At 34.3% G+C, this 72,089-nt stretch overlaps 1 protein-coding gene across 1 annotated transcript; it reads right to left on the reverse strand.

Annotated features, from left to right (window-relative positions):
- Window positions 1–15,365: 15,365 nt before the first annotated feature.
- Window positions 15,366–58,072, reverse strand: TRIQK (triple QxxK/R motif containing). The gene is made up of 3 exons (XM_077771337.1): window positions 57,995–58,072; window positions 23,872–23,957; window positions 15,366–18,510 (listed from the first exon to the last, which is right to left on the reverse strand). Exons 1-3 carry the CDS (start codon window positions 58,053–58,055, stop codon window positions 18,397–18,399), a joined length of 261 nt encoding a protein of 86 aa, XP_077627463.1. The 5' UTR covers window positions 58,056–58,072; the 3' UTR covers window positions 15,366–18,396.
- Window positions 58,073–72,089: the final 14,017 nt, after the last annotated feature.

Below are 72,089 nucleotides of genomic sequence, written 5' to 3' on the forward strand. Positions count from 1 at the left end.
TTAAAATTTTAATTGCCTTGATACAACTGTGATAATCCTAATGGAAATGAAAATGAGAAAGTCATTAATAATGGTGTCTTCAATCAGGACTTGGTCCACAAGGGTGCATAGATGAAAGGCCTTGGTTTATCAGTTCCCTGAAATTATATGAAATTTGAATGTCTAGGTAATTATTTGGGGAAGGGGTGTCCAGAGCTTTCATCAGATTCCTAAAAGCTTGTTCCTTCAAAATGGTCTAGAACCATCACCTCAGACATTATACATATATCCAAAGGGAGCTTTCCAATGGATTTCACTGTAGAAGGGTATATTAAAGAAGAACACATACTAAAAGTACCAGACACATCTAAAGAATACCATCAGGAAGCCTTAGGCCCTAAATGAACTAAAGTGATGGAAAATTGTTAAGGAAAAATACACGAAACGTTTCACTTAGTGATATTCCACAAAAGAGCAGGGAAGGTCCAGGATTGTCTGTGGCTCAGGCCCGATTGTGCAATGCTGACAGATGACAAGCAGAGAACAGATCTGATAAGGTCTGGTGATTTTTCTACCTTGGTTGTCAAGGACAGTGATCTTCAGATAGGAAAAGTAGGGCAAATGCTGGTAAGAGGAAATCGAAGTCTGAAATCCATAAGAAGACGGTAAGAATTTCCATGTCTCAATTGCTCCGGTCTCTTAGCTTTCAAGTATTCCTTATTTCAAATATTCTTATTCCTTAGAAGGTCAAGAAAACTTAATGTCAGTGCATCAATCTAACTTAGATATCCTTATGGAATCATTAAAATTTGAAGTTTTGGAAGGCTGGAGGTGGGCAAACTTCTCTTTGATGATCCAAAACAGGTCAGACAACTTGGCTGCAGTCAAGAGTAGAGAAGGGATTGTTTAAACTGTATTTTGTGAGCACTTAAAATGAACCCAGGCTCATTTTCAGGCTTATTTCCTTTTAAGCTACTGCTTCTCAAATAAAGCCTTCTGGAAACACAAATGCAGTAAACATATTGCTTTCTATAGTATGTTTAATAAATTCCTTGCTTGGGAACATTTTTTTTTTTAGAGCAAAGTACAACACGATCTTACCAATGTTAAATATGAAAATTGGCAAACTAAAAGAAGGTATCACCCACTTAAATACCAGTCTTTCTGAAAGCAACGAGATTTAGAAACTAAATAGACATGGTTAGAAGACTGGCTCTGGAATCAGACGTTTTTATTTTGGAAACCTAGACCCATTATTTCTAAATGACGACCTTGAAAAAGTCACTTCACTTTTCGAAGCTTCAGTTTCAATGTGAAATGGGAATAACAATTTTATCTACCTCACAGGGTTCTATGCGGACCAAAGAAAGAGTTCACATGAAGTGCTTACCAGTGCACCTAGACTGGCAGGATGCTCAATAAATGATACCTTTTGTTGCTAGTTTCATTCCTAGGTAATTAAATGTAGTGGTTTTAGTAGTAGTAAGCCCAAGCAATGCTCAAGGATAAGAGGCCAATATAATAGCATAATAAATTTTAGAACTGTTAAAGAAATTATCATACAAGAAATATTATTAATAAGTTTAATAAGCTCTAATCTCACATGTTAATATAATGCTCCATTAAAATGTTGTAAATAATCATTAATGCTAATTGTATTTTGGAGTAAATTCTGCCAAGGTACTCAGAGAACTGTGAAGTCATACATAATAAATGTCTAAAACATTATAAAAACTTGTGAAATAATAGTATTGATGTACATATAAATGCTTCATTGAAAGTAACTGAAGAAAAGATAACCACTCTAATTTGCATATTTGTAAATGTGTTTCTGTATCTTAGTGTCCAGTGATTCAGGATGTAAGAAACATATCTACTTCTAAGTGAATCATTGACATAGCTACCACTCACTGAGATGCTTCTGCAACCACAGGATTTTCAACAGGACAGGAATCCAACAGGACTGAGTTTGTTCAGTCCTTAATTTGGAGTGTGGTAGGCAATTCTGGAAGTTGCTAACCAAATGACCTTTCTCTATGACTCTACTGTGTCATTCTAACATTTGGACATTCCTATTTATTTCTTCTGTATTCAGTCCATTTATTGAGTTTCAGTAATCCAAGGCCAACGTAGGAAAGGATGTATTCGACACGGGGCCAGCCTACAGGGGGACAGAAAGTTACATAAGTAATTGTAATGCTTGATGAGCTGTGATAAGTGCCTTGTAAAAGGGGCAGTTGAAGTGCTCGGGGTCATTTCAGTGAGTGAGTGAGCAGGAGGCAGGGACAGCAGGGAAAGAACCTGGACAGTGCATAAAGCACCACCAAGAAGCAGAGAAGGGAAACAGGTGAGCACTGGGGAATGAATGAGTTTATTTAGATTTAATTAGATTGGAACAAGGGTTCCTGTGGATTAAGGACTGACGAATGCTAAGGATCATAGATGGAACCCCAAGGGATACTGAAGTTTAAGGCCCAAGAAAGAAAAGGGAAGCCACACAGGAAGCTATAAAGAATCAGGAGGAAAAGTGGAAAATAAAGTGTGGTATGATGGAGTCAGAAGAAGAAAATATGTCAAGTAGATAGTTTCCAACAGTGTCAAATCCCCAGACAGGCAAAGTGAGAGCTGAAAAGTGTCCATTGAATTGGATGGTTAGGCCATGATCAGTAATCTCTGCTAGAACAGATGTAGAGGTCTGAGGAGGAGGATGTAAGTCAAAGTGTAATAAGCGGGGTATGAAAGGGAGAGCTAGTGAACGTAGATGAGCCTTGAGAGATTGCTTTTACGACAGTTGGTTATGAAGAAAAAACTGAAAGCACAGTATTAAGGGCCTGGAAGAAGATGCCCATGGTAGGGAAAGAGGGGGCATGAGGCAGAAATGAGCACAGGAGTGAGGGTGGCAGGATGTGAAGTAAACACAGCTAGTCCCTTGGCTGGAAAAGGGAAAAAGAATTGGGTGGGCCAGCCAAGCTTCTACAGAAGGATGTGCCATGTAGGAAATAGAGGAGAAAGAGAATTGAGGAAAAAGATGATGAATTTTTCTTGAGATGATCTCAATCTGAGATCCCTTCGAGTTATTTTGGAGATCATTGCTCCCTAAAGTAGAGCTGGTGCATCTTAAGCCACTAAAGATGTTTGCTGTTCATTTCCTAGGCCACACTGCAGTTCACACATGTGTATTATGTGTGGTTAATTTGATCAAAATTAGAATCTTTATAACACTTTCTGATGAGATTGTAGTGACGATTAAAATCATTTTTACTATTCAGAAATATGGAACTTGTCTTGTAGCATAGTATATACAAGAGCAGTAAAAACTGAAGAGATGTTGCAATTTATCTTTTGCAAAAAGATAGATACTGCAGATTTGCTGGTGAAACATGTTCTTCGTTCGGAACATAGGAAGCCATGCTCAACTAGTATTCCAACTTCAGTACCCACTTTTCTCAGCCCTTCTCCCTGGGTCTTCCTCATCTTGTTGATTTCTTGATATCAACATACCTAACGATTTTCCCAACAACCTCTTTTCTTCTCCATTTTCTCATTCCCTAGGAGATCTCTTCCAACTCTATGACTTAAAATGTCAGCCTCTACGACTTCCAAGTTTGTATTTCTAGACTGGACCTCTCCTTCAAAACTTGAGTCTTTGTGATATTCAAGCACCTAGTCAACATCTCCACTTTAACTATCTCACATATATTTTCTGAACACCTACTGTGTGCCAGGCAATAGTTTCAGCACTTGGAATACATGATTGATCAGGAAAAAAACTCTGTTCTTGTAGACCTTACAGGCTGGTGGAGGGAGACTGAAAAACAGACAATATTCCGAACAGCCAAGGAAAACCTTCAGCATGCTCAAAAGTGCTAAGTGTTAAATATGAAAAAAAAGGACTATACTAAGTGGGTGGGGAGTGCTGGAGGCAAGAGAGGTGGCATCAGATTGCAATTTTAAGTAAGGTAGTTAGGCCTCAAGGAGAAGGTGACATTTGAAAAAAGTTGAGAAAGAGGAGGAAGAATGAGTCATAAAGATAGTACAGTGAGTGCAAAGACCCTGAGGTTGAAGCACGTCTGGTATAATCAAGCCTAGGGTGAGCTGTGGCCATGCCAGAGCTGATAGGAAACTGGGAACACATTTTCCCACCCCTTCTACCTTCTGTTTCACCAAGCACTTCTCATCTCCTGGCATACTGTGTCTATATATTTTTATATATTTTTCATTGGTCTATTTCATATTTCTGCTTACCTACTCTTTCAGAACATGAGCTCTGTGTGGACAAGGATTTAATTCATTTTAGTTCACTACTACATTTCCAGTTCCTAAAAAGTGCCTTGTGTATGGTGGACATACAGTAAGCATTTGCAGAGTGAATGAATAAATTAGAAAGAACATGGCAGTATGGTAGACCTGTATCTGCTCACGTTATGCATCTTTTGATTAAAGAGAGCAAAAATTTGGGTATTGCTGTGGTCACTGGCTATTGAGGTGTGGGAACAAATAAATTGCATATTTTTATAAGAATATGAATGTATCATAAGCTCTAGAAGGCTAAAAGGAAAATAAAAAATATATAAATATTACTAGGGAATATTTCTGAATCATATAATTTGGGTTGAGTATTTTATTAGTTTTGTATTTTTTCTTTAATGAACATATATATTAAAAAAAGATAAAACACAAATACACATACATCTCCTAAACCTGTGATATTTGCTGTACTGAATTGAACTTGTGAAATAACAGACAAGAGGTTAGTGTATATTAAAGCCTTGCTTTGAGATCTTATTATAATTTTTGGTTCAGTAGACTATAATTGTGGTATCCCTCCACAAGCCACAATTTAATGAACCTGACGCCTCATTTCTAGGACCAAAGAGGATTGGGAGACCTGGAGCTCGATAATGCTGTTTTGTTTCATTAAATGTTCTCACTGTCTGTGTGGAAATAAATGTGACTTGTCCCTGACAGATGATAAAAGGCAGCAGACATCATTAGTGTCCATCACATGACTCCTGACACCTACCGGAGAGAGGGCCTCTGTTTGCTCATGATCAGAGGTAAAATCTTTCTACAGATTGATTTGAAATTGCTTCTTAACTTCAATGTTCAGATCTAGCCATGAAGCCAAGAGTGGCTTCCTATTCCAACCTTAAACACCTTCGTCTGAGGTTTTAAATAATTTCAGCTCTGTATTTCAGTATGTTTCAAGGGGCAGCAATGTTCACAAAGGAAGAGGGCTCCATGGAATGCTTATTAGAATTTCAAAAAAGTGCCATCTCTCGAACTGCTCATTACTAGGAACAACCTGATGCCAAGCAATTTATGATTATTAAAACATATAATTTGCATATAAATTAAATGAATTAATAAATAGCAGAGATTACAGTAATGTGCTATATTTCCTTATTGTTTGCTGCTTTAATTTTTACACATGCTAAAATAAAGAACAAAATGTATAAGTTTTCTTTTGTGTTTTTATAGAGAAAGTATTAAGAAAAATATGAATTGGAGAAATTAGTCTCTATTATTTCATGAGAATGTGTTCTCAGATAGGTGTTTCCCTTAAAACATGGGTTCCTTTTAGGAAATTGAACTGTATTTTAATTATTTTAGAAGACATTTCTCAGCATTTATTCATGAAAGAATTTTTTAAAGATCTATAAATAACCCAAATGTTTCGCTTTAAATATCACATATGATACATTGTCTTATATCAATAAATGGTAGCTTTAATAACTAAATAGCAAATATTTATTTAGAAACTATTACATGCAAGTTAATGTACCAAATCTTATGGTAAAACTCAAAACTATTAGGCCCCTCCCCTCTAATTATGGAGTCCAAATAGGAATATGCAACTTACAGACACACAAAAAATTTTAAATCAAAAGATAATAAAACCTGTAGAAAACAAATTCAAGGTGACTTTACACATTTAATCTAGAAAATACTCAATCTCAAACTATTTCCAAGGAAGTTCTGGGATTGGAAATAATGGTGTTCTCCTATAACCGAATCTCCTTCCCCCCAAATGATAATATCAAAAAAGAGTACAAATAAAATCCCAAGTGACTCAAGCCTTTAGCTCTACTATGACATAGAAAATATCGTGACCAATTTACCTATAAACAGAGATATAAACACCACATTCCAGAAGATCTCCTGAGCCTGTAGATGTCAAACACAAGAAAAAGGAAGCTTAAGAGATGCCATTAAAAAGTAGAGCACTTTTTAGAAAAAGAAAGTACAATGCAAAGTGGCAGAATTTGGGGTATGGTATTTGGTAGTTCATAGTATCAGCTCTTAAAAAGAGGTTTGAGAATGAGTGGTATTGAAGAATTCAGCAACTTCAAAAGGCATTGCTCCCTGGAGACAATCCTAAAAGGTCAGAGAATATTATGCCCTTGAGGATGTAGTAGAAGTGAGAAAAAAAGAAAGTAAGAGGAGAAAACTGAGGCTGTTCAGAAATAAAAGACACAAGGCATACCAACTCTGTCTCTCCTAGCACCAAGAGTGTCTGTATAAGAAACCAGCCTTCCCCTACTGACAGAAGGGGGCACTCCTGGACTACAGACTCTACCCCCCAAATAAGCAGGAATAGGAAAAACTATCACGCCAACTGCATACAAAGCTAATGGAAGAATAAAATAGAAAATTCAAATCAAAATACTTCTGCTGATAAAATGCTTCCTACCAAAGAAGAAAAGAACAAACAAAACCCCAAAACCAAAAAAAAAAAAAACAAAAAACCCAAGAAGAAAACAAAACAAAAGGAAAAAGAAAAATCCACAAAACAGAAGAGCACCCTAATACAATTTTTAACTGAATTGAAAATCTTCAAATAAGCAGTTGTAGATTTGATATAGATATGCAGATATACATACAGATGTATTATTGATATAAATAAGAATCAGAAATTTAAAAGCTAATCCCATTACTTGAAAAAAAAGTAAATCATTAAGAGCTAATTGATCTCAGTAAACAACCAAAGAAAAATAAACAAGCCCATCTCAGAAATAAAGAATACATTAATAGGTATCCAAGGTATAATAGACTCTAGAGAAATTGAGTAAGAAACTATGAAGAAAAGCAAGAAAACAATCAAGAGGATAAAAATGAGATAAGGTAAAATGGTCAAAGAGAAAATGGTTGAAATGGAAGATATGCAAAGAGAGTTCAGCATACATATAATTGAAGTCTTTGAAGAAGGAAAACAAAATGTGCTATAACTGATACCTAAAACTATAATCAAAGGAAAATTTTCAGGACTAAGCTAATAATTGTTTTTACAAATCCAAAAGGGCCACTGTGTGTCTCTGAAACTCAAAAACAAACTCTGAGACATGCCCTTGAAAAACAATTAAGAATTTAAAAGCAGAGAAAAACATTCAGCTTATACAGACAATAAAATCAAATTACTTACAATTACTATTTTTAAAAAGTAGATTGGCATCAAACTACTCAAAAGGCAACATACAAAACAAAGCAACAGAGGAAAGCATTTTTAAAAATTTTATTTAAATCCAAGTTAGTTAACATATTGTGCAATAATGATTTCAGGAGTAAAATTTAGCGATTCATCGCTTACATATAACACCCAGTGCTCATCCCAACAAGTGCCCTTCTTATTGCCCATCACCTTTAGCCCATCCCCCCACCCACTTCCCCTCTAGCAACCCTGTTTGCTCTCTATATTTAAGAGTCTTTTATGTTTGCCTCCTTCTATTTTTATCTTATTTTCCTTTTCTTTCCCCTATGTTTGTCTGTTTTGTTTCTTAAATTAGTGGAAAACATTTTAAAGAAATTCAAGGAAAGAACTTGCAAGTCACATATTTTAGAAACAGCCAACTGCCCCTCAAGTTTAAAAGAGAAAGAAAAACACTTTTTTTTAAGTTTATTTATTTTGAGAGAGAAAAAAAGCACAAGTGAGGGAAGGGCAGAGAGAGAGAGAATCCCAAGCAGGCTCTGCACTGTCAGAGTGGAGCCCTATGCAGGGCTTGAACTCACAAACCTTGAGATCATGATCTGAGCTGAAGTTGGTGATCAACCCACTGAGCCACCCAGGCAACCCCAGAAGAAAACCAGTTTTAAAGGTTCATGAATCCACAGAATACTTTACACATGAGCTTTCCTTGTATGGATAGGCTTCATTCAACTAGGACACAGCCTGAAGAATTGTGGCAAAAGAACCGGTAAGTACTTCATATATTTAATTTTAGAGTTAAATTTAAGAATTAAATACCTGAGGCACATGGGTGGCTCAATTGGTTAAGTGTTGATTTCAGCTCAGGTCATGATCTCACAGCTCATGAGTTCGAGCCCCTGCTTTGGATTTTGTGTGTGTAGCTCTCTCTCTGCCCCTCCCCCACTCATGCTCTGTCTGTCTGTGTCTCAAAAATAAATATACATTAAAAAAAATTTAAATAAAGATTTAAATACCTAAAAGCAGGGGAGTGATAGGGGTGGAAGGAAGAGAAGTGTTTATGTACTATGTGTTACATAGGTTATACTCTGGCAAATTAGAAAGAAAACCCTTTGAAATAGAAGGAAAAGACAAAAGAAAAAGTAAAACAAGATTATGGACTGTTTCATAGGCAATGGATAAGAATTAAGGTTATTATATTATGTGAGACTGACAGTCCACAGAGTAAAAGGTTATTTATAAAAAAAAGCTTATTAAGAGCACAAAAAGGTAAAAATATAAGGGAAACCTCTACATAAAAATACTAATGTTAAAAATACCAAAACAATCTTTAAAAAAATTTTTTTAACTTTTGTTCATTTTTGAGAGACAGAGACCGAGCATGAGTGGGGGAGGGGCAGAGAGCGAGGAGACAGAAGAAGGCTCTAAGGGGGCTTGAACTCGAACTAGGAGATTCATGACCCGAGCTGAAGTCAGATGCTTAACCATCTGGGCTACCCAGGCGCCCTCCAAAATAATCTTTCTTAACAGCAGACACCATTCAGATAAACACAGTACAATAACAAAACATATATGGTAACTGTAACATAAAATTATATACAGAATTGATAGCAGTAGTAGTTCTTAGTGGTACAGATGGCAGTCATTCTGACCTCGGGGGACATTTGGTGATGTCTGGAGACAATTTTAGATTGTTATAACTTTCGGTTCAAAATCTTGAGCTCTTCCCAGGTGAAATCTGAAACAGGTCCCCAGACACAGCCAGCAAAGAGAGACCCAAGAAAGACGCCGAACACTCCTGGCTGGTAGGTGGCAGGTTTAACAAGCAAAGGAATAAGCACAGATCTTGTTTGGACAGAGTCACTATCAAATCTTAAAAGTTTACATAGAGTCATTACCTGGGTTCAGTCAGTCCACAGCGCTCTGTCGAGGTTGCCAGCAGCCTTGACCATTAAGATTTCCCGCTGTGAAGGAAGTACATTCCCAAGACAGGGGCGGGCCTGAGGGGCCTCCATCGCTCATTGGTCAACCAGGAGTCACGTCTTCTGGATGACCTCCTCCAACAATAATTGGGAGAGAGAAGGCACTCCTGGCATCTGGTTGCATACTAGCATCTAGGTATGTGGCTAAACATGCTACAATGCACAGATCTCCACAAGGAAGGATTATCTAGCTCATGCCAATAAATGTGGACATGGGGACATTCTGTTCTAGGGAATGAGGTATAGTACTTATTCACTCAAAAATATTTACAGTCGTATAAACCATGGGTCTAGAGTAGTGCTTGGCTTTTGAGATTCAACATGAAACCACAGTTCCTTCCTTAAGAGTCCAGTTGAAGAATCAGACACATAAATGGATAATCATGGAATAAATTCTATGAAAGAGAAGAATCGCCTAACTTAGCTTTGGGGGGGGGGCAGTGGGATTGGAGGCTTATGGGGGTAAAGTCCAGGGATTTATCTGGGAACAGATAAATATTAGAAGGATAGATATGTAGGTACTTTACATATTAAATAAGAGAAAATGGTTTTAGGCAGAGGAAGGAAAGAAGGTTAACAATGAGCAGAAGGGGATATTAATAACCAAACTTCCTACCTCACTCTACCACATACATTTTGTTTTCTAGAGGCCAGCTGGAATGGGCCAAGCCTTAATATAGGTTTTTCTCTTACTTGGAATACCTTTTTCACCCTCTCTTTCTGTTTGGTGAAACAATTACCATCTCTCAAGATCATATGTCATGACAGCACGAATATTGTTTTTGCTTTCTAGTTCTTAACGTTCACAGATTTGTTGCAAGCACAAAGTCAAGTTCTGCCACGTGGCAAATGCTCAATAAATATTTTTTGAATGAAAATGAATAAACTTAAATATCAGTTCCTTTCTGAAGCATTCTTCAAATTCTCACTAAAAAGAAAAAAGCAGAACTGCCTTTTTCCATACTAACATGGTGAATAGATGGGAAATTGTCAAAGATGACTTATTAGTACCTGATAGGTGCTTAATGGCTATTAAATGAAGGAAAAAAAGAAGAATATAATGGGGGGGGGGGGGGAGNCTTACCAGGTGTCTGGACTCATGATATAGCTCAGTAAAACATTGCCTTTCTAGTCTTCCCTGAAGAGTGGAGGATTGATTATAATCCAATATCCAGATTTACCCTTTCCCTTCTTGCTAAATATTCTTCAAACACAGTCATACAGATACACATGTATATATACACACAGACATGTATATTCAAGCAAAATAGAATATTACATGTTCCCTATTTTAAGTGTTTCACCTCTCTCTCTGTATCAGTAAGTATAAATATATATTATTGCAATGAATCCATCACATTTTATTTAATAGATGTAACACAAGTCATTTAAAAAGACTCTTATATTGGACATTCACATTGCTTTCAGGATTTTTTTGAGGTTATGAACAATGCTGTGGATAATATACTTCGTGCATTTTTGTGCACAATACAGGTATTATTATCTCAAAACAAATTTCTAGAGATGTGGAAGCAACTAAAGTATATATTAAATTTTAGACTTTTAAAGTACACTGCAAAAGTGTCTTCCAGAAAGTGTGTGAGATTACCATTCCCCCAAGCAGTATATGAAAGAAACTGTTTCCTCACATCTTTAATTAACACTGAGTGCTGGGCTGTGTGTTAGATTTTAATTTAATGTGTTGTAATCCAAGAGTATTTCCTTCATGATTTCTGACTCATGAATCAATGCCTAGATATAATTTCTCTACCTAAAGATTCTAAAAATGCTACAATTTCTTCTAATACCTTTTTTCCCCATTTAGACATTATAAATTACATCAGAAATTAATCTTATTTTAAGATTATACCAAGATGCCTTGGTATAGGCATCTTTCAATTTCCAAATGGATACTCCATTGTTTTAATATATTTAATAAATAATCTATCTTTCCATCTTCATGACTTACATAATACATTAAATATTTATATTGGGATCTATTTCCTGATTGCACATTTTATTGCTTGTCTACTTTCCTTGACTATGAGGTTATTTTAATTATTATAACTTTATAATACATTTTAATATCTGGAGGATTAAGGTTCTCTTTTCTGTTTCCAGTTTAGAGGAAAGTTTATGTTTGTACAATATTGAATCATCTCATCCTGGGAGACAGTTGGTCTCTTTTTTATTAATGTTTGATTACATTACCTTTTTTCCTTCATATTTCTTGCTGATTTTTTAAGACAATTCATAATTTTGATTGTGATTGTAAAATCTATTTTTATATTATGATATTTAGCTGACTATTGTAATTATTAGAGCTATTGATTTTCATACAGTTTCCAAAGGACCGTGTTATATAAATCCTACTCAATATGTTATTAGTTTTCCAGTTAATCATATAATCTGTAAATATTAGCTTTTTCTCCACAGTTACCACTTATTCCTATTGTTTAAAAAATATGATTACACTGGCTATCATTTTTGGAAAAATATAAAACATATAAGAGCATAAAACTTTCACGATTATAATGATAATACCTCTAATACAAAGCATGATAATGGGAGTTGTATTTTAGTAGTGAAAGGAATGATGATTGCAGTGGGATGGAACACATTTCACCTATGTAAAATCTATGACTCTATAATGACAATAAAAGCCACAACAGGAACAGCAGTGGCAAACATCCATTGGTCACTAGTAAACAGTGCTAACCTGTTGAAATTTGATAAAGGCAAAGATGCAAGTATTTATCTTGCCTTTCTTGTTATGAGCCTTATTTTAAAGCAAACAAATAGTTAAGATTTTTTAAAATAATTTCCCTTAACTGCTGAAGGAGTGATAGAAAAATGTCAATTTGTAATGCCTAATGAGATAACAGAACTAGTAAATAAGTAAAATAAATAAAAACAAAAAAATAAAATAAATAAAACAACCAGATAGTAATCTCATTAAATACTATGATATACCCTTGCCTTAAAAACAAATAATAGTAACAAAACTATCTGGATCTAATCTAGCCTAAGATCTAACTCTTAGGTTTACAGAAAATATAAAAAATAGAAGGATAAAATAAATAAGAAAATTAAAAAGACCAAATCTAGAATACTGGATATTCATGAGGACAAATAACTTGGTTTCTTCTACAAATCAATGGCATTGAGGAAGCAGAGGTTTACTCTAGCATAAAAGAAATTTAAGAGGCATACTATCAAATGCAGTACAGATCTTGATTCAAAACCTATTACTAATAGATATCATGAAGACATTTAGGGATATTTTAATATGGATTTGGCAATAAATGACTTGAAGAGATAACTATTTAATCCTATTAGCTGTAATAATAGCTTTAGTAATGCAAGAAACAAAACAACCCGAACAAATAACAAACAAAAAAATGAAAGTTCTCGTCAAAGATCTATACCAAGATATTTATAGGTAAAACGTCCCCTTAGTTGAGATTTGCTTTAAAATACCTCAGGTTTGGGGCACCTGAGTGGCTCAGTCGGTTAAGCATCTGACTTCAGCTCAGGTCATGATCTCATGGTTAGTGGGTTCAAGCCCCGCGTCAGGCTCTGTGCCTCCAGCTCAGAGCCTGGAGCCTGTTTCGAATTCTGTGTCTCCCTCTCTCTCTGACACTGTCTCTATCTCTCACGCTGTCTCTATCTCTCTCTCAAAAATAAATAAAACATTAAAGAAAATTTTAAAAAACTCCGGTTACAACAACAACAACAACAACAAAACAGGCAGGGGGAACACAAACAAATGGCAAAATATTGGTAATTGTTGAATTTAGGTGATGGGTACACGAGGTTCATTATCCTCTTCTCTCTGGTTTTGTGTAATGCATGTGATAAAAACGAAACCATTAGAAAGTGAGAGATAGTGGGAAAAGCAGATGAGGACTAATCTTCATTCTAAGCAAAGAGTAGAGGCAGTCGATGTAGTAAAACAGTAACATAGTTAAGTACAGTTAAGTACAACCTAATGTGCATGTGAGGTTCATACAAACTGAGAAATGGAATGCTGTTAAAGACTGCTTAGAGTTTAGAACTGGGACAGACAGCGGGGAAGGTGAAGGATCGGAGAAGGTGACTGGTAGGTAAAGAGAGCAATGGCATTCAAAATGCCTATACGCGCACTCATTATCTGGACTATTGTTTGGGAGCTAGCATAATAAAAAACTCTTTCTGTCTGGATTATTTCTCTTTGATCTACCAACTTCTCACATACCAGCGCTTCATGCAAAGCATCCCATTGCGGCTAGCACTGCAACCTCCTTCTCATGAACATTACACCCAAAGTTGTATCTGGACGCGGTTTATTTATAAAACCTTCTCTTAAAAAAAAAAAATGAACTGCTGTGATTTAAGAGACTTAACATGTCTTTAACCCCACTTTATAAATACGAAAAGAGAAAAAAACCATCTCCGATTTCTTTGTGTTATCCCTCGGATGTACAGAGAAGGCAGTCCCATGAAGCCCTGCCTTGTCACACTCAATAGAGCAACTGCAGAAGCAATTTGTTACAAGCAGATGGATAGTTGAACACTAAAAAGGATAATAAACTAGAACGAAATTAGATATTGAAATCAATTTCTTTTAGGCTTACCATGAAACTTCAGATTTACACAATTGTATTTGAAGAAGTCAGAAAAAAAAAAAGCCATACTAAGATGGGTGCCCGTGAAAACAGAACTTTACACATGCTATAGCCTTTATAGTCACCATTTACTCGGTTGGTTCAAATATTTATAGTTCATTGTTATGACTGCCAAAACTGGCAACCACAAGGATTGTTGTCTCAATTAGGACAGTAAACAGATTGTCTCTTTTTTTAATGAAAAAATCTAAAATGTAATACTTCACAGTTTAACATGTTTATTCATCTAAACGAGCTAAAAAATAATGGTGCGACATCTGTTCGAGAGGCACTGGTACCTCAAATTTTGGCTGCCTCCCCACCAATTTGGTTGTTGTTTTAAAAAATGAAGAATAGGAGGGGGTACTGTCATCAAAAAATCTTCTGGCATGTAAAGTATCTTATTTTTCTTGAAATAAGGATCTCATGTCTGTTGCTAGGGATAAAAAGAAAATTATTTAAGAATGAGGCACTGTGTTGAATAGGGCAGGAGTTCAATTGTTTTAGATGAATTTGCTGGCTTGCTATGGATATTTCCACACTGGTGTAGTTCTTTGAGTGACTCTCCCAGCCCCCTGCATACTCACCTGCATAGGTAAAATACAAAATGAAATAGTAAAAATGTTTCTGTTGGCACTGAATTCATCTGCTAGTTTGTGTGTGTGTGTGTGTGTGTGTGTATGTTTTTTTTTTTTAATTTTTTTTTTTTTTTTTTTTTTTTTGTGTTTTTTTCTTTTTTTTTGTTGNATCTGATGTCAGTGGAACAAAATCTAGCAAACACCCTTCTATCTAGGCTGCATTGGAGCAATTCTAATAAAAGAAGGCAGTGCTGCTAAGGGAGAAGTGGTAGGAATCTCCCCAGAGAAGGCCAAGGTAAGTGTACTTATCTTAGATAGTCTCTGGCTCAACAACCTTACATTATGGATGAAATACATGAAAATGCTGGGAGTTTAATTTCTAGAAGTTTTATTTCTGAAGCCCACCTAAACAAAGCATAAAAATTACTCTGCTGAATTATCACTGACTATAACATTTTAGAGTCTGGGAAATATAGTGCTTTAGTATTCACATAAATATAAATATTATAATGGAAATTTAGTTTTATTTTTGTTGGGGGTGAGAATGTAGACTAAGTTACATTAAAAACACTGTGTGTGGTTTTCAGCAATACTAATAAAAATAACATATTTCATTTCCTAGAAAAGAGCTATGTTTCTATTATACAGCAAGTTTTAACGCTAGTTGTCTTGATGTTAAAATGAACGTGATGAAACATATATTTGTCCTACTCCATCCAATGACCATAAATGCTAAATGCTGAGTTAACCAATATAGTGATTTCTAAGTTTCATTTATTGTGCAAATAATTTTTGATCATCTATTACATGCAGCAACTGTACCAGATTCTGAGAGGACTAAAAGAAATTAAATTTTAACATCCATTTACTAAATATGTGCAGATCACTACACTGCTGGAATCACAGAAATGAATAAGAGCATATTTTCAGGATCTTGCAACCACTGGTTGGGGTGGAACGATTTCTGAAAAATTGAAAGGATCGAAAATCTTCAAGTATTTGCCAACTTAAAACAAACTCCGTATTGGTACTACGGTATGCTTTTTGTGCATCTGTTTTAAAAGAAATCCTAGATGAGGTTATCTTTTTACAGTATCTCCTCTCAAATAAATTTATGTAGGTTTTATTTTGCATGCACAATAAGGGCCAGCAACTCTTCCAACTTCATTCACACTCTTCCATAGGCTGTATGTAAAGTCTACTGCATTAGCTGAAGTTTATCCTACAGAGCATGTTACCAAATAGATTCTAACATTCTGAAAAGTCATCCTAATTTTTCTGTTCTTATCTTCTGAATTACTGTAAGCAGTGAATTACTGGAGGAGAAAAACCCCATGCCTAAAATTTGTCTGTCTGGTGCCAGTCTCAGATCTACACCAAACATCGCTCACTATTCAGAAGTGTGGCCCCCTGAAAATACAGGCCAGATAGCACCTCTCTGTCTTCAAAGATTCAAACCAGATTTCAATCTGGGATTTCTCTACAGGCTGCTTCCCAGATAATGCAAGTTTGAAAAATTTGCATTTCATGAAAACAGTGTTGTATAAACACGTATTGTCTCACTTTACCTCCTATTTATTAAAATCAGCATTGAGCCTTTGGGACTTGTCTCTGGAACCATCATAAGGTACATTATACCAACGGTCTAGCCAGAGACTCAAGATATCGGTAAAACGAGGTAACACAACCTGCCTATAATTACACTACGTATAAACTAATATTTATTACTATTGGAAACAAACTTTTCCCCTCAAAAGAAGACCTCAAGAACAGAAGGGGACAGTAACGTTTTTTTTTTTTCCACAGTAATGAATTTCCAGGCATTTCTAAGAGTACAGTCACCTATTTTAAATACTGTAAATTCTGTTACATCTCACTTGGATGGGTATCTAATAAACAAATTATTACATATCTTCTCATTTAAATTATGACTGAAATTAGAAATAATCTTTATTTAATACGACTGTTTTTAACACCATATGGGAGGTAAAATAACTAAATGAAAATTGTTCACATAAATGTGATAGGAGTGAGGGAAAAGCAGTATTTCTTGACATGTGGCATGTCACTCAGGAAAGGAAAAGGCCCATCATATCCAAAATGCCAGCTTGGATATTCCCTTGCCACCCACTTCACGAACAGACATACCACATGGCATTAAATGCTGCAACCTTTCCTAAAAATGCCACTTGGATTGGTCTGCTGTGGTGAGTGTATAAGAACTCTTGGTCTGTCTCATGAGTTTGTGATTTCAAGGAGAAGAATCCAGTAAATAACACTGGCTAAATTTTGCCCTCAGATGCTTGGCATAAATGATCTGTGAGGATCCTGGAACTTTTGGCTGTTTTCACATTGATGAAATAAATTATGCTCTTGAAAAAAATTCTACGGAACATAATGCTATATAGTCATAGTCAACTATTTGCAAAAGTCTCAAAGAAGATCTAGGTTATTTACCATAGATTTTTTTCTCCTGGCAAATATGAAAACAATCTTAACATTTTATTTGCTCTTCAGAAATACAATGGATGTGATAGAAAACCCTTTGTGCACATGTTTCAAACTATTAATGTTCTATACTTCTTTCTATAAGGTAGTAGTAGCTAACAAATGTGCTGTCGACACATATTTTCCCATTTTCCAAGCTTTATGTCTTTATGTGTTCTAGTGTTATTTTAAAAAATCCATTACCAGTAAAAATATTGAATACATTGATTATTATACTCCAACAAACGCAAAATATCTTGAAAACTTACATAAACAAAAAATTAGTTATGTGAGTAGTGAGACATATATTTTCTTACATTATTTATTTCTCACAAAACAGTGGTGATTGACTAACTCTCAAGAGACAGAATGTAATTTTGTAAACCAACCTCGTATTGTTCAGATTTAAGAGGCAACCCAAGAAGATTATTCTGACTAGGTAGGACTTGGTTGCTGTCGTATGGGGGGGGAAAAAACCTGCACAATTAAATGACAGATTGTTACATATCTTCCTAACAAGAGGGGCAAACTGATACTGCAAGCAGCCAGAACAACATAATTAAAATGGAATTCCAAGTTTATATTAATAGAATAATAAGTTAATTAAAACCAAGATCAACTGAACTTTCTATTTACACCAGTTCAGACAGCCCAAGAGGAAAGGAACTCTATTTTAGAGACATATGTGACTCTTTGAGCTTCTGTTATCCAGGTGTCATTTCTGATGGAGCACATGTGCACTGAACAGTTGGCAAAGAAGGAAAAAGATTACTGTAGATGTATGTGCAGATAGCTCCTCTAATGATATAAAATATGTCTGGAAAGAAAGCAGGGCTTCTTTGTAAAATGAAAAATTCCCCATGACTTTTTATTCCTTCTTAGGCTCTGAATCTGATTTGAGAATGTTTCTGTAAATGAGGATATATACTTTTACTTATGATGTATATGGAACAAAAATAGATTTAATAATCTGTAAGTAATGAAGTTATACACATAAATTGGCTAAGACATCCAAAGAATTTAGGATCTGTTTTCCATTTTATCTAAATGCACCATGAATAGGTTGCCTGTCAAAGTAGAAAGAATTTTATAAAAGTATCCGGTTGCATACATTATACTACATTGCTAGGTATGGTTCTTTTCTTGAAATCCAATGCAACTATTTAAAAAGATATTTCTGAAAACTAAAAATACCAGCAGAAAAAATTCAAGATGTTCCAGTTTCAGTACTTTAGAAAATATTGGTCCCAAGGGGTGCTTTTATAAAATTATTTCCCTTTAATGCATTGATTGCTGCTCAGCTAATCTTCATCTGGTTTCAGATCAGGGTCAACATCTGTGGACAGTCTGAGATAAAAGAAAGCATAGAAAGCCAATAGAAGGGCCAATATAGCTGCAAGTACGAGGCCAACTTCCTGAGGAGGAAAAAAAAAAAAAAAGTAGGGTTGAAATTGATGAAAAGAGATTGGTTACTGTTATGAGTTTCATCAGATAAAATCACCATATAATTCCATCATCTAGAATAATAATTTGAATCTAATAATCACATTCTCTGTGTTTATTACTTCTGGTCATGAAGTAAAGTAACTTATTTTGTACCAGACAATACCCACTACCTTGACAAGTACATCAGTGGGTGACTCATTCCTACTATTACTCCCATTTAATTTGTTCATGCTTTTCTAATAGCAAAATTAAAATTTATAATTTTAATATATTTGCCTGGTTTGGATATTAAGATGCGAGTGCAAGCAGTGTAGTTTGTGCTCACAGTTTATCCGTTTTCTGTTGGAGTATGCTCAACTTTATTTACTGCTTCAATAAACCTGTTATTAGCTCTCAGTTTTGGACACAGATTTTTAAAACATCTATCCTTCTTTTTCTAATGGGATGAACCTATATTATAACCAGTTTTTAAATTATGTCTCTGTAAACCTTTATTAATATTATTTTGTTGAAACTCTAATTTTTAAACTCTAAATCGTACAGTTTATAATGTGGGGGAATAAGACTGAGTACTTTCGGCTCATGAAGGATGATATAGTGTACTTTGTCAAAACTGTGAAGGGTGATTCTGAATATTTCATTTGGTGATTTGGTGTGGGTTACATTAATTAATTATGTTAAAATGGTAGTCAAAAATTTCCTGTATACATTATGGAAAAATCCCACTATCTCTTAAAAAGTCTATAAACTTCATACATATATGAAATATATACTATATACTTGTACATACAAGTTGTATATACAACTTGTGTTTTATACACACAGCATTAAGAAATGTTCTCAATATTAACATATCATTTGGCTAAAAAGGGCAAAAAAGAGCAACTAATGTCAGTTGCATACCCTAAAGAGCCTAATATGCCTTTCTAATTTTCAATTGTGTAACACACCAGTTCCTGGCATTGTTTTCTGGAGAAGCAGTTTCTTTGCATTTACATGAATTATTTTACATTTCATAAGAATGTAAAATTAATAATTCAACATATGCCACCTAATAAACTTTAAAAACATTGCAATGAATTTGATTTAGAACCAACATGAAATTTTTACCTGGATGTTGAAATTACAAATGGGTGCCATATACAGATATTTAGCTTCAAAGTTATATTGATTTAGATTTCCAAAGTAAGAAAATAAGCATTGATAAAAATCATGAGGTTGGGAGACTCAGTGTCAACTATTTTTGTAAGATTTTATTTTTTTTAATCTAACACATCAATATAATGTCAAATGAAAGTGAGTTTTTCTTTGTTGCAGTTGGAATACTTTGGCATCTCAAAAGGGCATGGCAGCATCAGACAGGTTTCATTTATATTCTTATATCCACAGCTGTGCTCCCAGACCCATCTGGTTACACAGCTACTAATTTTAAGAGGCTGTAATAAACAAGTGACACACAACTGCAAACTCCATCTGTTCTGTATAGTGGACAACAAAACTGCCCAACAGCAGTCACCGTCCACACAGGCTTAAAGAGAGAACAAAGTTTTTACTCTTGATTGGCGGCCATCATCTCCATCTCATTTGATAATCACCTCTAATTGCTGCCTTTCAACAGCTCCTTGTCCCTGCGAACAACTCCTTACCATCTCCACTATACATTTTCAGACTATCCAGGGGCATGAAAAAGTGTTTTAAGGGTAAGAAGCAGAGAACATTCATAGAATACAACTTCAGAGGATCCATTAATTCCGTTAATCCTATTGACTATATTGTGCAGGGGGTTGGGCTAGGAATGGAGAGGAATAGCATCCNNNNGTATCATCTTTTTTTTTTTTTTTTTTTTTAAATATCCCTATTCTGTTGGGTAGATGACCTTTGTGGGGGCTGGATGTATAAGGGTTAAAACAATGGTAAAATTTGAAAATACTGCTTTCAGGATGCTGGTGACACTAATCATAACTTAGAGACCTGCAGGTATTTATGGCCCCCCACCTCCTGGCCATTTGTAGTTTTACATCAGAAATAACCAAAAAACAAACAAACAAACAAACAAACAAAAAACCCTAACATTTCCAGATGGCTCATCCCAAGAGGTTGTTAGCAGGATATGGTTGACACTTGAATATTTTATTTATGTAGCAAATAAATTAAATTCTTGATCCTTATTCTTTTATTATGATTACACCTTTCAAATAAACCATTTAAACAAACTAATGAATCAACACATATAAATTATCTTTTTTCCTCCTAAATACTAGAAAAAATGGGTATTTACATTCTAAAAAATTTTAGTGATGTTGTAATTCTTGAAAAATAATCTAACTGAACAGCGACCAAATAGTAAATATTAGTTGTGGGACTCATTTCATATGGGGTCATAAATTATAACATTTTGTTTACATTGGTAAGACATAGGAAATAAAATAGCTTCTAAATAGAAATTAATTCTAGATTTTGACACAGCAATAGTCACATCTTATTCTGAATTATGACTGTTCTCTCAAAACATTTTCTAAACATACATTTATAAAATAGTGCTAAAAAGTCTTTGAGCATAAAAACTACAATGTGTATCTTTCTATCTCCAGTCCCAGATTTCTTAATCAATACTGTTGATTTTATATGGTAATGAAATCTGGAAGTTATTTCTGTAGAAGTTCCTCCAAAATGATCATGTCTTATTCATCTTTCTTTCTTACAGGTTCTACAACACTGTAATATTTATAGCATTTCTAAATAAATAAATAATATAAATCTTGAGTAAGATTTATATAATCTACACATAAAGTATATTAAAATTATGCAATACTTTGAAAACTTCACAACAGTAATATCAGTATCTCCACAGCAAAACTGAGAACATTTTATAAGATATAATACCACAATACAGACTTAGTTGAAGCAGGGGATCTGAAGGCTAATGACAAACATCCAAGGGAAGTCTTATTTGTACAAACCAGTAATGGCTAATTCAAAGAAATCTTTTCTCAATCAGCTAACAACTCACAAATGAATTCTATGCACTAGGTTCAATGTTAAGTGTTTTCATTGTCTTATTTAACTCTCCTGACAGCCCTGTGAAGTAACGGCATAATCGCCATTTTACAAATATGGCAGCTTGGACTAGCTAGATCATGGTAACAGTAAGAGGCAAGAAGAATGTGATCCTAAGTCTCTTTATTCTTTGTTCAGTGTTGTCATTGCTGTTATTTTTCTATTCCATGCACCTGTTCATATTTTCTATAGATTTAAATTATTTTAAGAGCCTAACTAGGATTCATTCTAAAAATAAGTAGTAAAGTGATAAAATATTGTAATATTATGGTCATCCTATATCAACGAGATAAGAGTCAAACATGTTTGATGTTCATTAGTCCTTAGTTGCTTCTCTGACATTATCAATATGGATAAAATCACTCACTGGGGAAATTAAACAGCATTAAATGGCAATTGCTGAAAGAAACTTCGTTATTTAAAATCCTATGCTAAAATGACAAGGCAATCAAAGTTTGACAGGGCAAACTAATTAGTATGCCAGATTTGAAATATAAAACACCTCCATGGTTCTAATTCTAAAAAGTTTCATATAATTTTAATGGGCTCTTCAAATAATTTTTAAGACAAAGTAAACAATGCTTAAAGTTAAGGGTTTTGTTTACCATAGGTTTACAAAACAAAATGATATGCTACCTTATTAAAAAGGAGCTGGGTTCTGATGTCAGTTAGAAATTCTTTTGTATATACTTTAAATCAGAAATGAGATCTCAGAAAATTTTTTTCCCATAAAAAGATAAGCAAATTCTACATTGTTTATAAAAAGATCTTAGATAATGGTGCGAAGGTAGATTTATCTCATACTATGACAGTGATTCCCTCAAATTGAAACAATAACAAAAATTATAAGAAGAAACAAAAGAGGATGTGCTTACATTCATGAGTGGCTGCACTATTTCTCAAATTCTAATTTGTAGTTGCTCATTACATTGTGCCACAAGTGGATTTTGCTACACCATTATCTTTCTTTAAAAACAAAACAAAACAAAAATACTGCATTGTGAGAGATAAAAGTGAGTGACATGAGTACCTTGGTGGAGAATGACAAATAATGCTCTCATTACAAGAGATAACCATCAGGTAACTAACTGTAAAAAACAAACAAAACAAAAACAAAAACAAAAAAACAAAAAACAAAAACAAAGACAAACCCAAGTATTACTTTTAGGAAGATCATGTCACAGAAATAATTGTTAGTATGAATAAAATAAATTAGAAGAAAACTTCAAAAGATTAATCATCTCTCTTTTAAATAAAAAGCCAATTCACTTTTTTTCATTAAAAACTGACACACAGCACTAACTGAGATTGTTGTTGTGAAAACATACCGTACCACACGGCAATGCTTGATCAAAATCAGCAATCAGGAGTAAAAAGAAAGCAGTGTTTCGTGATCATAATAGCAAATTCTGGAAGACAACCAAATATATCATCTGGCTGTTCAACAGCTGTTACAGCCTGGTAGTAATACCTTGGCATTTGCTATGAGCTATAACTTAGAAAAATTGATTTTTCATCTGCCAGATAAAACCAAAATCTCTTTTTAACATTTAATATTTAAATAAAGTATATACACTAGCCACTTTAATTTTACACATTTGACAGCAGAACTGTCAAGTTAATTTTTGTATTTATAGTTTGATTAACCTCTAAATATTTGGCAAAAAATTAACATGAGTAATAATGTAAATGTAATTTTGTTGAACTTCATTGTGCTATCACATTGGATTAGTATCTGCTAATATCATTCTCAGATGCATTTATCCCTCTTAAGCAGTTAAAACACTGGTTTTCTAAAAGAACAAGTTTGGGGACATCATTAGAATTTTATCATAGAGAGTACTGACAATAATAATAAAGCACAGAGTAAAATGACACACATTGATGATCTAAGTATACATAATTATAACTAAAATTTCAATAACCATAAAAGTAAATTTATTGAAAATGAAAGAAAATTTTTTATTCCGGTCACATAAATCACTGAAATGTTTGAACAATATATACAGTGGCTAGAGAGAAAATAAATTGCAACTTTAAGTATAACTGGCTCTCTTGTGTGACCCTGTATTTTATTATAAGACCTAGTAAAATCTCAGAATTGGAATGATGTTTTCCATTAAGCAAATTCTTTATAAAAATCTTCAATTCTGGCATTCAACTTTGATTTTGAAATGTCATAAAACATTTAGAATTCAACATTCATGCAATCCAGTTTTAGAAAATGAAATGGCATGCATATATCAAACTTTAAAGTTACCAAATACAGGTACCTTTATGCCTATTGCTGTTTTCTTTGCTTCTGCTTTTAATTTGGTTGCTCGTAAAATAGGTTTGGTTTTTTTATAATCTTGTTTACCTAAAAAGAAACAATTTCAGGCAGTGAGCTATGCTTATATATAATTCAACTTTAACAGCCATCTGAAATGTCCAAGAATGTTTAAATACAGTAAAACTTGGACACAGAGTTGAAAAGTAGCTCCCAGTTATGGAAACCATAAACTTGTCACCCAAAGGTCAACCTCTCCTCGTCTCTTGATTTTAAAGGAAGAAGAGTTGACAGACATCTTTGATTTGGTGTCCTGTGAAGAGCTAAAAAGATAAAAACTCATTTCAGAGAGTAAGATGTTTAAAGATAGTAAGCCTTTTGGAAGCATTTAGGACAAATAGGTAAATGAATATACATAAGGTCCCAGTAACAGGTAAAGTTAACTTTATCTTCCTAAGTGAACAAGAAGAGCTCATTACAATTATTTTATTAGTGATATATTAAGTATCCAAATAACCAATTTGAGGAATATCCTCAAGTTTTCTGTGAATAAGAAACTAAGAATGTAAATACTTAACTTTTAGTCACTGAGTTCATTAAAAAAAAATACATATTTAACTTGTTTGCTCTCAATAGAGGACAGAATAAATACGGCTAGATAAATGTGTAGGTTAGCTACTTAGATAATAGTTTCAATCTTTACCACATTTCATAACCAAAGATGAACAAAACTTAAGTTATTATCACCAAACTTTCTTTTTTGTGTACCATTTGATGACACCACTAATGAGTAACAAAAGTGGATTTGTGTGTAACCTGTATGTAACTAATGAGTTACATAACCTGTGAAGAAAACAGATTTAACAACAACAAAGAGCAATAACAAAAGCATTCACTAGAATAATATACTATTTTGTTAACCAAACTTTAACTAAGAACCGGGTCAGTGAATCTCAAATACAATCCGTCACTCTGGGAGTTAGCATATGACCATATAATCTCTCTTTTATATTGTCCTTAGTTTGCCTTATTTCTATCTTACACCATTTCCTTCATGATTGATTTCCTTCCAAACCTTACCCCTGTATCTCCTTATAACACAACTTCTAACTTTAGTTTCCACATCTTCCCCACACTGAAATAAATCTGAAAGCTGTTCATCTACACAATAGTATATTGTAAAAAGTTAATGTGCAATATATTAATGCATTTGCTAATAACTTGAAAGTTGCCCTTAAAATTCCATACAGATTTTTAGAACTAGAAATGGCAGGAAGAGGGGTGCCTGGGTGGCTCAGTTGGTTAAGTGTTGGACTTCGGCTCAGGTCATGATCTCACGGTTCGTGGGTTCGAGCCCTGCACTGGGCTCTGTGCTGACAGCCAGCTCAGAGCCTGGAGCCTGTTTCAGATTCTGTATCTCCCTCTCTCTCTGACCCTCCCCTGCTCACACTGTCTCTCTCAGAAATAAATAAGACATTAAAAAAAAAGAAAAACAATGGCAGGAAGAAGTGAATCAAATGGATGGGAGTAATGAAAAAATGCTCTATTTATATTCATTAGATACTTAAAGTGTTTGTTTAGCTGAAGAGCTATGCGTTTTGTTTTTTTAAAGAGTCAGTGTATGTTATTTCCTTAACTGCTATCATATAGCAGTCATTCTGGATCTATGAACATGCAGAAGCTTAATAAATATTATTTGATGATAAGGTTTAATGATCCAGAAATGAACCAATTGTAAAAATGTACATCAAATGATCTAAATTTAAATTATAGAATGAACAAAATACAGAAAAATATTACTCTGACCCATTTTAAATTAGCAACATTTAATTTTGTTGAAAAAGCCTTGACAAGTGTTCACTCTGATTTCACATCTGAACAAACTATTCATGTCATTATTCCTGCTGAGATATAAACAGTTCAGAACAATGAAAATGGTGACACGTCAAATGCTTCTGCTCAGGATTACAAAAACAAATTTCTAAGCAGAATCTAAAGAGAAATTTGAAGATGATAGATTTGAGGCCAAAAAGCCATTTATTGTTTTATCTTACATATGCTCTATAATAATCTCTGGGTGCAATGGGGAAAAAATAAAAAAGGATTGTCTTCACCCAAATGTTTTTCATATACTAATGTATTACTCTGGGTGATGTGTCTATCATAAAACAAATTCAAATACATACCTAAAGGAGTCGATGTTACAGTGAGAATTTATCACTCTACTTCACTTGTATAACTTCTTGGTTAAATGTGTTCTATTTCAATTCAACTCCTGTAATCTCTTAGAGAATAATACCTCTAGATTTATATTAAAGTTGATAGGAACATTTGAAAATGTATTTATAATAAATAGATGGTTTAAAAATTATTTATACCTGGTACTTCTCCAAATAGTGCATCTGTCATTAATTTAGCACTCTGCTTGCTGACTATGATATCCAAAAGTATAGACTGAAAAATGTAGTTTCAGTCTACCAAGTGAAAACGTTTATGGGGCATCTGTTAAGTTCTTTATAACCAAAACTAGATATTTCTATTTTACCCAAAGAGGTTTTCAGCATTTAAATTTTTTATGACTTCAAGAAAGATACCTTTGCCCACAGGATTATAAAAAAGTAAAACAGAGAAGCCCCTGCCTCCCAAGTATTTAACTTAGAAGAAATACACATCCACACCCACATACACACATATATAATACATATATAATAATCTAGATTGTATATGTATATGGCTTCTTGGACACAGGTCTGATTTTGGTGATGTCAATAATGCAATAATCAAAGTAGCTGTTTGGCAATTGCTGGTTTTATTTATTTATTTATTTATTTATTTATTTATTTATGTTTATTTATTTTTGAGAGAGAGAGTGGGGAAAGGGCTGAGAGAGAGGGGGGCATAGGATCCAAAGCTGGCTCTGTGCTGACAGCAGTGAGCCCAATACGGGGGCTTGAACTCAGGAACCAGTATATCATGACCTGAGCAGAGGTCGGACACTAAACCAACCAACCCACCCAGGCACCTCTGCTCATTACATTTTATATGAGAGGAAACCTGGATAATTCAAGACTATGAAGCTAATCTGGGACCTCAATTATCTAGTTTTTCTGTTCAATGGCACCATTCATCACATTTCTGTATTTTCGTTTCCTATGGCATAGTTTAGGTAACAAAAGCTTTTTTTCTCTATCCCCAAGTTTCCTGATTGAATGATTTATGCTTCCTCTCTCCGATATAATCCTATAATACTATTTTATTATATTTTATTTTTAAATTAACATGCAGGGAAATTGGCTTTTTTCCTTTTGGTATACAGTTCTATGAATTTTAATGCTCTTGTATAGATTCATGTAATTACTACCATAATCAGGATACAGAATAGTTCTACTATTCCAAAACCCTCACTGTGCTGTCCTTTTATATCCGCCCCTCCTCCTACCCATAGTTTCTGGTAACCCTTGTTCTACTGTCCATTTCTATAGCTCTGTCTTCAATAAAGTGGCAACAATGTGACAATGGCTACTTTTATTCAGCATAAGGCCTTTAAGTTTTACCCAAGTTGTATGTATCACCAATTCATTCTTCTCAATTGCTGAATAGCATTCTATTATGTAAAGGTACCAGAGTTTGTTTATCCATTCACTCACTGAAGTGCATTTGGGTTACATCTAGTATTTAGCAAATACTACGAGAGTTACCTATAAACACAGGTGTACAGATTCTTATATGAACACAAGTTTTCTTTCAATTTATCTAAAGTAGGACTGCTGAGTCATATGGTAAGTATGTATTTTAACTTTGTAAGAAACTGCGGAACCATTTTTCTAGAGTGGCTATATCATTTCACATTCCCACCAGCAATGATCAGAGTTCTGGTAGTTTTACATCAGAACTAGTATCAGTATAGTTTCACCAGGTTATCTAATTTTTAGCATACATACAACTGTTCCTTTATAATCCACTTTATATCCATAAGATAATATACCCTGTTTCATCAATGATATTAGTAATTTGAGTGTTCTTGGTTTTTCTTTTTTTTAGATAGTGTAACTAAAGATTTTTCAATTGTGTTGATCTTTCTGAATAATAAAGTTTTAGTTTTCCTGATTTTTTCTACTGTTTTTATCTTCTGTATGTTATTTCCACCTTAATCCTTATTATTTTCTTCCTCCAGCTTGTTTTGGGTTTAGTTTGTTCTTCATAGTCTAACTTGTTTAAGTAGAAAGTTAGGCTATTGATTTGAAATCTTTCTTCTTTATAAACATACTGATTAACAGGGATAAATTGCTATCTAAGTACTGCTTAGCAGCATCTCATAAATTAGCAAGGAGAAGAAAAAAGCTACACACCAAAACTATATGTAGTCAAGTATTATAATTCTCTATGCTGTTACCTTTATTGGTTAGTTTTGGTTATGTTGTTGTTTGTGTATGTGGATTCGAATTTACTGTCTTGTATGCTTTCACTCCAGCCTGCAGGACTCCCTGTGGTGTTTCTTGCAGGGCGTGTGTGCTATTAACAAATCATCTAGTTTGGCTTATCCAGAAACATCTTAATTTCTCCCTTTCTTGAAAGATAGCTGTGCTAGACATAGAATTCTTGTCTGGCAGTCTATTGTTTTCAGTACATCTTATGTCATGTGTTTGTTACTTTTCTCTGCCGTTTTAGATTCACTCTTTATGTATGACATACAAACAATAGTTTGACTATACTGTGGTCCAGTGTGGATCCCTTTGAGTTTATTGTACCTGAAATTTATTGAGGTTCTTGGATTTAAAAAAAATTAAAGGTTTTCATCAAATTAGGGATGTTTTGGAGTATTATTTTTTCAATACCCTTTCTGACCATTTTTCTCCCTCCTTTTATTCTAGAACTATTGTTATACATAGATTGGTATTATGGATGGTGTCCCAAGGTCTCTGTGCCTCTGTTCATTTTTTGTCATTCCTCATTCACTCATTTCATGTTCTCAGAGAGTATAATCTCAATTAACTTCTTTCCATGTTCCCTGATTCTTCTGCCAGTTCACATCTGCTGTGAAGTTCCTCAGAGAAATTTTTATAATTATTATGTTATTCAACTCAAGAATTTCTATTAGCTTTTTCAAGTATACATAACTTACATTTCTATAGTAAGATGCTTTATTTGGTGAGGCATCATTCTTGTATTTCGATTCTTTAGACATGATTTTCTTCAGTTTCTGAACATATCTCAAACAGCCAACTTAAAGCCTCTGTTCAATTAAATCCAAGTATGAGGTCCCTGAGTGGTTCAGTTAAGTGCCTGACTCTTGGTTTCAGCTCAGGTCATGACCTCACTGTTTGTGAGTTTGAGCCCTCCATCGGGCTCTGTGCTGCCAGTGAGGAGCCTGCTTGGGATTCTGTCCCTCCCTCTCTGCCCCTCCCCTGCTTGCTCTCTCTCTCTCTCTCTGTGTCAAGAAAAATAAATAAACTTGAAAAAAATTAGTTCAAGATATGACCTTTATTAGAGACAATTTCTATTCTTTTTCTCTGTATGGAGTACACTTTGCTGATTCTTTGTTCATTTTATAAGTTTTGTAGAAAACTGGACACATCAAATTATGTCTGTGGCAACTCTGCAAATCCTATATCCCCTATGATATTGTTACTGTGGTTTGCTTTTCTTTTGTTGGTTTTAGTATTTGTTTTCTTAGTGACAATTTTGGTCTTATTCTATAAAGTCTGTATTCCTGTCCCATGCAGCCACTTAGCTTACTGTTCATCTAAAGACTGGACAAATATTTTCTTAAATGTCTTGAATCAATAAGTCTTCCACCTTTGCTGGGGCTCTCTGTAGTGTGTGTGTGAGTGTGAGTGTGTGAGTGTGTGTGTGTTGGTATACATTTTCCAGCTTTAACAGGAATTTATAGTTCTGCCTTAGCCTTCACTTCCTGCTAGGTTTCTCAAAGTCAGCAGGTCAGCAATAGATAAGAAATGTTATAGTCTTTTCAAGTCTGTATTGGACATAGCATAGCCCTCCCTCCACAGGCTGTGGCTTTCCAGATTCCCAGAAATCTATGTTGGAGAATTTTAAAGACCCTATGGACATCTCTTTGCCCAGTATTTTATATTTTTAGAATGACCTCCTGCTGGTCTGAAGTAGTCATCCTTCTTCAAGTAGTTGTGATGTTAAAAAACTTGCCACCTACTCTATTTGTTAAATGCTGGAAGAGAGCTCTTTGCCAAGCGAGCTCTAAGTCCAGTCAAATAAGGACAAGTTTTGAGAATGAGGGTTTTTGGTGAGTTAACAGACAGGTCAAATATGGACAGTTCTCTGGGAATGGAGTGCAGCATAGCTCCAAACCCATTCTGCCTCCTTCAGTAATTACAGGATGCTCTTTTTCACAACTACTATAGTTGCAAGGTTGAGGACAGATAGATGGAAGTAAGGTCCGTTAAAACCCAACAAAGTCTAATGTTCTTACTGAGATTCAGCTGTTTTTCTGGAATAAACACTCCCTGGATTACTGTAAGAGTTTCATTAATTTCCAGATTTCAGAAAAAGTTGATTTTGACCATTTTTTCAGTTTTTTTTCAAATTTTTTTTTCTGAGAGAGAGAGGAAGAGAGAGAGAGAGAGAGAGAGAGACAACGTGAGCAGGGGAGGGTCAGAGAGAGAGAGGGAGACACAGAATCTGAAACAGGCTCCAGGCTCTGAGCTAGCTGTCAGCACAGAGCCCGACATGGGGCTCGAACCCATGAACTGTGAGATCATGACCTGAGCTGAAGTCGGAAGCTTAACCAACTGAGCCACCCAGGTGCCCCAGATATTTTTTACATTGCTCTTATTGTTTTTACAGAGGGGCAGACTTTGAGATCTTTTTTATTCAAGAAGTGCTTCCACTCCATCTGTGTACTTCTAATGTCATTATATTTGAAGTTACTTTCTTTTATACAGCCTATATTTAAGTCATTTTATAAAATTTCAGACTGAAAATCTACTGTTCTTTAATTGGTATGCTTAGACCATTAACATTTAATGAAACTATTAATGTGTTTTTATTCAGGTCTACTATTTCATTCTTGCTTTCTTTTTGTTTCCTTTGACTTGTTCCTGTTTCACTTTTCCTGCCCTGTTTTTGAAGAATTTAAATATTTCTTAGTATTTTATTTAAGTTATTATGATTTGGGAGCATCTGGGTAGCTTAGTTGGTTGAGGGCTTGATTCTTGACTTTGACTCAGGTCATGATTCCGTGGTCATGAGATCAGGCCCCACATCAGGCTCTATGCCGAGCAGGAGTCTGCTTGAGGCTCTCTCTCTCTCCCTCTATCCCTCTCCCAACTTGTGCTCTCTCTCTCTCTCAAAAAAAAATATTATGATGATTTTGATATATCTTTTAGTATGTTTTCATAATTGTCCTAGAGATTACCAAGCGTATACTTTTTAGATTATAATTCAAATCAATGTTTTATTCAATTCCCTATTTATAAGCATAATATACATTATTTTCAAAATTGTAATGTGCACAATATAATACATTTCATATTCTTATATAATGGAAATAAGCAGCATAGAGCTTTGTAGCGCGAGTTCTACCAGAAGTAGTTTCTATCTTTTGACTTTGCTATGCTTACATTTGACCTTCTTGGCCATGTATCATAGGTTAGGAAAGTTGATGTATGTAGTGGACTTCTACTAATTTAGGACTTTAAATATCTGAAACAAAGAATTATAAAGGTGAATACACTGCTGTAGCATAGGTGTGCTTTCTTTACAAATGCCAGGTAAGACAGCGTTGTCCCTATTTGATGCACGTTCTTATTACAGCCTTACAGTTTTGCAATAAAAAGTGAAAGGTACATGCATAGTTAGAAGGATTATTATACTCTTGTTACTGGAACTTTATATTCATGATAAAAACTACAACTTGTCCTACATAATACTATGTAGTATTACATTACTAAAATTTAGTTATGAAATAAAATGTCCTACTACTGTTCTCTCCAGTTTTGTGACCAATTTAATTGAAGAGTACCCTGAAGTTGCCAGATCTGTACTATTAAAAAGTTACACTATTATTTTTAACTATTCATGTTCATAGACATTTCTTGATATTGTGAAACCAAAACAAAGTATTGAAATACAGAAATATTGTTCAGGCTGATACATGAAGACAAATGCCATTCTCAATCTTCAATCTCAAAGACCACCATCAAAACAGTCATAACATTCTCTTTAGTTTTCTCTATTAACCACACATTATAACTTAAATTTATGAAATATGGTTATACTAATAAAATACCACCTACTTATGTTTAAAATAAAGTTGTAAAATTAATATTCTAGTAGAAAATTCTATAATACAGGAAAGTGCTTTTATGGCCTAGTAAGAATACAGATTCTGTTATCCATTATGCATAATTCTTAGAAATGAAAATACAATTAGATAATTGCATTGTTAAGATTGCTGATCCAAACAGAAAATTTATCTAAAAATCATGACATTGAGAGTTAAAATTCCTTCAAATCAATCTGAGAATTTTAACAAATCTAGAATGTGTGTATTTCTGTCAATGTGAATTACTCATTTTAAAACTTCTGTTGCATGTAAAATTCAAGAACATTTTTGGGAAGAAAGTGAAAAAACTTTTCTCGAATATAATAATGATACAACTAAATAATGTACTTGGAAAAATAAGGTTATGAGAATGTCTGGATTTATAAGAACTTACATAAGGCAGAAATACACTGAGGATGTGTGAGCTTTAGTGTTTATACTGTAATAGATTTTAGCTTTCTTTTTTTTTCAAAATGAATTTGGATTTAATGCTGAAAAATGGACATTTAAAAATTAAGAAATCTTAAAATTTGCATTTTCACATAGGAAAATGTGTCATAAAAGTGTTCTTTGAACCTGTATCAGCAACTAATTACCAAACTGCTATAAGTATATACACATAGTTATTGAGTAGAAAGTGAAATCTCTGAAGTTAAGGTTATTTTGGCTTGCAAGTAACAAAATATTAATTATTGCCCATCTGGAAACAAGAAAACTATAAGAAAAAAATATATAGTAGTTTATTATTTTCACCTGCTTCCAAAATCTTAATTGGCATGAGTTGTTATTTTTTAAGGCTGCCAGATAGAATTGCTGGAACCTCTGAAAATAGGGTGAAATTAGAACCTACCACTGATTATAAGTGTTCTTAGTTAACCTTGTTAACTAAGCATAATTGAAAATGTTCACTTATGGTCATCAGAAATTTTATATTCCATTTTATGGAATATATATGAAATATTTTATGTTTAGACAACCCTTTAATTAATTCATTCATTCATTAAAAATTATTTATTGAGGGGTGGCTGGCTGGCTCAGCATATGACTCTTGATTTCAGGGTTATAAGTTCAACTCTCACCTTGAGTATGAAAATTACTTTAAAAAAACACCTTTTTAAAAAATATTTATTGAGCACTTACTATGTAACCATGTTCTAGGTACTGAATACACAGTAGTGTGAGCAAAATAGACCAATTGCCTATTATCCTTGTTAAAAGATAGGGATGCCTGGGTGGCTCAGTCTTTGGCTCAGATCACAATCTCGTGGTTCGTGAATTAGAGCCCCACATCAGGCTCTCTGTTGTCAGCACAGAGCCCTCTTTGGATCCTCTGTCTCCCTCTCTCTCTGCCCTTCCCCACTCATGTTTTCTCTCTCTCAAAACTATGGTGGGGGAAAGGGAGAGAGGCAAACCATGAGAGACTCTTGAATGCTGACAAAAACTGAGGACTGATGGATGTGGGGGGGAGGGGGGGATGGGCATAGAGGAGGACACTTATGGGGATGAGCACTGAGTGTTATGTGGAAACTAATTTGACAATAAACTATTTGTAAAAAAAAAAACTAAACTAAATAAACATTTTAAAAATAAATAAATAAAAGATAGATAACAAGCAAACAAAAACATTTTCAATTTCTCATGTGACATAAAGCACTAAAGGGACACCTAGTGCCTCAGTAGGTTGAGCGTCCAACTTCGGCTTAGGTCATGATCTCACTGTTCGTGGGTTCATGCCTGAGTAAAGCTCTGTGCTGACAGTTCAGAGCCTGGAGCCTGCTACAGGTTCTGTCTCCCACTCTCTCTCTTCCTTCCCCATTCATGCTCTGTCTCTCTCTCAAAAATAAACATTAAAATAAACTTTAAAATAAAATAAACATTAAAAAGTTTTTAAAAAGCACTAATAAGAAAAGAAAAATAAAGTTGATAAGGGGGAGGAAAGTAAAAGGGACAGACGTAGTGTTTCAGATAGACTGGTTAAGTAAGGTCTCCTTGATAATGTTACTTGACATTATTACTTGATGTTACTTGACCAGATATTTAAATGAATTTAGGGAGCAAGTCAGGAGGATATCTGGTAGTTGCAATTCCAAATACCGAGAACATCAAAGTGCGAAGACTCGGGAAACCCAAACCCCCTAGAGAGTCGAAATGTCACTGAAGTCTCTCAAGTCAGAGCTTTATGGGTAATAAAATAAAAATCTGTGACTGAAGTAAGCACCATGGCAGCATGAGGTGTTTCTTTTATTCTCCTTTCATTTACAACTAATCAGACACCCATAACCAAAGAAAAGCACCTCTACATCACATATGAGGACGTTCACAAGATCCATCTATTCATATACCCAGAAGTGGGTGGACTGGACAGCAGAGGAAGCCACGGAGCAAGGGGAACTGCAGTGGCACCATGGGTGGCAGCTGCGGAGAAAGCTGCTGCAGGTCTGGTTGTGCGCCAGCACAACCTTTCTGGCAGAGGAGGTGAAGGGTGAAGGTGGTTGGTGAGTGAGGTCTGCCCAGTTGTGTGTTCTGTAGCTAGAAGAAACCATTGTTCTCTCTTAGGAGGGACCACCGTGACTGGGGATAGGGTAGGAAAGAGAAAAAGGCAGACAAAGACAACGGGAGGGAAGTATCTCCCATTGTCTGCCTCAGAGTTCACGCAAAAGAATCACCCACAGACATCTGGGACTCCTTCCTCCACAGTCATGGATCCCTCTACGGAGCTGTGGGCACACCCACAGCCCCAAGTGCTAAATACCCACCTATCCCCACTCTGCCACCAGCTTTCTTTTTTTTTTTTAAGCCTGGACTCAACTTTTGTGCAAATCAGCTTCAGTAAGAGAAACCAAAATATTATGCTATACCACCACCTTCTGGAAAGTGAAAGGAAGGCTCCTAATTACCAACCTGTCAGAATCACATTAAACAAAATCTTACCTAAATAAGAAAAGTGTACATAACTTCAATGTGGAAAGTGGAAAGTAGGCACTTTTCATCAAATCATGGTAATACAATATGACAAAAAGAAAATGACAATTCTCCAGAAACTGAACCCAAAGACATGGAATGTTGCAATCTAAGGGATATAAGAATTCAAAATAGCTGTTATGAAGATATTCAATGAGCTATAAGAAAACTCAGGCAATAAAAAACTCTCAGGAAAAATGAACAAACAGAGGAGTGCTTTGCCAAAGTGAGTGGAATTATAAATAAGGACCAAAAAATTCTGGAGCTAAAGAACTCAATAAATGAGATAAAGAATGCATTAGAATGCATTGAAAATAGAGCAGATCAGATGGAAGAGAGAATTCACAAGCTGGAAGATAGTCATCTAGAAATGATTCAGGTAGAAGAGGAAAGAAAGCTAAGATTTTCAAAAAGCAAAGAAATCCTATAAGAGTTCTCAAACTCCATTAGAAAAGCCAATGTAAAAATAATGGATATTCCAGAATAAGAAGAGAGAGAGAGAAAAGGCAGATAATTTAATTAAATAAGTTTAATTAAATAAAGTTCAATAGCTAAGAACTTCCCAAATCCAGAGAAGGAACTGGATAAAATTCCATGAAGCTTACAAATATACCTTATTACTCAATGCAAAAAGATCATATCCAAGACATATTTTATTAACTGTTAAAAGTCAATGATAAAAAAATAATTTTAAAGACAGCCAGGGGAAAAAAGATAGTAACCCACAAAGGAATGCCTATTAAATTATAAGTAGATTTCTCAGCAAAAACTCCACAGGTCCGGTGATAGTGGAATGATGTATTTAAAAATCTGAAATATAAAAACTCCCAGCCATGAATATCTTATCTGGTAAAGTCATCCTTCACATATAAAGGAGAAACAAAGGCCTTCCCAGACAGACAAAAGAGGGGAAGTTCACCACCAGTAGCTCTGATTTATAAGAAATGTTGAAAAACGCTCTTCCAGCTGTAAAGAAAGGACAAAAGTACCCAAAACTCTGATTAAGGTGACAAGAAGTCAATCAGAATTAGGATTAGAACACTTTATAGAACAGTATGTAGACAAGAAGTCAGTCAGTATTAGAATTAGAATACTTTATAGAATATGTTAAACTATTAATTATAGCTTAAAGGTTAAAGGAAAAGGACATTAAAAATATTGCTACTACAAACTGGCAACAAGATCACAGCATAAAAAGAGATCATTTGTGACACCAAAAGGGAAGAATGAAATGATATTTTATGGAAAATGAAGATAAATTGCTATCACCAGAAAAAAGAATATCTTAATCATCAAATGTTTTATACAAACCTTGTAGTAACCACAAAAGAAAAATCTAGAGGAGGGACATGAAACAAAAACAGTAGAAACTAAGAAAACCATCACAGAAAGCCACTAACTTAGAAACACACACACAAAAAGAAGATAATAGAAATAATGGAGAGACAAAATAACCAGAAGGCAAGAGATAAACTGACAATCATAAATCCTTACTTACAAATAATCCCTCTAAATGTAACAGGTTAATGGGATTGAACTCACCAATCAAAAGGCAAAGTGGCTAAATAGTTAAAACAACAACAACAACAAGGCCCAGCTATATGCTATAAGACACACATGGGTTCAAAGTGAAAGGGTAGAAGATGATACTCCAAGAAAACAGAAACCTAAAAAAGGTGGGTATAACGAAACTTATATCAGACAAAATACACTCCAAGACAAAAAAGGGAAGAAGACATAAAGAAGGTCATTATATAATGATGAAAAGGTCAGTACCTCAAGAGGATATAACAACTGTAAACATATATGCTCCTAACTCTGTATATCCGAGTACCAAGATGCATTAAGCAAATAGTAATAGATCTTAAGGGAGAAATAGAGGACAATAAATGCAGGGGATTTCAACACCTCATTATATAGCAATGGATAGATCATCCTGGCAGATAATCAACCAAGAAATTTTATAATGAAGCACACTTTACAACAAATGGACTTAATAGACATATACAGAACATTCCATCCAATAGCAGCCAAATACTTATTCTTCTCAAGTGCACATGGAACATTCTCCATCATGGATCATATGATAGGGCACAAAACAAATCTTAGAAAATTTTAAAAGACTGACATAATACCAACTATCTTCCCCGAACACAATGGTATGAAACTGGAAGTTAACAACAAAAGGAAAGTGAGAAGATCTATAAATATGTGGAAACTAAACAACACACTTCTAAGCAACCATTAGGTCAAAAAGAAATAAAACACTAAAACAAACAAAAATGGAAAAACAACATACCAAATAGTCAAATAGTGTGCCAAATCAAATAGTGTGGGTTGCAGCAAAAGCAGTTCTGAGAGGAAAGTTTACAGCAGTAAACACACATATTAAGAAATTAGAAAGATCTCAAATAAATAACCTAACTTTACACTACAAGAAATTAGAAAAAAAAAAAAGAATAAATAAAGCCTAAAGCTAGCAGAAGGAAGGAAATATTAAAGTTCAAAGCAGAAATAAATGAAATAGAGACCAGAAAAACAATAGAAAAGATCAATAAAATTAAAAGCTCTCTCTTTGGAAAGAGCAACAAAATTGATACACTTTTAACAAGACTAACCAAAAAGAAAGAAAACTTAAACAAATAAAATTAGAAACGAAAGAGTAGACATTACAACAGACACTACAGAACTATAAAAGAAACATCTACTTATCATCAGGAAAATACAAATCAAATCACATGGATATACCAACTCACACTGGTCAGAGTGGCTAAAATGAACAACTCAGGAAACTCCAGATGGTGGGGAGGATATGGAGAAATGGGAACCTTGCACTGTTGGTGGGAATGCAAACTGGTGCAGCCGCTCTGGAAAACAGTGTGGAGGTTCCTCGAAAAATTAAAAAATAGAACTACACTACGACCTAGCAATAGCACTATTAGAAATTTATCTAAGGGATACAGGAGTGCTGATGCATAGGGGCACATGTACCCCAATGTTTATAGCAGCACTCTCAGCAATAACCCAAATTATGGAAAGAGCCTAAATGTTCATCAACTGATGAACGGATCAAGAAGATGTGGTTTATACATACAATGGCAATGAGAAAGAATGAAATCATGCCATTTTTAGCAACATAGATGGAACTGGAAGGTATTATGCTGAGTGAAGTAACTGTCAGAGAAGGACAGATATCATGTTTTCACTCATATGTGGATCTTGAAAAACTTAACAGAAGACCATGGGGGAAGGGAAGGGGAAAAAATAGTTACAGAGAGGGTGCTGTATGTAAGTGATGAGCCATGGGAATCTACCACAAAAACCAAAAGAACACTTAATACACTGTGTGTTAGCCAATTTGACAATAAATTATATTAAAATACATATAAATAAATGAAACATCTATGAACAATTGTTTGCCAACAAGTTACATAATCTAGAAGAAATTGACACATTTCTAGAAACATATAGAAAAGGAAGAAATAGGAAATATGAACAAACTGATAATAAGTACAGAGATTGAATCAGTAATCAAAATTCCCCAGTACAGAAAACTCTGACCAAACAGCTTCACTGGAGAATTGTACTAAACATTTAATGAATGAACGCCAATTGTCATCAAACTCTCTCACACTCTTCCAAACTCCTTCTATGAAGCCAGATTTAAGTAGATACCAAAACTATAGGGGCTCCGGGGTGGCTCAGTCGGTTAAGCGTCCAACTTCAGCTCAGGTCATGATCACACAATTCATGGGTTCGAGCCCCGCATCAGGCTCTGTGCTGATGGCTAGCTCAGAGCCTGGAGCCTATTTCAGATTCTGTATCTCCCTCTCTCTCTGACCCTTCCCTGCTCACGCTGTCTCTCTCTCTTTCTCTCAGAAAAAAAAAAAAAACATCTAAAAAAAAAAGATACCAAAACTATATAAGGATACCACAGTAAAAGAAAATTATAAACTAAAATCCCTGATCAACATAGATGTAAAAATTCTCAATAAAATATTGTCAAACTGACTTCAAGAATTCATTAAAAGAGTTATATACCAAGGCCAAGTGGGACTTATCCCTGGAAACAAGGATGGTTCAATATATATAATACATCACACCCATAAAATTAAAGATAGAAATTATATGATTATCTCAAGAGATGCAGAAAAAGCATTTGACAAAATATAATACCATTTGATTGTGAAACACCTTAACAGGTTGGATATAGAAGGAACATATCTCACATAATAAAGAACATATGTGACAAACCTACAGCTAACATTATCCTTAAAAATTGAAAGTATTTTTCTAAGATTAGGAATAAGACAAGGATGTCTATTTTCACAAATCCTATTCAATATACTAATGGAAGTCCTAGCTAGTGCAATTAGGCACAACAAAGAAATAAAAGGCATTCAAACTAGCAAAGGAAAAAAGTAAAACTCTCTGTTTATAATACAATCTTATATACAGAATCAACAATTTCAGTAAAGTGGCAGCATACAAAATCAACATACAGAAATCAATTGGATTTTTTTAGGTTTATTATTTATTTTGAGAAAGGGAGACAGCATGTACATGTGCAAGGGAAGGACAGAGAGAGAGGGAGAGAGAGAATCTCAAGCAGGTTCCGGCTGTCAGTACCCCACGTGGTACTCGATCTCACCAACCATGAGATCATGACCTGAGCCAAAATCAAGAGACATAAGCTTAACTGACTGAGCCACCCAGGCGTGCCTCAACTGCACTTCTTTACACTAACTATGAAGCATCTGAATAAAAGAAAACTATCACATTCACAATAGCATCAAAACAATAAAATAAAATACTGGGGTGCCTGAGCATCTGACTTCGATCAGGTCATGATCTCATGGTTGGTAACTTCAAGCCCTGCTTTAGGCTCACTGTTGTCAGCGCAGAACCCACTTCAGATCTTCAGTCCTTTTTCTCTGCCCCTTCCCTACTTGTGCTCTCTCAAAAAGTTAATGAACATTTTTAAAAAACAATAAAATACTTAAGAATACATTTAAGCAAAGAAGTGAAAGATGTATACAATGAAAATTACAAGGGTTGGCTGGAAGAAACTGAAGACACAAACAGATAGAAAGACATCCCATGCATGGATCAGAAGAATTAATATTGTTGAAATGGCCATAATACCTAAGTCCATCTACAGATTCAATGCAATTCTTATCAAAATACTGAAGGCATTCTTCACAGAAATAGAAGAAAAAATCCTACAGTTGTGTGGAACCACAAAAGACCCTAAACAGCCAAAGTAGTACTGAGAGAAAGAACAAAGACAGAGATATCATGCTTCCTGATTTCAAAGTGTATATAAAGCCATAGTAATAAAAACAGTATGATACTGGCACAAAAACAGACACGTCAATCAATGGAACAGAACAGAGTCCAGAATTAAATCTCAGTATACATGGTCAACTAATAGTCAACAAAGGAACCAAGAATACCCAATAGGGAAAGGACAGTTTCTTCAGCAAATGGTGCTGGGAAAACAGGAGAAACACATGCAGAACAAAAAAAAAATGGGACATCTATCTTATACCACTCACAAAAATTTACTCAAAATGCATCAAAGACTTAAACATAAGACTTGATACTATAAAAGTCAGGAAGAGAACGTAGGGAAGATGTCTGTCAATATTGGTCTTGATGATGATTGTTTTAACATGATACCAAAAGCAAAAACAACAAAAGCAAAAAATCAACAAATGGATCTACATTAAACTGAAAGGCTTCTGCACAACAAAAGAAACAAAAGGAAATGACAAGCTACAAGATGGGAGGAAAAATTTGCAAATCATATATTGGATAATGGGTTAATATCCACAATATATAAAAAACTCAGCTAACTTAATAACAAAAAAATCCAATAAAAAATGGGCAGAACTAAATAGAAAGTTTTCTAAGAGGACATCAAAATGGCCAACAGATACATGAAAAAATGTTCAACATCACTAATCATCAAGGAAATGCAAATCAAAACAACCCTGTGATATCACCTTATGCCTATTAGAATGGCTATCGCCAAAAAGACAAGAGAAGACAGGTGCTGACAAGAATATTGTGAAGAGGATTAAGAGTACACTCATCTTGATGGGCACTGAGTAATATATGGAGTTGTTGAGTCACTATATTGTACACCTGAAATTAGTATAACATTATATATTAACTGTTGTAAAAACAATAAAAAGAAAAAAAGTGGTGAAAAGAAAGCTCTTATATGTTGTTGGTGGGAACCTACATTGGTCCAACTACTATGAATAATAATATGAAGGGTTCTCAAAAATTAAAAATCAATATACTATATGATCCAGCAATTTAGCTTCTGGTTACATACGGAAGGGAAATGAAAACATGATTTCAATGACATACATGCATTTCCATGTTTATCAGAGCATTATTCACAATAACCAAGAAGTGAAAATAACCTGAATGTCCATCAGTGAGTAAATTAATTTTAAAAATGTGGTACATACACACAATGGAATATTGTTCATCTTGGAGGAAGAAAGATATCCTCCCATTTGCTATGGACCTTGAGCACATTACGCTAAACCAGATTAGTCAGAGAAGACAAATACTGTATGATATCACTTACATGTTGAATCTAAAAGAGTTAAACCTGTAAAAGAACCCAGTAAAATGGTAGTTACCATGGGACGGGTGAGGGAGAAGTAGAGGAGTGATGGTGTTTATGGGTACAAACTTGTAACAAGTAATAAATAAGCCACAAAGACTGAGTTCACAGCATAATGAATATAGACCAACATGTTATACTTTAATTATGTAATGAGATAAATTTTTCCACATCAGCAATAATATTATAATATCTAAATGCATCGAAGTAATATATTATATACACTTATACAATGTTACATGTCAAATTTATTTAATTAAAAAAATAAAGTAAGTAAATTTACAATTAAAAAGTTCAGGAGCACCTGGTTGGTTCAGTTGGTTAAGCATCCTACCTTTGTTTTGTCCCAGGTCATGATCTCATGGTTTGTGAGATGGAGCCCCATGTTGGGCTCCAAGGTGACAGCACAGAGCCTACTTGGGATTCTCTCTCCCTCTCCCTCTGCCCCTTCCTCACTAATGTACTCTCTCTCTTTTTCCCTTTCTCTCTCTCTCTCTCTCTCAAAATAAATAAATAAACTTTAATAAAATTAAAAAGTTCAATTCCTGCTAGGAGGTTCAGTGGTCCAGAACAGACCCTATGCTTACTTGACAGTTTTGGGGTATACGGACTCAAATGATAGGCAGCATCTTCAGCTTGGTTCCCTAAATGTGCTGCGAGAGGTATTTTGAAAGTAAAGGTAGGGTAGAAATATTACTCCCCTTCCTTACTAAAATGGTAAATCATAGGAAATGTACATTCCTGAAGAAGTTTCATAGATTGACTATATCATTGAAACTAAATATACAGTCACGCTGATTTTTCCACAGACATACTAATTTTCTCACTGTGGCTAATTGGTTTTGAGAGACAAACTAGGTACTACTAAATTCAAATTTATGGTAGAATTTTCTTACTGTTCTTACAAGCTGAATATAAAAGTCCTTTTCCCATGGTCGAAAATAGCTAATTATTCTAGCCAATGCATTTTTCTAGGTTGCAATTGCAGATCCAAGAGACTATCTGCCTTTCCTGGAAGGGAAGAGCAGTATACTTATAGCCCTGCTTGAGAACTAGAACGGTCCATCTCAGGGCCATGGTCTCATTCCAAGGGAATTTAACTGCCTCACTACTACACAATATATCACATTGACAATGATATGATGTTAACCTTGGAGAAGATATGACAAATGTCTGAATGCTTCATTCAAATACATGCATAAAAGGGAGAAGAAAGAACATTCTGTTAACTACAGAAACTTGCCACCTAAATCTGATTCATGGAGGTCCACTGATTTAGTACATGTCAGGATTGTTTCTGGGAGAAAAGGCCATCTTGACATATTTCACACTATATCTACCATTAAGAAAGGGACACAAGTCTGACTTACTGGCATTAATTGACAACATTCTTCTATGATTTATGATCCAAAATTCTTTTACTAGGTGTATATACATATGAATCAACTCTTATACATATGAACCAAAAAACAGACATGTCCAAAAATGTGCACAGAATGCTCAGAATAGCATTCATAGAAAAAAATAAACTAAGAATGATCTAATATCAAAACCAGGAGAAGAGATAGAAAAATGTTGGCATGCACATACAACGGAATGCTATAAGGCATAAAACAATCATAAGAATTCATCAATAAAAACAAAACTCTAAAACATGATACTCAATAAAAGCAAATTACATAAAATATATAAAGTATGATTTCATTTATATAAAATTGAAAAATATAACAATATATGCTTGACACATGTAGGTGACACAAACAGACTTGCTACAAAATTAAGATAGTGCTTTATCTCTCAGAGGCTTAGAGAGTGTTGCAATTGGAAAGGGGTATATAGAGGCTTCTAAAATACTGGTATATGTCCAATTTTTAACCTGGATGATGGATACACGGCTGCTCATGCTATTATTGTGTTTTTTAAAGCCTACGTACATCTTTTATATATGTAGAGAACCTGAAAACCTGCTAGTGTTTAGTAGGGCATTGGGACAATGAAAGATTCCCCAGTAGATTGCCGTGCAAGCTACTCTATCTCTTAGAACTTACAACATGGCAGAATAAACGAAGGTTTAAGTGCTTTTAGCTGTGACATAGAAATAAGCCTTTAGCAGGTCACCCCCAAAAAGAAGTGGCAGTCTCTAGGGTTTGGAACAATGCCATACATCCTTCAGCAGGTAACAGCTGCTAAGAAACAACTCCTGGATTGCTACCAAGCTCTGATGGAGACTGACTCACCTGGTCATGAGACTCCGGGACCATCTGGCCAAAGCTACCAGTTATGAATTAGAGGTTATCTAATTCAACAAACCATAAAATCAGGTGTACCAGTTTAGCAGTTAAAAAGATGTTTGTAGATGGCTCTTTATAACATGCTGACAGCAGTTGGAGGTGGACTGTTATCCTTGGAGATGGCCCTAAAATACAACCTATAAAGGAGATCCTCCCAGTGGATTCAGTTTGATTATTACATTCTGCTGTGCATTTTACCTAGAAAAAGAAGTAACTTAAGAAAAGACACAATATTTCTTTTCCTGAATTGGATACTGAGCCTGGCACCTGGTCAGTTTGGATTCTTCACACCTATAGGTAAAGAGGCAACATGAAGAATCACAGTATCAGCTGAGGTAATGGATGCTGGCTGTCAAGGATAAAATGATTTGTTAATACATAGAGAAGGCCAAAAGAATTATTGAAAGATGTCAGGGAACTCCTGGGGTAACCCTTGTACTATTATGACCAATAATAACATTTAATGAAATTTCTATGTAATTTTATAAATAGAAGAATCACCCAGAACCTTTAAGAATGAATATTTGGGTTACCCAGTAAAGGCAAAGGGCTAATCACATGAAGATGCTTGCTAGGGACAAGATCCAAAATAAATTTCGGGGAGGGAGGTCATAAATTACAATGGGTACAGCCAGCTGGAGAATGAGAATAGTAATCTGAACAACCAGTTTCTCTGTAAGATTGGCATTATCAAAATTTTAGAACATGTCTTCCTCTTCCTTTAGGCTGAATCACAATAAAAAAATATATATCATCCAAGATCCTGGATTTCGAGAACAGTAGTCCCACACTTGGTTGGGAAGTATGTAGATAGTTGTTGAAGATCTTTCTAGATCCTTTCAAGATTATTTTACACTAAAGGGCAGAAATTCATCCTGAAATAATGTGAAAATAAAATGAGGGGAGAGGAAGTGAAAAAGGGAGGGAAGAAGAGAAAGAAAGAGGGAGAGAGCAAGAGACTGATTAATTATTAACTTATTCTAGGAGATTAAGAGAAGAAGGAGTTCAATTGGGATTGACATGAACCTCAGTCTTACTCTGAAGGACTTTACCTTTCCTCCACCAGTTTGTATTTCTTGTTTCATTCTAGAAACATGGCTATTGCATGCTCTGGTTCATATTCTTATAAAATGAAGAGCAAAGTGGAATGGCTATTTTTCCTTGAGATCATTTAAATTAGTCTTATACTTAAAAAAAATGATCTATTAAGTTTCTTCCAATTACAGAAGAGTAAGAGTCACCTAATAATATATGTCTAGTTCCCAATTCCAGCAACTTCAACAAATCAAACTAGCCTGTCTCTGATTTCTCCTGTTAAATATAGATTAAAAATATATACTTGAAAATTCATGGTATATAATCAACAGAATTCTCTGCTCCAAATCTTAAACAGGGATTATGAATATCAAGTAAAAGCAAAATCATAACTAAAAAGTAAACATTGATGCAAAATAATTTTCAAATTACACCTGGGTTTTTTGATAGCAAAGATGGTTCCACACATATTCATAGTTTTTAATTTATATATACTTTGCAGGCAATCTGTATAGGGTCTGGTTTTAAAACAGAATACTTTCAAAAATCATTTTCAGTTACAATTTCTAATCAGTAGATATTATCTGTGTTAAAATTTCCTTTCTTATTCAGTATCTGAAAATATATTTAACTCTAGCATGGGTACTATTTCTATAAAGAATAACAAGTAGATATAAAAACATATATTTAATAAAAACCACAAATATTTTGGCACCTTAATATTGTCATATACTATTCCTCACATTACACTAATTTAGAAAAGAATAGAATAATTCATATGCTCTATTTAACTCAACATAAAACCCTATTTTATGTCATGAATTATTTCATATTTAAAGAAAGAATTTTAACTATGCCATAGTTTTGCTGAAAGTTTGCTTAGTTTAATGAAAGAATAGATTACTTAACTGTTTTGGTTTTTTGCTTTACAATTTCTTTACTTAGCCTAGAAACAAGGCTGCATCTTTGCCCTTTGTTGATATTGCTGTCTAAGCTCATTATCATGTGAATATCTGGTTATTGTTTTATAAATGTTCATTTTTCAGAAGCTTGCTGTTTTTTTCTTTCTCAACAGTCGACATTACACTAGCCACACTCATTATCATCATGTGGCAGTACTGCTCTTCCTCTGCCTTTGCTACTTTAAAAATTAATGCACTGTTATTTTCTGAATACTGCATAAGCTGCTTATGAGTACATTATGCTATCAAGGAAGCACATGCAGAAAAGCTTCCTAAACTGTTATTCTTTCAATGAAAATACAGCTGGTTCTGCTTCAAAGGCACATCTTTTCACCTGCAAATGGACTTGCTCCTACACTTATTCCTCAATTCATTGTCTTTTATTTGTGTCTGGAAATCTTTAATTGCCTTTAATTAGAAAAAAGTAAATTCAGTGCTTTAATCTTGCAAATACATTCAATCATAATTCTGTCTGGGATGAATACCAAGTTCTATTCACTGTCTGATCTCTATAACAAAGATATATAATTTATTGTCCATTTATAGAGACCACACCAATTAAGATACAATAGAAAAGCAAAGAGATAAGAGTCAAAATATTTGAAAAGAAAAATTTGCAATCTAAATTTAATTACTCAAATGAATTATTGGAAGATGAGTTATTTACAGCATGCCAAAATACTGACAAATAATAAAATTTGTTAATCAAAGTAAAGACTTATATTTCCTTCAACATTTTTAGAATAATTTCTCATCGACTCATTCAAATACCTCCCCGTCTTCCTCAAAAAGCAAAACAGTATTTGAAATCTTACTTTTCTCATCTTACCATATGATTACCATATGGTATTACCATACCATATTACTTGTATTACATACAAAAGAGCAATAAAATTTGGCATAAAAATAATTTTCCTGCCATATGAACACAATTTTTAGTTACTACATTATAAACTACAAATAACTGTGGAAAACTCATTACAAAAGCAAGAGGATATAGTCTTTCCTGTGGAATTCTACAGGAAATTCTAGTGACTATGTCAGTAGACATGATCAACATTTTAATAGCTGCAAAATGAATAAAATTTAAAAAAATGGCATCATCACAGGCCAAAAAAAAAACAAACCCCAATTTAAATGTTAATCAAATTGATTCCAAACTTATATGACCAGCAATATAATAAAGTACAGATAAAAAATAAAAAGTATATAGACCCAGTGGATTATCATTGATATAGTTCACCTTTATATTGAGCCAGTCAGACAAAATGATATCATGTATTCTTTTAAAGAAAAAAAAGAAGGTATTATCTATAAAAGTAATAATTGCCGAAAGTAATTTTCTCAAAGTTATTTAGGGATATTTGGGCTAAGCAGAGGAAACTGGTAAGTTAATTTTTAAAAATAAAAAGAAATTAATGTAAACTTATTTTATAAAGGCAACTCAAACCAATACTTTTTAAGTACTATGACAGAACAACTTTATATTAATCATGTATTGAAGAAAATTACCCCCACCCCCTCATTTAACATGGCATTAAGTACTAAGAAACAAGTACTATGCTTTGGGTTGCTAGAAAGATAAACAAACAAGTTGCTCATAAGATATAAATTAATTTCTCAGAAAATTATATTAACAGATTAGGGATGAAGAGAAAAGTAGTTGAGTGGAAAATATTATAAAGCATATCAGTCTTATTTTGCACCTAGCTAAAACAAACAAACCAACAAACTTTTCTTTCTTTTTTTAAAAGTAGCTGCTATGTGTAATGTACCCTAGGGAAGTATCACAGTCAAGGTAAAACACAAACTTTAAGAAAAGTTAAATAAAAGCATATTTCACTAAGTTTCCATGTTAGCTAAAGATATTCATTTCAAGAGAAATAAACCACTTGACTAATATGAACAGAGTAGATTAAACAAAAGGCATACAGAATTTATTACCTTAGAATTAGAGAGATTTCTTGTTGATTACTGTAACAAATATTTATCATTAGGAGTGATCATCAGGAATGAGAAATACAATTAGATAGAGCTTCTGCCTTCAACACTGTTTAAATCTCAATAGGTACATAAGAAGGAACACTGGAAGAATCTTAAAGAATATATAAAATTGGTGCTTAAAATAACAAAAGAGGAAAAAATAAAGAGATGGAACAAAAAAGAATGATTTTTAAGTGATCAAATGGATATTTTATACATGATAAAAAGGTCATTGAAATTATATACCCATGGATGCAAGTTAGAAAAGTAGTAAATAAATAAAGAAAAAGAATTTGTAATCCCTAATCAAAAGTAAGATAAGTCTGAGAAATGAAAAAATAGGAGAGAAATTTAAAAAGAGAAATAAATTGAATCAGTTATCAAAAATCTCCCAAGAAACAAGAGCCCTGGGCCAGATGGCTTCCCTGGGGAATTCTACCAGACATTTAAGTCAAAGTTAGTACCCATTCTCAAGCTATTCCAAAAAACAGAAATGGAAGGAAAACTTCTGGACTCCTTCTACGAAGCCAGCATCACTTTGATTCCCAAGCCAAACAGAGACCCAGCAAATAAAGAGAAGTACAGGACAAAATCCCTGATAATTATGAATGCAAAAATCCTCCACAAGATACTTGCAAACCGAATTCAACAGCACATAAAAAGAATTATCCACCATCATCAACTGCGATTCATTCCTGGGTTACAGGGCTGGTTCAATATTCACAAACCAATCAATGCGATAAGTCACATTAACAAAAGAAAAGATAAAAACCATATGATACTGTCGATAGATGCAGAAAAAGCATTTGACAAAATACTGCAGCCCTTCTTGATAAAGACCTTCGAGAAAGTCAGGATAGAAGGAACTTATTTAAACATCATAAAAGCCATTTATGAGAAGCTCTTGGCTAACATCATCCTCAATGGGGAAAAACTGAGAGCTTTCCCCCTGAGATCAGGAACACGACAGGGATGTCCACTCTCACCAATGTTGTTTAACATAGTGCTGGAAGTCCTAGCATCAGCCATCAGACAACAAAAGGAAATGAAAGGCATCAGAACTGGCAAAGAAGTCAAACTCTCACTTTTCGCAGACGACATGATACTCTACATAGAAAACTTAAAAGACTCCACCAGAAGCCTCTGAGAACTGATTCATAAATTCAGCAAAGTTTCAGGGTACAAAATCAACATACAGAAATCAGTTGCATTTTTATACACCAATAAAGAAGCAACAGAAAGAGATATCAAGAAACTGATCCCATTCACAATTGCACAAAAAAAACATAAAATACCTAGGAATAAACCTAACCAAAGATATGAGAGATCTGAATGATGAAAACTATAGAAAATTTATGAAGGAAATTGAAGAAGTCACAAAGAAATGGAAAAACATTCCATGTTCATGGATCGGAAGAATAAATACTGTTAAAATGTCATTACTACCCAAAGCAATCTACACATTCAATGCAATCTCAATCAAAATTGCACCATCATTCTACTCAAAACTAGAACAAACTATCCTAAAATTTGTATGGAACCACAAAAGACCCCTGATAGCCAAAGTAATATTGAAGAAGAAAACCAAAATGGGAGGCATCACAATCCCAGACTTTAGCCTCGACTACAAAGCTGTAGTCATCAAGACAGTATGGCATTGGCACAAAAACAGACACATAGGCCAATGGAATAGAATAGAGAACTCAGAATTGGACCCACAAATGTATGGCCAACTAATCTTTGACAAAGCAGGAAAGAGTATCCAATGGAAAAAAGACAGCTTCTTTAACAGATGGTGTTGGGAGAACTGGACAGCAACTTGCAACATGAAACTAGATATTTTCTCACACTTTACACAAAAATAAACTCAAAATGGATAAAGGACCTGAACGTGAGACAGGAAACCATCAAAACCCTAGAGGACAAAGCAGGAAACAACCTCCTTGACGTCAACCACAGCAATTTCTTACTTGACACATCCCCAAAGGCAAGGGAATAAAGAGCAAAAATGAATTATTGGGACCTCATCAAGATAAAAAGCTTCTGCATGGCAAAGGAAACAATCAATAAAACTAATAGGCAACCTACAGAAGGGGAAAAGATAGTTGCAAATGACATATCAGATAAAGGGCTAGTATATAAGGAACTCACCAAACTCCACACCCTGAAAAACAAAGAATCCAGTGAAGAAATGGGCAGAAGACATGAACAGACACTTCTCCAAAGAGGGTATCCAGATGGCCAACAGACACATGAAACGATGGTCAGCATCCGTCATCATCAGGGAAATGCAGATCAAAACCACACTGAGATACCACCTCACTCTGGTCAGAGTGCAAAAATGAACAAATCAGGAGACACTAGATGCTGGTGAGGATGTGGAGAAACGGGCAACCTCCGACACTGTTGGTGGGAATGTAAACTGGTGCAGCCCATCTGGAAAACAGTATGGAGGTTCCTTAAAAAAAATAACAATAGAACTCCCCTATGACCAGCAATAGCACTGCTAGGAATTTACCCAAGGGATACAGGAGTGCTGATGCATAGGGGCACATGTACCCCAATGTTCATAGCAGCACTCTCAACAATAGCCAAATCATGGAAAGAGCCTAAGTGTCCATCAACTGACGAATGGAGCAAAACGTGGTTTATCTATACAATGGAATACTATATGGCAATGAGAAAGAATGAAATCTGGCCATTTGTAGCAACATGGATGGACCTTGAGGGTGTTATGCTGAGCGAAATAAGTCAGGCAAAGAAGGACAAATATCATATGTTTGCACGTATAGGAGGATTACGAGGAACTTAACGGAGGACTATGGGGAAGGAGAAAGGAAAAAATAATTGGCGAGAGGGAGGGAGGCAAATCATGAGAAACTCTTGAATACTGAGAACAAACTGAGGGCTGATGGGAGTGGGGGAGAGGGGAAGGGGGGTGATGGGCATGGAAGAGGGCACTTGAGGGATGAGCACTGGGTGTTATAAGGAAACCAACTTGACAATAAACTATGAAAGAAATATATATATATAAAATTTAGAAATGCTATGCAACAAAAACAGCCTCATAATATATAAAGCAAAGACCGATGGAATTACAAAAATCAACATCTGCACAGTCTTAGTGACGATATTTTAATTTTCCTTCCTCACAGAAAGACAGCTTAAATAGTCATTTGAACACTACAATTAACGTAAGCAGTACTGCATCCTAATGTTAGAGAATACCTCTTCCTTTCAAGCACAAACAGAACTTTAATGAAATTGACCACATATTATGCAACAGAGAAAAGCTTAGTATCAGAAGCTGATATCACCCAGTAAGTCTTTGATCAAAAAATAATAAATTTAAGAATCAATTCAAGTGGTGCCTGGGTGGCTCAGTCGGTTAAGCATCTGACTTTGGCTCAGGTCATGACTCCACAGTGTGTGGGTTCGAGTCCTGTGTCGGGGTCTGTGCTGACAGCTCAGGGCCTGGAGTCTGTTTCAGATTCTGTATCTCCCCCTCTCTCTGCCCCTCCCTGCTCACACTTTGTCTCGCTCTCTCTCTCAAAAGTAAGCATTAAAAAAATTTTTTTAAAAGAATCAATTCAAAATACATAAATGTATAAATATATATGAAATACATATGTATATGAAATATACATAAGAGCTCAGAAAGCTCTAAATAATGTAATGATACCAATAATGCAATAAAAAGTCTGATCCATTAAATGAATACATTATTTTTAAAAAGTTTAAAAAACAAATAGCAAAGCATTCAACTCAATTACAAAAGAAAGACAAGAGGAATGGCAATGAAGGAAATAATAAACAGTAAAGCTATGGAAAAAGAAATAATGGAATCTATAGTAACAAAATCTAAATCTTTAAAATGTGTAAAAAATAGATGTGTTGTAAATTGATAAAAAGATAAAGTTAAATAACATCAATTAAAAATAGAAACTTTAATAGACATTAAAAAATATTTTTAAAAATTTACACCCAACTATTTATGAATACATTTGAAATATTTATTTGAAATATTTTATTCAGCCTTATCACTTAATGTAAGTTATCCAGAGTGGTTAAAAAATTTAGATCTATTAACTGATAAAAAAAAAAAAGAAGAAGAGAGAAAGTAGCTAGAAACCCATTCAAATAAAAAGCATCAGATAGGGGTTTTGCATGGGTGTTGTACAAACAATCTAGAAGGTTTTACTTCCAAATCTGTATAACCTATTCCAGAGTACATAAAAGAAAGATATTTCTCCCATTCATTATAGAAATCTTGTATGACTTTCAACCTAAAACTGAACAAAGATGGTAAGAGAATGGAGAGACATATGCCAATTACATTCATAAAAAAGGATGTTTTGAAAAATCGTAAATTACTAGTAAACTGAAATCACTCGTGTATTTTTAAGAAATCAAAATGAAGTAAGATTTATGTCAGCAATTTAAAGATAGTTTAGAAAATCTATTAATATAATTTAACAAAATAACAACATTCCTCTAATAGAAAAATTCTTCAATGAAATTCATTACTTTCATACATTCATACTTCACTCTTTAAAAAATGAGAAAAGGAAAAAATTTTTAAAAAATCTCTTAGTAAACTAAGAACAAAAGGGAATTCCCTTAGCTCTATGACAAGTATGTACCAAAAACATAGAACTAACATCACACATAATGAATGGTTAAACGAAAATGAAGCATTTTCTTTAAAGTTAGGAATAGAATAAGAATATCTCTATTTCCACTTGAAAAATACAATGTAACAAGGTACAAAATATAAAATGCAAGAATTAAAATTTTTTTAAAGTATACCTATTAGAAAATTATCTATATAGAAAATCAAAGAGAAATTACAAATTATTGCAACTAATAAGAAAATATATTCAAGTTGCTTAATATAAGATTAATAATTAAACTTTAGTATCATGTTTATATAGCAGCAACAACTAATTACAAAGTGTAATTTTATAAGATTTAGTTATAATAATAGCAAAAAAATTGAAGTATGTGTCTCTTCGGTTTAACTTAGAAAATTCAATAACTTTGTAAACAAAATAATTAAAATTTATTTAACATATCAGCCATATGTTATTTTAAAAGATAAAACTGATATGAATTTATGTATAAAGACATAAATTCTTCCCAAAGTAATCTCTAAGTCCAGTGTAATTCCAATTTGACTATCAATGGCCTTTTTCATGACTATACATAGTAAATTGTAAAATTCACATCAGAAGATAAAGAACAATAAGTAACTGAGAAAAGTTTGGGGAGAGGACTGGTACTACCATTTGTCAAGACTTATAAAGATGTAGTATTAAATGAGCATTTCCAAATAAGCAAGTTTAATAATGAAATAATTATTATCCAGATTATTATCAGTATATATAAAGAACTCAATGCAAAAAGAGAAAACCCAATAGTATTTCATTCCACTTTATTACAAAATGTTACCCAAATTCATTCAAGAAACTATAGATATATTACCAGATGAAGGAAGGAAGAAAGGAAGGAAGGAAGGAAGGAAAGAAAAAGAAACATGAGCAGCAAAATATTCACAAAGAAAGAAATCAAAAGACCAATAAATATATGAAATGCTTAACCTCAGCAAGCAACACAATGAAAACTAAAATAAGACTGAATACAATTTCATGTGCATGAGATTAGCAAAACTTTTAAGTCTCATGGCAACAAAAAGATATGGAGAAATAGACAACATTTTACTTTGCTTATAGGACTATAAAATAATACAGCCACTTTGGAGAGCAATTTAGCAGCTAAAAATGCACATACCCTATTACACAGCAATAGAATTTCTGTACTCAAAAGGAGAGAAGAAGAAGGAAACTGGAACTATATTTTGAGGAAACAATGGCTAAAAATTTTCTAGAACATATTAAAGAAATGAGTCTATAATAGCATATGCCAATACAATAAGAAAATATAGATTTACAAGTAAATTATTTTGCCTGATATACTTAATAACATATGTTTAGAAAATATCTTAATTATGTTAAAGAATTTTGTTGTTGTTTGACAGACAGCGTGTGTGGGGGAGGGGCAGAGAGACAGAGGGGGAGAGAGAATCCCAAGCAGGCTCCACACTGTCAGCACAGCATGGATCCTCACTTGGGGCTCAAACTCATGAAACTGTGAGATCATGACCTGAGCTGAAGCCAAGAGTTGGATGTTTAACTGACTGAGCCACCCAGGCGCCCTTGTTAAAGTGTTTTTTAAAATCCTCTTCCAATTTTGAAATGATTTATCTCTAGAATAATACATGTGATATTAGGCAATCTTACTATCTAATTTTACAATATTATTTGTGAAGAAATGATACGACCCAAACTAATTTATTTTCCTTTTCAGTCAGCAATATTTCAGAATACTCAGTTTTTCTTAGGTTTATTCCCTTAAAAGCAAGAAGGTTATTTCACCTCATTTCACTACATGTTTCACAATCACGCTACAGTAATTAAAACAGTGTCCATTTAATGTGAAGACTCTGTATCTGCAAGGTGTTTCCAGTCACAATGTCAACCCATTTGATTCCTACCTGAGCAAAGAATATTTAAAGAAAGCTTTTATGAAAACCATCTGTCCTTATCATTTAGTACATAATTCAAAAGACAAAACTTTTAGCAGAAGATAAATATTAAACAGTGATACTAAAATCATCATTCAAACAACAGCACTAGTATTGTCAAATATATTACTGAGTGACCATATAAAAATTATATAAATGAGATTTAGTAATAAGAGAACATTGAAAATATATAATGCCACTATTCTTTGTGAATGTTTATTTAACTGGTAATTAACTCAGCTTATTGATAACTTTCATATTTGAAAAATTTAATGGTTAAAAAAACCCTACTATAATACTCATTTGATTTGCTATTGATACTTCTTTTTCACCAACACTGAAATATTGGATAATTCTGGCTGCTTTATTCCCTCCTCACATTTTGATAGGATGTGGGAGACATCTGTATATGACTCCATTTAAGGGAGACAATGCCAGTGATAGATCTATCATCATCAGTATGAGCTCCGGCTTATGGTGCTTTCTAACTCTGATACAGAAAATCAGAAAATCCTTCCTTGAGAAAACCTTTGAATTAGTTAATCTTTTTTAATTACTTAATCTTAAGTAATTGGTTTGTATTAATTAACTAGTCAATATCTTTTCTATTTCATTTCTTTGTCTTTACAAAAATATATATATTACAATATTCTGTAGTATATGTTGAGAATCTTAGGACTGCAGGGCATTATCCTTAAAAGGAGTGAACAAAAGTATAACTTCACTATTTTACTTTTAATATATGGTGTTTGAGGGGCTCCTGGGTGGCTCAGTTGGTTAACTGTCCGACTTCAGCTCAGGTCATGATCTCATGGTTTGTGGGTTCGAGCCCCACGTCGGGCTTTGTGCTGACAGCTAGCTCAGAGCCTGGAGGCTGCTTCAGATTCTGTGCCTCCCTCTCTCTCTGACCCTCCCTTGCTCACACTGTCTCTCTCTCAGAAATAAATAAAAACCATTTAAAAATTTTAATATATGGTGTTTGATTATGATTACTGTATTTCCCAAAGTATACTCAGGATAATCCATATCCATGCAACACTCTGGTTTACATACTGGTCTAGCACTTCTCATGGATCTCCCAAGAGCCTTATGAGACAGGTGGATCTTAGGCAGCTGATAACTTTCAAGAGAAAGGAACACAGGAAAGAGAACTTTGTATGGGAAACATAATGCATATCACAATGCCCTCTGAACAATTTAGTATAAGCACAGGCTGAAGCCTCACAATTATATTACCAGGTCTCATTCTTCCTTGGCTCTAATAAATATGAATAGAATTAAATAAAATGAAAGATATGTCATGTTTATAAAACAGAAGACTGAATTTTTAATGTCTATTCTCTAAAAATAATCATTAGATAAAATTCTATTTCAATAAAAGCCTTAGCAAGCCTTTTTTTTTTCTTGGTAGAAAAAATTAACCTATGGTGATAGAAATCAAAACAGTAGTTGCATATGGAAGTGGGTAGAGAATAACTGGAAGCACATTTGAAGAATTACCTGAGAAGATGGAAATGTTTTTATTAAAATTGGCATTTCTGGTTACATAAGTATATATGCTTGTCAAATTTCTAAGAATTATGTATTTAAGACTCTGATTGTGAATTGATCCACCATATAGTTTTTCTTTATGTGCTTAGCACATCCCATTTGATCAGACTTCAATCTGATAAGTCACTCCTTTTTAAACACATAGATAACAGTTCACACTATTTATTCACATCCTATAAGTGAAAGGATTAATCTAGTTAGAAATACTGATTTTTAATTTGCTTTTATCTATCAGTTAGATGAGTTCTATCATTTCACAGGGCTCTTTTTTAAAATTTTTAAAGTTTTATTTATTTGAGAGAGAGAGAGAGACTGATAGTAAGTAGGGCAGGGGCAGAGAGAAGGAGACACAGAATCTAAAGCAGGCTCCAAATCAACTAACCCGTGAAATCATGACTTGAGGGGGCACCTGGGTGGCTCACTTGGTTAAGCGTCCAACTTTGACTCAGGTCATGATCTCACAGTTCCTGAGTTTAATCCCTGCATAGGGCTCTGTGCTGACAGCTCAGAGACTGAAGCCTGCTTCAGATTCCATGTCTCCCTCTCTCTCTGCTCCTCCCCTGCTCACACTCTGTCTCTCTCTGTCTCAAAAATAAATAAAACAAATTTTTTAAAAAAAGAAAGAAAGAAAAGAAAAAAGGAAATCATTACTTGACCCAAAGTCTGACGCTTAACTAACTGAGCCACCCACCCCTCACAGGGCTCTTTTGATTTCAGTTTTTATTGTAATAGTGGTTTCTTTTGTTATTATTTTTGTTTATCTATTTAGATTTCCTCTTTCATGAATTGCCTCTTCAAGTTTTGTAACCCATTTTACTGTTGGGTTTCCAAAGTACTTTATATATTTATAGTAGGACTTTATTTTTCTATATATAAATTCTTCATTGGTTATATATATTCTAAATATTCTTTTCATTTTGCATCTCTTTCATTTTATAGAAAAAACTTTAGCACCTTATATATCACATTTATAAAACAGGTATTTACACTTTTGGAATTTCTACTCATTTTCTGACTTCTCTTTGAACTTTTCTGTTTATCCTTCAGTTCTTTAGAGGAGGTTTTTCATTACTTATTACTTTTTTTTATTTCCAAAGAAGTGGGAATGAGCAGGGACATGTAAAAAGAGAAAGTGCTGGATGGGAAGGGGGAAGTTACCTTTTTGTTCCTAAATGATTTCTAATTTACTACACTTTTTTCAAAGTTCTAGTTGTAGGATATGATTCTTTAAAATTGAGTGGACTTGGTTTGTGACTTCACATGTGGGTAATTTTTTTATAAATATTCCACGTAACCTTGAAAAGAATGGGTAGAAAATCCTGCTCTTAGAGTGCAGTCTAAAACAGATAAGCTTCCTGTTATTATTTTTATGTTGATAAGTGGACTTCTCTCTAGGCCACCATTTTACTAAAGTAAAATTTTAAAGAAGAATTTCAGGCTTCTCAAATTACTGCCATTCAGTCAACAAATTTAAAAATTTTCAGATGGATAAAAAGAATTGATTTAATAGATGATACTATTAAAAATATTTACCACATAAGAGCATCTAGCCTTAAGAATAATAATACATTATTGCTTTTATTAAATTAATGAACATTATAAGAGCTTTGAAAAATCACAAGTACACAAAATGTATTTCTTCATTATAAGCAGGACTGCACTTAATTTTTGCTCTTTAAAAACTATATGGTCCTTCACTATTCATATTCTGTGTATCATATGTATTAGGGAAAAGTTATTTTCTTAATATCACACATAATTGCTTTTTTCTTTATCTTAATTCACAGGAATGTATCAAAGGGAATTCATTGCTTACCAATTTGCTTTCTGTACTGATCAACAGGAAGTTTCATTGTAGGGGCATCTTTTCTACCCATCTTTGATCTCCAAAATGCCTGCTGCAAAGAAAGAAAATAATTATGATGAAGTCCTAAAAAATCAAAAGGACTATCTACAAACTTCAGGAATAATTTATTCTGTAAAACTCACTTTTAAAGCAATGGGTAAAAATGGCTTTGACTTATTCCCTTTAGATATCAGTAAAGAACACAAAAATCTTTCAAATAAATTATCAAGGATACAATTGCTGGTAATTAAATTTCCCAATTATTTGTTCTTGGTAACATTAATTTTTATCAAGTACTATCAATACTCAATTAAACCGAACTGTTAGAGAGTATTATCTGTAAATGTGAAAATCATGTACTGTTCATTCAGATGGCTTACAGTTGTAGGCATGCTATTGGCACAATGTTTCTTCCCAATTACCTACCATGTTACACAAAAAAGCTAATATTTTAATCTCAGATGCTTTAAATTTTGTTTTAAAAAGCACGACATAGGTAACAAAAGTGCCTAAGTTTGAGTTCTAGTGTGTCTCTCCTTCTGAAAACAGTATAAACTACTACCATTTACTAACATTCTTACGCTTACTACACTATAAGCACTATTTGACTTAATCCACAACACATCTTTCAAATCTTATTATTTTTATTGGATTTAAATATGTGGTAGATATATGTAGAATTTAAGAAACAAAACAAATGACCAAAGGGTGGGGGGGAACAAGAAAGAGGCAAACCAAGAAACAGACTCTTAAGGATAGAGAACAAGCTGCAGGTTACCAGAGGGTGTGTGAGTGGGAGGATGGGTGGATTAGGTGATGGGGATTAAGGAGTGAGCTTGTGATGAGCACTGGGTGTTGTAAGAAAGTGCTGAATCACTAAACTGTAGACCTGAAACTAATATTACACTGCTAACTAGATTTAAATGAAAACTTCAAAAAATAGATATGTGGCACAGATTACAACCTACTCACCAAAATCCAAATTCTCCTTCCTCTTCTTGGCACAGAGTTAAACTATATTTCCTAGCCTCAATTCAAATACATAACTGAGTAATTGCAATAAAATATGAATGGAAGTACTATGTGTCACTTCCAGACCTGAACATTAAAAATCTCCTTTGTTGAAAGCTACATTACCTTTCCCCTTCCAATTGGCTAGAATGGAAATTTTCCCCCAACAAACCTTAAGGGTACATAGAAGAACACAGTACCTTGGTCAGCTTGTGGTGGAAGAGTGATACTCTCTCTAACTTGTTTACTATCATAATACTCTAGTGAAAGAGGAATGAAATTCTATTGTGATTGAGAACTTATATACGTTGGTGAAGTGTATTTATTACAAACGTAATTGTTCCCAGAGTGATGGCTGGAAATTGCTCCTCGCTGTTTCTATGGAGGAACTACAAAATATAGATGTAGTCAAGCAAGAACTGGCCTTTTGCTTATTTTTCATAAGGAAAAATATAAAGTGGTAGCTTGGCAATTTGGGGACGAGCAAGGTTGAAAAAGCCAACTTCTTCTAGAAGCCAAATAACAAGAAATAAAAGTGAAAAAGGCTTTGAAGAACAAGGGCCCATTAAGACTTCTCAGTTAAAAAAACAAGACAGAAAGAGATATGAAAAGAGAGCAAGAGAGCCTATTGGGATGTTCCCCTCTCACCTGAACCTATTGTTTCAGATCACGGAAGAAGCCAGTATTGGGTAGAAACAGAGAAGGGCAGTTCTGTAGTATAGAAAATAAGCAGATGTGAGAAGTATGACTAGAAAAGAAATTGCAGTGTCACATGGAACTAGCTAGAAAAGGTAAGAAGGCTATTAAAATCTGAGGGAATTATATTACAAGGAAACCAACTTTGTCTAAAAAAAGTATGTGAATGAAAATCAATTCTTGGACTTCTAAACTTAAACCAGCAGATTGCAGCCCCCAAGGAAGACAAACTCTGTAGATTTGTGCCATCCTCTTCATATGTGACCTGGAAGGAGAATCATCCAGAAGGGAGAGCCATAGAACAAATGGACGAGGGAACTTCTCTAAAAAGACCATAATTAGGATCCAAGCAAGAAATTTCTGTCGGTATGATGGACCCTCTTGGTGGCCTCATGCAACCTTGCACAAAGCAGATTTCATGGCCATGCTGAGTCAATGATTCCTGTGTTTCCCATTCTTCCTTTCTTCCCTTTCTAAATGGGAGTGATCATAGGAGATATGATGCAGTTATTGTATGAAATTAGGAAAATTTCATAGTCAGTAAACTTCAAGGAACCACCTTCCAACCTGAGGGGGAGAACTGTGCACTGGCTTGAGACCCCAGACTTTGTGCAGGACGCAGTGAGCAGGGAACTTTAGGATCATCCTACTAAAGAGGCAGGAGAGAGGATGTGCATGGCTATTTCATGACCAGAAAGATGGACTATAGGAAAAATTGCTGGCTGCTTACTAAAATATATGTTCACTTTTGTTTTTGTTTTCCCTGAGCTCACTTGACAATTTTCCAGCCTCCTTTGCTGCTAGCTGTGGGCATGTGACTGAGTTTCAGCCAACAAAAACCAAATAAATTAGTGTTTTCTACTTCTAGAACTAACCTATAAAAACTCTCCATGTGTTCTCATTCATCTGGCTGAAATGGAGATGGCCCCCAGAGTGCTGCTGGAAATAATCTGATGAAGAGCACAGAACCTATGACATTCTGGATCCCAAATGACTGCATGAACGAAAGTTATTCACGTAAGGTATCTTCTTCTTTCATACTGTTGTGACAACAAGAATAACTTGTAGCATTTGAGCCTCTGTACATTTTATCTTTGTTTATTACAGTAGGTAGTATCACCCTAACTAAAACAAGTATGTATAGATGTCTTCACATAAATTATTAAACTGTAATTTTCCTAAAGAGCATTATTACAGTTCTCAAATGCCAAATGCTTTTGAAATCTGTTCATATCAAACTGTATTGTTTATTTATATCCATGCTCACACTGAGCAATCAAAACAGTGACCCCACCTAACACGGTAAAAGGCATTCCCAAATTAATAATTACCACTTATGTGTAAAAAATCATAAATTCAGCTAAAAATCTATTTTTCTACTCATAATCATCTTCAGATTTAATACTATGGTAGTATTTAGGAATGTGCAAAGTAAGACAAAAAGTCAAATAAATTAGATGTTCATGTCTCATAAACCATGTAGTTATTACACTTAAGATAACACTACTTTAAAATTTCAGAACCAAAACCAAGATGCCATATAATCCTGTATTCTTACTTGTGATTATTCAGAATATTAATAGAAGCATCATGAAAAATATCAATAGATATATTATAATTTATTCGTATAGCAACCATTTGCATAGTGTTTTGCATTTATTAACTGTAAAGAGAAGTCAAGTTTTTTTTAATCTTGATTATGTGAGGCTAGAAAAAATATCACTCAATTTTAGGAGAGAAGTTAGTTTAAATAAATACATACACAAGACATTATTACCCCTTCAATTTAGTTTTGTTTGTTGCCTTAATGGAATAGCTTAAATTTTCAAAAGCAAATTTCTAAGGCTAGCTGCCCACATGGTCACTCACTATGCTTCCCTCAATTCCTTCCCGGTCATTTAAGCCAATATCCTAACAGAGATAACACTCTAGAGGCCAGTATTTTATTCATTCCTTACCTGTAGTAAATAAAAAAGTAAGAGATCCATAGAGAATATCTATCCACCATTTTACTTATTTTAAAATGCACTTTAAATAAACAAAGTGATACCAAAAAAGTAAAAAAAAAAAAAAAAAAGCTAAAGACCCTATATTTTTATAAAGGCTTATACTCTGTGAATAGATACATTTTATATTTATATAACCTGTGACTATAAAAACTTTAAAAGAATTTCAACCTAAAAGATACAATATAGATGAGCTAAATTTTTGTTCCCAATTATTTTAGTGACTGATAATCCTTAACCAAAATTTCAAAGATTAAAACTTTATTCTCTGAAATTATTCTATTCTTTATGTATTCTATTCTACTTTTTAAGCAAAATGAAATTTTACCAAGTGTTGAAACAAACGAACAAAAAATGCCTAGGAACACACACACACAAATGCCTTATATTGTATTAGCTGCAACAAACACGAAAAGGTAGACAATATTTTACTTTTCTAATAAACACATTGAGACTATTCTAAACGTTCTAAAGAGATACCCATTCATGTGTATGGCACAAACTGTCAATGCCTCAGACATCTAGAACCTCTAAAACATTGTGACTTTTCTTTGTTCTTCAAAGCCTTGCAGTAATCATCATTCATTTCTATTGCTTTGATGGTTAGATAGCAAACTCCCAAGAAATCCAGGGAGACATGAGCACATAGAGCTGCAATTTCTAATAAGACAGCTATTTGCATACAAGATCAGCCACAATTTAAAATGTGTTGTGATAGATGCGGAAAGGGAATAACAGATTTATATTAGCATGTACAATACCGAGATTGTTTTCACAATTTAATTCCTTGGAGATTACATCTCATCACCTTCTTTTATAAAGAACACAACATTCCCTGAGGAACTAACTTGCTCTGAGACCCAGCTAAACTAAAATATGGATTAATAAGATAATATTTATTATTTATGAATTTTGCTGTAGGAATGGTTTCAGATTAAATCGTCAGAGAAGTTTTTAACATTCTTGAAACTTGATAACACATACTTAAGGAAGAAAATGTTAATTTTATTTAATACCAAAATTGCATATTAAAATATTTCATAATTAATTTTTATTTAATTAAAACTTTACACTCGTCAAGACTTCTCAGAGTAAAGAGAGTGTTTTGTTTTTTATATCGTTTCTTAACCTGAATTTTACACAGAAATTTGGCATAGGCATATGTATTTTTAAGTACAATATGTGACCTTTAAAAACAAAGGTAGTGCAATATTCTATCACATTCTGACCAAGTTATTTTATTGCTCATTTATACCTTTCTTATGAAATCCAGAAAGAACAAGTAAGGAACCTGAAACCTTCACATATGTCTCTGCTTCCAGAAAAAGCATTCATTCCAGACTGTGACATTTAAATACAGATCAAAACACAGGTTATTAAAAAAAATTCAACCCATGACCACAGAAAAAATAATAATCTCAGTTTTTAAGGCTAGAAGACCCTTACTTAAAAAAAAATCTTACTTAATTATGACACTTTGGTCAGAAAAGATGTTTAGTTATGGCTGGATCAGAATTGAGAACCAATCATGAATATACAATCTTATGCCAGATGTTGGGATGAACAAAGTAGCAAATAAAGAATGCACTTGTCCCTGACCTGGTGCATTCATTAATTCCAGAGTGATTTTTTAAAATTTCAAAGCTGATCGCATAAGTAACATATAAGTTATCCAAATAATAACCCATTTCCTAGATAAAGCCAAAACACTTAATATACAGAACCATCAATAACCTAGTTGTCACCTGTTCCTTACCCATGGTCTGGTGCACTATCAAATTCACTTTTAGTTCCATGATTTTGACAAACTTATTCATATTTTCATGAATATACTCAGGCTCTGAAATGTACTTTAAATGTCATTTCATATTCCTTCACTTGTGGAATCTATATTTTATTATTTCAAGGAAGGGCACACACTTCGGATCTCCAGAGATAATTCTCCACACTTAAAGACATGAAAAAAAAGTAGGTCACTTGGGAGACTATCGAAGTGTGACACAGCATCCAAGCAGACACTGTATACTTTAACATAAATAAAATAGTGAGATAATTTATTACAAGCAGGAATAAATGCCTACTGTGTAACACTAGAGAACTAAACAGTGGCCTTACTAATGTTTTCAGAGATCAAAGTTACCACCCCATCTTCACTTTGCCAAATTAATTTCCTTTATAGCTGCAGAAAAAAATATGTCAAAACTTGAACTGTGCAAAGGTGATTTCTAAAATCCTGATCACCTGCCAACACTGACATAAAAATTTTTGAGTAACTATAAGATAGTTGGCTATATACCCACAAAAGTCATATTCCAGGAAAGGAACCTTAGTCATTGGGACTCACACTTCAGCCATATGATGGAACTAAAATGAATACAGTATAAATAATAGTGCTAGAATAATTGTATATCCTTAAAAGAAAACAAAACAAAAATTATTTTCTATCTTGTATCACATACAAAAATCAATTGAGAATAGATTATAGACCTAAACAAAAAAGCTAAAACAATAAAGCTACTACGGGGAAAAAAAGATTATCTTTACAAGCTTGGACAAGGCAAATATTTCTTAGAACACAAAAAACATACGGGGCACCTGAGTGGCTCATTCGGTTAAGCATCAGACTCTTGATTTAGGCTCAGGTCATGATCTCATAGTTTGTGAGTTTGAGCCCCATGTGGGGCTTTATGCTGACAGTATGGAACCTGCTTGGGATTCTCTCTCTCCCTCTTTCACCACCACTTGTGCTTGCTCTCTCTCTCTCTCTGTCTCAAAAATAAATAAACTTAAAGTTTTTTTTTAAAAAGAACACAAACAGTATAGACCATAAAGGCAAAAAAAAAAAAAAAAAAAAAGAGATGTAGTTTTTGCTCATCAAAAGATACCAGGAAAAAAGAAATGTGAATTATAGATACTCAGAAAAACTATATCTGAAAACAGACCTTGCATCCAAAATGTGTAAAGAAGTATTCAATAATATATGACATGCAACCCAATAAAAAATGGGTAAAAGACTTAAACAGAAACTTCACCCAAGAAGTTATAAGGATGGCACATAAGCACATGAAAAGCTCTCAATGCCATCAGTAATCAGCAAAATGCAAATTAAAATATTAATATACCCACTTTACTATACAAAATACTAGGAGAATGTGGAGCAACTGAAATTCTTGAACATTGCTGATGTGAGGGTAAAATCACAGCTACTTTGGAAAATAGGCAATTTGTTACAAAGTTAACTACCAGCAATTCCATTCCTAGGTATTTACCTAAGAGAGAGAAATATATATGTCCACAAAAAAAGCTTTGTACAAGGATGCTCATAGTATTTTTATTCATAACAGCCCCAAATTGGAAATAGATGCCCCCTCATGTTGATCAACAGAAGAACTGATAAACTGTGGTTTCTTTATGCAGGAAAAAAAATACTATTTACATAGTGATGCATATTAGTCAGCAAAAAAAAAAAAATACTGATAAGATGGAACAATGGAGATAAATCTCAAAATTACTATGCTGAATGAAAGAAGCAATGGCTCCTTTAGCCCTAAATTAAAGGAATATTCATCACTTTTACAAGCCCTTGTAACATCATTTAAAAATGGTGACTCCTGCTTCTCTCTTGAAACACTCATTGAAGCATTTACTTCCCATGGGCTAAGGAATACGTAGGAGGTGGGAAAGCAGAGATGGAAAGCATAGGCAAATCTTTATAAAGTAAGGAAAAATGGGGCGCCAGGGTGGCTCAGTCAGTTAAGCCTCCGACTTTGACTCAGGTCATGTTCTCATAGTTCGTGAGTTCGAGTCCCATGTTGGGCTCTGTGCTGACAGCTCAGAGTTTGGAGCTTATTTTGGATTCTGTCCCTTCTCTCTCTGCCCCACCCCGGCTCACATTCTGTCTCTCTTTTCTCTCAAAAATAAAAATAAACATTAAAAAATAACAAAAAAAATAAAATAAGGAAAAGGAAGGGGAGACATAGGATATTACACAGAGAGGAAGAGAGAGGTTAAGGAAGATTGTTTTGATATACTTTGTTTTGTTTTACTCTTGAGGGCATCTTGTTTGTTTCTGAATGCAGAGGGAAACTGGAGTCTGTCTAAATAATAAGTAGAAGGAGGCAGTACAGTGAGGGGGTGAAGAGACAGGAAAAAAAATAAAAAATGATTGGGCTTTTCAAGTAGGCAGGAAGGAATAGAATTCAGTGCACACTTGAACTAATAAAGTTAACTACCTCTTTCACGTTAACAGGAAAGAGGGAAAAAGGAAGGGTAAGAATACTTCCTTTGGAGTTTGGTGGTCCAACATAGAGGAAGTTCCACTGGGTAGCTCCACATTCACTATGAAGTAGGGGGCAAGATTATCTCCTAGGAGTGAAACAGAAAGTAGGAACTTTGGAGATTTGAGAGTTCAGAGGCTGGAATTTATGCTGGGGAAAAATAGAAGGGTCTGTCCTGGGAAAACAGAATTAATGAGGAACAATGAAGGACAGAATTAATTTGGTAACCATGAATCCTTGGTCACATTAAACTACACAATTAAAAATAGCATGTCTTTTTCTGAGTGTTCAGCCGCTCCCTGCTAGTTTTGGGAAGGGGTAGACAGCTGGATGAAGCAAAGTTCAGGTTTTCCCAAAGAGGCATGAAAGAAGGGCAATAGGGCAGAAAAAGTTTAGGATACTATGAAAAGTGGGTAAAGTGATGCGCCATGGTGTCTAAAGCTAGAGAAGGAAGCAAAGACAGCAGAGGGTGGCAGAAAGTGGACCAATTTTTGGACTTAAAAGATTTGGATGGGGTCGAATAATCAAAGTATTGGGAATAAAAGAGCTAGAGTTTCTTTGACTAGAGAACTAAAGGTCATTAATAGAGAGTATGAGGTGATTGATGTTATTCGTAAAATGAAGCAGGTTATGATCCAGGGTGACTAAAGAAATAGGAAAACAGTATGGCAGACAAGTTAAGGAAATGAGAGTCCAGAATAGTACATCACACATGTGGATAGTGAAGGAACTGGGAGGGTGGGCTAAGGTGGAAAGTCTCAAAGTCACGATGACAGAGGGGTGACGTGGGTGTCCACAGTTAACAGGAATAAAGAGATGTCAAGGGTAGGCACTGCAGTCAAATGGAATGAACTACAGAGGAGTTGGGTTTTTTGTTTCATTTGTCTTGTTTGTTTTCATATGCATGGAAAAGTAAATGAACTAGAAGCAGCAATAAGAAAATACAAAGATAACAACCAGACTTTTGATCCCCAGGTGTGTAGAGAGTTAAAGAAAGAAGAGTATCCACTTAAGAAGGGTTTTGGGAAATGGTACCTATGAGAAGAATCAGGTTTCAATTAATGTCAAGAGGTAAAAGTAATAATTGATGAAGTGCTTGAAGATGGACAGGGTTCAAGGACATAAAGTAAAACAAAGAGAAGGAAGAGAATAGCAAAAGATTGGTCCATTAAAATTAATAAAAATAAACTTCAGAATAATATGGGCATAAGTATTCAGGGGAGACAAACGGCCAGTGTGTCATCTTGGACAGCAAATAAAGATAACAGGAAAGTGTAATGTATTGTATTAGGTTATCTCAAAACTGCTGGAACACTCAAGCCTCTCAGGAGTCAGCTGTGGCCTGGGTAAAATTAGGAAATACCAGTCCCTCTGGCTGGAACTGAGCAGCTCAGAAGAAAGACCCAGGTCTCTAGAGTCTAGTTAGGCATACCAACTCACCGGAGCAAGTAAAGGCTCTAGGTCATCAATGTCAAAATGCTGTCCGTCCATCACCAACATCAGAGTTGTCTGGGATGCTCATTAAAATGCAGATTCCTGAGACTCATCATAGTCTTACTGAATGAAAATCTCAAAGCCTCAGGTCCGTGGATCTCCATTTTTTTTTTCTGTTTTGTGTGCGTGTGTGTGTGTGTGTGTGTGTGTGTGTGTCTGTGTGTGTTTGTTTTTTTTTTTTTTTTTTGGCCATTAATGTTTTGAGAATCACTACTTTTCTTTTTTATGGGCTCACAGGTAGTTCTGTGCACTGGCATTTGAGAAATGCTTCTGGAAGTCAATGTACGTCCTCAGCAGGGACTGTGAGGTCTTTCAGCCTCTTTGGTGGAGGCTGAATAAGGCGGTATGACTAAACCATGGAAACTTTTACAAATCCAAATCGCCTGAAACTTCAGACTTTTTCTAAATTCAACAAGAAACCATAAAAGAGTTTTGTGTGGTGAGGTAACCAAATCAGACATTTTTTAATATGATTAGACAGGTTGGAAGGTTTGAAGATAATTAATAAGCTTAAAACAAATCTAGTTACATTGCAAAGGCAATCTAATAAGAGCAACACAGCAAGTAGAAAGGAAGAGACATTTGGTGGTTGACTTTTCAGAATTTGGGAACAGCATAAAGGGGGTATAGGACAGAGGACAAGCTGAAGACAACTGTGCTTTTAAACTTTAGTGACATTCTTCAGACACACCTAGACAGTAATGTTGGGGAAGGACCAAGGAAGCTGCATTTTTAACAAGTACCAACTTCCTGCCAGGGTTTTCAATCCCAGGACCAAATGCAGCAAAATACTGGGTTAGAGAGATGGTATGTCACCAACAGAAACTGGTACTATAAGGAGGTCGTAGGGAGAAATAGATATGGGGGAGCGGTGAGGGTAGGGGAGTGTTATAAAAATACATTACAAAATGTTTATAATTGCTGTAAGAAAACAATGCTCTTGTTTTTCCTGAAACCTCATAGAATTGGTCGATCTAAACATAAATGTATCACAAATTTCCTGGTCTCCATAAAAAAATATCCACAAATATTTTACTTACTTTTATTTTAATGTCTTTTTAATGCACAGATTGTCGTGGCATCTGGACACATGACATACTTGAAAACAACACATTAAATTTATACTGCCCAGAATAGACAAAAAGCTGCCTTGCATGTACCATCAACAATGCTCATCGCTAGGGGAGGGGGTGCTACAGTAGCTGGGTCGCATGGAATTTTTTTTTTTTTTAGTTCTGAACTTTGCACGGGTATCAGAGGAATGAACAGCTCAATTATGAGAAGGAGAGAATTTCTATCAAGTAAGTGACCATGTTCCTAAGTAGAAAAATGATCATTACTATTTACAGGCTTTAAAATTAACAAAATGGGAAATACACTTCAGCTAATTTCTTGTATTACGTTTGTAAGAGGAGATGCGTTAGCTAGAGTAGGACTAGCCCGTGATATAACTTTTAATAGTCAATAAAAAGTCACTAGTGACGTAAATTATACTATTCTTTCAAATAAAGGATGTTTTAGGTCACTTTACTTTCAAAAAGTTTCTAAGGTTATAATAAATGGTACCAAATAAATAAAACTGCAGACCCTGTTTTTACTATTACAAAGTGCTGATACAAGGAAGCACATATCTGACCATATTAGAAGAGCAAAGACATCTACAATTCTCATATAAAACTGGTAAGGCAGGGGCGCGTGGGTGTTTCAATCAGTTAAGCATCAGATTCTGGATTTCAGGTCAGGTCATGATCTCATGGTCTTGAGATGAGCCCCAAGTTGGGCTCAGAGCTCTGGGCATTGAGCCTGCCTAAGATTCTCTCTCTCTCTCTCTCTCTGTCTCTCTCTCTCTCTCTCTCTCACACACACACACACACACACACACACACACACACACACTGTCCTTCCCCCTCTCTCTCTCAAAAAACAAAACAAAATGAGACCAAAAAAAACAGTAAGGCAAATAAGACAACAAAACAAAACAAAACAAAACAAAACAATAAGGCAGGCAGCTCATACCACTTAATGATATTAATTAGTCAAGAGGCATGGGAAGAAGAAAGTATATGTTTGGCTTCAGGGATTCTGAGCTAGAGAAAAGCAGTTTCATATCTGCCTTGACCACTATACACTTCCACACTGTTTTTTCTGATGAAACAATGATTAATTGAAAATAGAATTATAGATCTAAAGGTCACAAGATTGAGATTTTCAATACTTACAATCCCTTTTTTGGGTTATTTTAAGGTAATTATATGAAACCCAAGATTGTCTCAATTATCATATGGATAAAAAAAATCTGGATTTTGTCCAGTAGGTACCAGACATTGGTGGCCGAAGAAAGAGGGAAAACAGTAAGCTCTAGATGCAAACATGTCAGACAGCATCTAGTCTTATCTCTGTAATTCCTAAGTAAACAGATAGATATTTTACCATGATTTCTCAATACAAACTCCTTTTTCTTGGTTTTCAAGTAACATTAGTGAATTCTTATGATTCAGAGCTTTCAATAAGTTCCCCAAAACAAGGTTTACTGACAAAAAGTACATTTTTAAAAAATATTTAGCCCAAATGTTTAAATATATTTGACTGAGAACTTCCAAATAATAAATCTGTGTTCAGAATAGACGAAATGTTCTGATATACTATAAATCTATCAAAATCACAAAAACCAAGTTTGGCTTATTCAAAGTTAAAGCTGTAATTTTTCTTAGTTTTTATGCATTTTACACTGAAGCAAACATGAACCAAGTTCTCCAACTATGGTAGTTTTAGGACAACATACTAACAATTTTGGGAAGTCTACTGAAAAGTTTTTCTGAGTCTCTACATGTGCTCTGTCAGTTTCTTAGAGAGGAGTTGAAAATGTCATGTTTCCAATGTTACTTGACCCACTTTTCAAGTTTTGCACATTATCATCTTGTGAAGCCTCCATTTCATGTAAAGTTTTGGAATACAAGGATTATTGGAAAGCTGATTTAGAAGGATTATAAGGAAAGTGAATAAGCAGCTGGTTAATGAATAAAAGATGTGAAGAACTGGCTAAAAGACACACTTATCAACTCCCCAGCATCATATAGGAAAGGAATATTCTGCCAACAGAGACCTAGAATAGGATGACCGTATAATTTACCATCCAAGCAAGAACAATTTTGAAAGTGAAAGGGAACTCTGTGTCACCAGGACAACAAGTATAAAACAGGACTGTCCCGGGCCAACTTTTGCCCCAGTACGCTACTGCCCCAACTATAAAGTACACAGGTACAACTCACAACACACTTTACCTCAGCTAGTTTTGTCATTCATAAGGTGTTGCAATAGAAGGAAGGAATGGCAAATCATCTTCTGGAATACTTACATCTCAGGAAACAAATTATTATTTTAGACAATACTTGCTGCAGATATGACAATACCACAATATGAGACTGTGCTATGGGACAAACTGTCCTTATTTATGAAATCTCTCTGCTACATGAAGCACTACTAAATACTTGGTCTTGAAAACTAAGCTGTTGGTTTTCGAGCTAATGCTGTCCAATTTTCCCTTTCCTGTCTTTATTTCTCCTTTATCACCTTCTTCTGGTCACATGCTGTCTTGCTCTCAGAGCATGAGCAGTCTGCCTCACATGCTCTTCTTGGGTACATCAGTCCCTTGAATATAGGGATCAGGGACCCATATCCTTAGCCTTGGCTTATTCAATCACACATCCAGCATCATTCTAACTGGACATGACCAATCTGAACTGCTCTCTTCTTCCAATGACTGCCTTGTTTTATCCAGGTTCTATCCTCATTAATTTTCTGGCACAAAACTCACAGGAATATCACAGAAGCGATCCTGTTCTCTTCTTATAGTATGTTTTCTTCAACTGGTAGTGTTAACTTTCATTACTTGATTAAGGCAATAATCTGTGACTTCCCCAATGTGAATTTAGCCTTTTCCTCTTTGTCAATAGTAAGTATTTGGTTGGGGGAGGGGTACTTTGAAACTATATAAATATCCTGTTCTTACTCAAATTTGCAACTACTAGTTTAGTGTTTATTGATGTTTCATGCTGAATTACTTATATTCATACAGTTGTCAAATGATGATTTTCTAATTTCATCATTTCTTCTACTTTAGCTGGTATTCTATGGTATAAAAAAGTGTTTTTCCCTCATTTATGTATTTGTTTCTGTGTTTATAGCAGTAAATATTAATAAATTACTGTTTTATTCAATGTGTGAAAATTCATTTCTATCATATGTTTATTTTGATGCTCAAATTGTCCGGGATTTAGCCAGTGAAGGATCCATTAAATGACTTATGTCTTTTTGACGTATTGCCATCATTTTTTAAGCACTTGTTATTTTCTGACACAACAAAATATTCCAGGTTCATCTTATACTTTCCCTGATTCTGCCCTGGAATCTGTCATTTCTGCCATGAGCCCAGTTCCATTTCAGTGAAAAATAGTGCTTACAAATCAAGATCAGGGGACAGGATATGTTCACTGCTAAGAGAGTGGTGCTGTTTCCAAGCTTGTCAGTGCACAGAGCTAGGGGACATATGTATTGGCATGAGGTCAGTGCTTCTAATTTCCA

Source organism: Crocuta crocuta, unplaced genomic scaffold (genome assembly GCF_008692635.1).
Source record: "Crocuta crocuta isolate KB4526 unplaced genomic scaffold, BGI_CrCroc_1.0 scaffold235, whole genome shotgun sequence".
In the NCBI taxonomy this organism is placed as follows: Eukaryota; Metazoa; Chordata; class Mammalia; order Carnivora; family Hyaenidae; genus Crocuta; species Crocuta crocuta.

Excerpts from the sequence above, each read along its gene's own strand:
- TRIQK (XM_077771337.1), bottom strand. The coding sequence starts at position 58,055 with ATGGGTAGAAAAGATGCCCCTACAATGAAACTTCCTGTTGATCAGTAC. Across the intron at positions 23,958-57,994 it reads TCAGTACAGAAAGCAAATTG|GTAAACAAGATTATAAAAAA; the intron begins GTAAGCAATGAA and ends GTTTCTTTTTAG. Across the intron at positions 18,511-23,871 it reads AAACAGCAATAGGCATAAAG|GAAGTTGGCCTCGTACTTGC; the intron begins GTACCTGTATTT and ends TTTCCTCCTCAG.